The sequence below is a fragment of the Rutilus rutilus genome (assembly GCF_951802725.1).
Source record: "Rutilus rutilus genome assembly, chromosome: 2".
Classification (NCBI taxonomy): domain Eukaryota; kingdom Metazoa; phylum Chordata; class Actinopteri; order Cypriniformes; family Leuciscidae; genus Rutilus; species Rutilus rutilus.
Genome location: NC_140210.1, coordinates 50,839,727 through 50,911,815, shown reverse-complemented (window position 1 = coordinate 50,911,815; position 72,089 = coordinate 50,839,727). Strand labels below are relative to the sequence as shown.

At 38.3% G+C, this 72,089-nt stretch overlaps 2 protein-coding genes across 2 annotated transcripts; both read left to right on the top strand.

Annotated features, from left to right (window-relative positions):
• Positions 1-21,187: 21,187 nt before the first annotated feature.
• LOC311286512 (B-cell receptor CD22-like) lies at positions 21,188-44,579 on the top strand (the record flags this gene model as incomplete). Its single annotated transcript, XM_084402724.1, has 9 exons — positions 21,188-21,554; positions 26,596-26,934; positions 41,362-41,514; positions 41,948-41,986; positions 42,068-42,202; positions 42,295-42,549; positions 42,632-42,889; positions 43,319-43,511; positions 44,474-44,579. 9 exons carry the CDS (start codon positions 21,188-21,190, stop codon positions 44,577-44,579), a joined length of 1,845 nt encoding a protein of 614 aa, XP_084258850.1.
• Positions 44,580-47,087: 2,508 nt separating this feature from the next.
• On the top strand, positions 47,088-68,686 carry LOC311286511 (B-cell receptor CD22-like; the record flags this gene model as incomplete). The annotated part of the gene is made up of 14 exons (XM_084402723.1): positions 47,088-47,729; positions 51,790-51,854; positions 52,408-52,553; positions 52,982-53,020; positions 53,084-53,236; positions 53,371-53,628; positions 55,904-56,161; positions 56,250-56,507; positions 62,500-62,754; positions 62,883-63,125; positions 63,209-63,311; positions 63,386-63,431; positions 65,294-65,365; positions 68,408-68,686. The coding sequence occupies 14 exons, from the start codon at positions 47,088-47,090 to the stop codon at positions 68,429-68,431; spliced, it is 2,562 nt and encodes an 853-aa protein (XP_084258849.1). The 3' UTR covers positions 68,432-68,686.
• Positions 68,687-72,089: the final 3,403 nt, after the last annotated feature.

Genomic DNA, 72,089 nt, shown 5'->3' with positions numbered 1-72,089 from the left:
CTTGACCTAATTTTGACATCAATTTGATGTCATATTGATGTTAAATTGACATCAAATGCCCACTGGGCAGTGAATCAGATCTGGGGTGCGTTTCCCGAAAGCATCGTTGGCCAACTATGGTCGCAAGTTCATCGCAATGTCCATTGAACTCTATTGGTAACGACGGAACTTGCGACCATAGTTGGCCAACGATGCTTTCGGGAAACGCACCCCTGGTTTATCCTTCACGTCACTGCACACAGTAAATTGCCCGGTGTTGAATTACCATCGCTCAGTCTTCATAAGGGAAACTCCAGCAGACCCAGTGGGCATTTGATGTCAATTTGACATCAAATTGATGTCAAAATTAGGTCAAGAAATAGGTCAAAAATGAAAGTCAAATTGACGTCAAAGTGTCGATGTCAATTTGATGTCAAGATTTTGACCTTTGCTGATGTCATTTTGCCAAACAAAAAGGTGAAACGCATGGCCGTACACTTATTACCAGCTTCACTTAAACTAACCAGATTAACTTTATTTAATTTCCGGTTTAATGAAATCATATGTTGTATTTTAAAGTCACCATGATGGTGGTTAGCATTTGCTTTAGTTGTGCTCTTGACCCTTTACTCTTTAATATTAAAAATTCTCTGGCTGCTTTAATTGTGTGTTTATAAAGCACAATTGTTGTAGCTAAAAAAGCCATGAGAAACTGAGATCAGGAGATGTTGGCTGTTTATTGATGATATCATCATGTAATTGCCGGAATCCCTGATCATGTTTAGTGTCTAATGCTTTGATTATATAGGACTTGTGGTTTAAAAACGGTTTTATTCATGATAGAATTAATTTGATTCTTCAGCATATCTAGCAGTGTTGTTTATCAAATAATGTACTTGGTTTTTAGTAACTATTTAGTGCACAAAAATGTTTCATCTATGGCATTACTTAGACACACACAGACATCAAGAAACAGCGTATGAATCTCAACAATGGTGACAATCAAACAAAATATCCAGATAATCAGATCAACTCCAGCTGCATAATTTATTAAAGCCGCAATGCATGCTGGGAGATATGGGTGAGTTTTGATTGGTGGTACCCAGCATGCACTGCGGCATGAAGCATGTCATTGATTGTCACCATTGTTGAGAGTCATACACTGATTCTTGATAGCTAAGTAATAATGTTAAGTTTAATGCATTAAATGTTTTTAAAATCCTGTATTAGTTTAAAAAAATGTTATTCTCATGCTGTTAAATTAAATGGCTTATATTATAATATAACATTAAAATCACAAGTCCTATATAATCAAACATTAAACGGTGAATAAGATCAGTGATTCAGGCAATTACATGATGATACTGTCATCATCTTCAATAAACCACCAACATCTCCTGATCTCATGGCTTTTTTAGCTACAACAGTTGTGCTTTATAAACACACAGTTATAGCAGCCAGAGAAAATTTTATATTAAAGAGTCAAGGGCCAAGAGCACAACTAAAGCAAACGCTAACCACCATCATGGTGTCATCAAAATATGTTTCATATATTTTAAACTATTTAAATATTATATTTATTTAAACCGGAAATTAAATAAAGTAAATCTGGTTAGTTTTAAGTGAAGCTGGTGATAAGTGTACGGCCATGCGTTTCACCTTTTTGTTTGGCAAAATGACATCAGCAGAGGTCAAACTCTTGACGTCAAATTGACGTCAACACTTTGACGTCAATATGACTTTCATTTTTGACCTATTTCTTGACGTAATTTTGACATCAAGGTCAAGGCTGGGGAGTGATCAAAGAAACACAGAAGCAGTGTTAGAGTTAATGAGATAATTAAGTGATTAATTGAGTGATGATTGTTTGATTATTGAAGACACCTGATGATAACAAGCAGAATCACTGAAGAAAAAATAAACACAAGAACTACAACTGACTTCAACCACAGCTTAATGTGAAATCAACTGGAAAAAATTAAATCTCTATTTCAAACCAGACTGACTTTTTTTCCTGTAGATGTTAATGATTTATTGAAAATGTTTGGTTTTTATTGAATCAGTGTTTATTTTGGTTGTGCAATCTTAGCTTTTTATATCAACACACACATCATACTTCATATAGATACTGTAGTGCTGCAATGGTGCTTTTTTATTAGTTTGAACTGAAAAGGCTTGAGAGTTTCATTAAGTGGAAAAGATTTGTGTGAATAATAATAATTTCTAAGATAGACAATACAATATTCTGTGAAAGAAAAAGTCATGATGACTTTCATTTTTGGGTGAACTATTATTTTAAGTACAAGCTTATATTTATATATGTTTATTTCTATTTTATTGTGTCCTAAACATGTTGATTCATTTGTATTTATAATTATTTTTTAGATGTCTTAAGACTGTACTTGGCCTTTTCATCTGTCTCACCGGTGACGACTGAAATAGGTAATGTACACTGAAAAAAATGTTTTGTCATTTCAACTTAGAAAATGTACTTCATGTGGAAACATCTACAATAACTGGTTGAAATGTGGAAATGAAATACATTATTTAAGATTACTGATTAAACTGATTTCAACCAACCTAAAATAACAAGGTTTTATTGAAGCATAACTGTCTGTAGATATAACCTGTAGATATAGCCAATGAAATAAAGTAACACACAAAAATTGGACAGTTGGATAATTAAGTGATTGAATAATGATTGTGCATTATTTATGAACACCTGCTGTTAACAAGCATAATAACTGAAGGAAAGAGATACACAAGAACTACTTCCAGCCACAGCTTTGGATGAAATCAACTGAAGATAAAATACATTACATCTCTAAAGATCTGGGGCCCGTTTCAATAAGGAGGTTCAACCAACTCTGAGTTGAAACTTGAACTCTGAGTTGACTTACCCTGAGATGGGAAACTCTGAGTTTTCGGTTTCAGAACAGCTGAAATTAGTTAGTTCAATCAACTCTGAGTTGACTGACTCTGAGTTAAGCGCGTGCACCACAACTATAAAAAGCCATTATCAATGGAGCACAGATATTATGAGTCACCATGGCAACAGCGCCAGACAAAAAAGAGGTCTTCATATTTCTCACCAGTACGAACATTATTACTGTAATTTTACAGTATTAGAACATTAATACTGTAATTTAATTAAAGGGATTACTCTTAATTCATCTGTAATTTAAAGTAAAATCTGATGCAATTGCATTAGACTATAGAACAATTCTGTATATTTAACATACATTTTTAAAAGGTATATTTTTAATGTAACCTTCTCCCTCTACACACTTTGGTCAATTCAAGAATAATTCATGCAACTTTATATTGTTTATTTGAAAGCATTAAAGGTGCAGTTTCTTGTCTTGTTCAAGTGGTTGAGGTTGATTTAGTAATAAGTAGACCAATACTTTCTAGAGATAGTCATTATTACATTAATCTAATTACACTGTTGAAGATGTCATTTGTAGTTAGTAATACAAGTAACTTACCCATAATATATGAGGTGAAACTGAAAGAACAGTATGTTATTCAACCTAATTTTAATTTTCATGTAGGGGCAATCCTGCAGGTTTTAAAAGAACATGAAAATTAAATATAAAAACATAATTAAATCAAGTAAGGCTTGAGCACATCATGGGTGTAGGCTACCTGACTTTACATTTGACATATTAAATAACTAAATAGCATCCAGTGTCTAGCAGTGCAGCAGCATTTTTGGCTGAGGGAATTCCTGGAGGGACTTCAGAGTGACTCCCGAAAATCCAAGATCTTCGAAGCCTCCTGCCCTGGGCCTGTTGAGGCCACGCTGGACCGCACGGCATCCTTAAGACAAGAGTTGTCCGTTTTCTTCTTGGTTGGATTTAGGAAAGGCAGTCTGACTCGGCCTGCAGAGGCCTGCAGGGCCCAGTGGGGGAGTGGGGGAGAACGTCCAGTGACGTTTAATAAAGAGTTTGTTTGAACATTTGGATGTTTTAGACATCATTAATCTACATAGACGAGCTCTTATTGAGAATTAACAGAGGTTTAGATGTTGATGTTTCATTGAATGTTTTATTTGAAGTCATCAGAATCGTGATTAATGGCTCCTTTATTTGAGCTCTTGACCCTTTACTCTGCTTTTAGTTTTTCTCTGGCTGCTTTAACTGTATTTTAATAAAATACATTTGTTATGGCGAGAGATAATATGATCAGATGTTTCTTGATGATGCATAATCAGCAAGTGCTGATCTGATCAAGTTTATGAGTGTATGGATGGTGTGCATTTAATTTATTTATGTGCTATTAGTTATAACAATCTTGTGACACTATATCATGCTATCCAGCATAATAAAAAATGTTTTCTAAAAATGTTAAGCTGCAGCTAAATTTAGACAAACAGACCTCAAGAATCAGCATATGAATCTCACCAATGGTGACAAATGAAAAGCTTCATGCCGCAATGCATGCTGGGAGTCATGGATGAGATTTGTACTATGGTGGCACCCAGCATGCATTGCGGCATGAAGCTTTTCGTTTGGCACCATTGTTGAGATTCATGTGCTGATTCTTGATGTCTGTTTGATACCATAGACTGTAAAGTCCTGTACAAACTGTGTATTTAGAAAACAAATTTTAAGCTAATTGTAACATGCTAATCCTTTTAAAAATCATCTGTTAAATATTACATTCATATTTCAAACATTGAACTTTTGCTGAGCTTATCAACCCTACATGTCCATGATGATAATAATATCATCTGAGCATATTTTTCTTATGAGTATTTCTGCTGTTTCAAATGTGTGAAAATAAATACACATTTAGAGCAATTAGAGAAAACTAATGTTAAAGAGTCAAGGGTCAAGAGCCCAAATAAAGCTGACACTAATCACGATTCTGGTGACTTTAAATGAAACATTCAATGAATCGTCAACACCAAAACCTGTTAATTCTCAATAAGAGCTTCTGTAGAGTCTGACAGAAATAAAGTTAATCTGGTTATTAATAACAAGTGAAAGCAGCATTTGAAAAAGACATTGAAAAAGAGGCATGATGTGATTGGCTGCCAAAAAACACACACATCAATCTTTAATTTTCATGAATTAAGATTTAATTTATTTATTTGAATGTATTTTTATTTATTTATTTTAGAGCATTTTATGGGATACCATATAAAATATACCTATAATTTTTTTCATAAACACAAACTCTCCTCCACCCAGTGCTATTATATCCAGAGTTACATTTTAACACACATTGTGTGTTAAACATATACACAACATGTGTCAAAATACCATCAACACATGTTGTGTGTTGTTTTTTAACACATCTCTTTTAAGAGTGTATAAATGCATTTAAAAAATACTGTGGTTCGAAATGAATCACTCTGAATTAGCAAAAGAAGAAGAAGAAGAAGAAGAAAAGTAATGTCTAAAGCTGCACTTTTGGTTGCATTTTGTAATAAAACATGTTTTTCTGAAACTTGTTAATTTTTTAATATATTTTCATAAGTTAATCTCTCTGCAGACCCCTGCTACAACTACACTGTGCTGGACGATACATGGAGATCCATCAGTAATACAGATGGCTTATATTACAATAACTCCAACTGTGACACGTCTGTCTCCTGGAGCGGCTGGTATCGTCTCTTCATTAAAAACATGAGCGCTCATATCCCAGACACGTGTGTTGCTCAGTTCAGCTGTGACACTCATGTCCCACTGTGGATACGTGGTGGACACCCAACAGTAACAGATGGAGTCGTCACTCGAGATGTCTGCGGTTACGCTTACAGTTACTGCTGCTTTTACGGGTCTTTTCCCATTAAAGTCAAAGCCTGTCCAGGCGATTATTATGTCTATGAGTTGGTTAGACCAACTGTGCATGATTCAGCATACTGTGCAGGTAATTATATTCACATGAGCTCTTTCTACACACTCATGATATTTGTGTCTCTGTTCATTAATCACTATTCATCCAAACTTTCAGACACTGGCAGCATTAACACCAGCCCTACAACTGTCACAGTGGCCATCTCACCTGGTAATGTTACACACTGTGTTTCTATTGGCTTATTTTCTGAGTGTTTTCTTATGTATGTAGGCTACAGATCAGGGCTGCATTTCCCAAAAGACACAATGGTCTCTACATGCTTTTGTGAAACGCTGCTCTGTACCATAGATGTGTGCGTGTGTCAGAATAAAATACTTACTCTACCAGTAAAATACATTATACACAGTAAATTCCCCGGTGTTAAATTAACACCGCTCGGTGTTCATATGGGAACCACCAGCAGGGTGTTAAAAGTAACATTGATGCAGTGTTAGAGTTAATTAGATAATTAAATAATTAATTGAGTGAGGATTGTTCGATTATTGAAGACACCTGATGATAACAAGCAGAATTGTTGAGAAACAAAACAACAAAGAGAAACAAAAGAACCACAACTGACTTCCAGACACAGCTTTAGATGAAATCAACTGAAAAGACATGAAATCACTCTTATTACAAACAAGTTTGACCTTATTTCTGTCATTCATCTACAGAAGTTCTTTTTGAGAATGAACACATTTTTTGATGAAAATGTTTGGTCACCATTATGGTGATCACTGTTTCCTCTAATTTGGTTGTTTGACAATTTATATATTTTTTATGTTAGTTGTTGTCTTTGTAACAGTGTTCACTGAAACATAATTTGTTGCAAAGGAAACCATAAACTAAGATATGATATATATTTCATCATCATCATCATAAAAAAGAATGTTTGACGAATGTCATAACTGACCAAAAGATATAACTTGTCATTAACAGATTTTTACCATCAATATTTTTTTATCTATAGATCAAGCATTCTGAATTTTAACTTCTAAATACATTGAGAGAAAATAAACCTAAGACACACACACACACTAACATCAAGAATCAGCATATGAATCACAACAATGGTGACATGCTTCATGCTGCAATGCATGCTGGGAGCCATTAGTTTTATAATATGGTGGCTCCCAGCATGCATTGCTGCAGGAAGCATGTCACCATTGTTGAGATTCATATGCTAATTCTTGATGTCTGAGTGTGTTTTAAATAATTTGCTCCACAATGTTCACAAAAATTAATTATTATTCAGAATGTCTATTCTGTGGTAAGAAATTACCATTGGTGAAAAAATAATCTTTAAATAACAAATAACATTTTTTGGTAATTTATGAGATTAGTGAATCATTCTACTTCATGATGGTTAAAAACTACATCACTTGATCATCTTTGTTTCTGGCATACTGTGTAACACATTATGTGTTTTGATAAACACTGTTACAAAGACCACAAACTTGCATAGCAAAGCCAAGAGTCAAACTGGCCAACTAAAGCAAACACTGTTCACCATAATGGTGAATTTACTAAAACATATTATTTCCAATAAAACATCAACATCTACACCTCTTTATGCCGCAATGCATTCTGGGTGGCACCATAGTACAAAACTCATGGCTTCCAGCATGCACTGCAGCATGAAGCATGTCACCATTGTTGAGATTCATATGCTGATTCTTGATATCTGTTTCTAAAAAAATAAAAAAAAATAAAGGTGATTTTCAAAAAATGTATGCACTGTATAAAGGTCAAAATTCAGAATATTTTTTCTGTCAATAAAGGTGAAAGTTATTTATTAATGGCAACTTTTGGTCAGGGATATGATTAGTGAATTATTCTACGTTATGATAATGCAATCTATAACACCTGAACGCCTTTGTGTTTGGCTTTCTTTGTAACAAATGATGTGCTTTGGTAAACACTGTTACAAAGAGCAAAATTGCACTCGAACTGCCAAGTCAAACTGACCAACTAAATGAAGCACTGATCACCATAATGGTGACCCAACATTTTAAAACATCAACATCTAAACCTCGGTTCATAGACATATGACAGAAATAAAGTCAGTCTGGTTAGTAATAAGTGAGGCTGATAATTCTGTTTGTGGAGTTGTTTAATCCTCCTCTGCTGAGATCTTCACAGATTTAATGTATTTTTATCTTCATCTGATTTAATTTAAGGCTGTGGCTGAAGTCAGTTGTAGTTCTTGTGCTTCTCTTTCCTTCAGTGATTCTGCTTGTTAACAACAACAACAGGTGTTCATCACTAATGCTCAATCATCACTCAATTGATCACTTAATTGTCTCATTAACTTTAACACTGCTTCAGTGTTACTTTAACACCATGTAGAGTGGGACCATATGTGCTCTGAGCAGTGTTGATTTAACACTGGGGATTTTGCTGTGTACACAGCAGAGAGCACACACACACACACACACACACACACACACACACACACACACACCAGTGGAGAGCACACACACACACACACACACACACACACACACACACACAGTGGAGAGCACACACATACACACACACACACACACACACACACACACACACAGTGGAGAGCACACACACACACACACACACACACACACAGCGGAGAGCACACACACACACACACACACACACACACAGTGGAGAGCACACACACACAGTGGAGAGTACACAAACACACACAGTGGAGAGCACACACACACACACACACACACACACACACACACACAAACAGTGGAGAGTACACAAACACACAGTGGAGAGAGAGCACACACACACACACAGAGGAGAACACACACACAGTGTAGAGCACACACACCTTTTATCTTCTTTGTCCTTCAGAGCAGAGGTCCTGTAGCTGACACGAGTCACAACTACACTGCCCTCTATAGGACTGGTGCAGTCGTAGTGCGCATGTGTCGAATCTGTCCATCCTGAGCTTTAGTGACACTTTTCTGAGCACCTCGTGTCTGATCTCTTCTCAGCTCAAACACTGACTGTCACTGAGTGAACGACAGATCTCTGTCTCTCTCTCAATAGTGCTAGTTTAGAGTCAGACCCGATCAAACCACTGATACAGTGTTGCTGAGGACACTACACTGTAAAATAAAGTTATTTTCTGTAAAAAAAAAAAAAAGATTTACTGAAATCATTTAGTTTATTTTATTTTTTTATTTGCATATGAAATATTGAGGAAACTGAATGTCAGATTGTTACTTTAATATTAGTTTATGCCCCATGATCCCCGCTGAAAACCTGTTAATGTTAGGTAATTGGTCTAAAATGTATTTTTATTTAAGATGCATTGATGTTTAAATAATCCTATAAATGCATTTGAAAAAATATTGTGGATCGAAATTAATCGCTCCAAATTAGCAGAAGAAGAAGAAGAAGAAGAAGAAGAAAAGTAATGTCTAAAGCTGCACTTTTGGTTACATTTTGTAATAAAACATGTTTTTCAGAAACTTGTTAATTTCTTCATATATTTTCATAAATTAATCTCTCTGCAGACCCCTGCTACAACTACACTGTGCTGAACGATACATGGAGATCCATCGATAATATAAATGCTTCAGTCAGAAACTGTGACTACTATGTCTCCTGGAGCGGCTGGTATCGTCTCTTCATTAACAGCACTAGCGCTCATATCCCAGACACATGTGTTGCTCAGTACAGCTGTGGCACTGATAACGCACTGTGGCTACGTGGTGGACACCCAACAGTAACAGATGGAGTCGTCACTCGAGATGTCTGCGGTTACGCTTACAGTTACTGCTGCGCTCACGGATCTTATCCCATTAAAGTCAAAGCCTGTCCAGGCAATTATTATGTCTATGAGCTGGTTAGACCGACTGTGTTCTGTTCAGCATACTGTGCAGGTAATTATATTCACATGAGCTCTTTCTACACACTCATGATATTTGTATCTCTGTTCATTAATCACTATTCATCCAAACTTTCAGACACTGGCAGCATTAACACCAGCCCTACAACTGTCACACCAGTGGCCATCTCACCTGGTAATGTTACACACTGTGTCTCTATTGGCTTATTTTATGAGTGTTTTCTTATGTATGTAGGCTACAGCCCAGCCAGCACAGCCATGTGGGGCCCAAATGGGTTTGACCTGGGCTATCTAACTGGGACCCAGCCAGGGTGCACACTACAGGCTGTTTAATGTAACACTTAATCAGCGTTGGAGGTAATGAGATAATTAAGTGATTGAATAATGATTGTGTATTAGTGATGAACACCTGCTGTTAACAAGCAGAATCACTGAAGGAAAGAGAAACACAAGAACTACTTCCAGCCACTGCCTTGGATGAAATCAACTGAAGATAAAATACATTACATCTCTCAAGATCTGATTAAACAACTCCACAAACAGCATTACCAGCTTCACTTATTACTAACCAGACTGACTTTATTTATTTATGGTGTATATAGGTGCTACTGAAGTGGAGATTTCGGACTTGGAGTATGAGAGAAAGGTCATTTTGAGAAAACGGGCTTTAAAGATTTATCATCAGCCAATGAGATTGCGCATTCAGCCCTTTTACTTTCGCGATTGGTTGCTGATAAAAAGGAAATGACCATATTTGGATCCGACAGCATTGTACAGTGAAGAGAGAGCTTTCCAGCCGTGCCTGTGATGACAGAGAGCAGACAGAGATCGCGGATCGGCGGGATAATTTACAACGACAACTTCTGTTGAATTTATGCGAAATCTACAGACGCAAACAGACAAAGTGTAATAAAATAAAGACCTAAATGTGTATTTCAGACTTTTTTTCACCACAGTCTGAAAGAAGACATGTTATTGAAGACAAATATCCAAAAATCTCAAAATTGACCAGTAAAAAAAAAACGATGTTTTTGCCTGCTGTGTCTCGCCTTATAGGGATGGTTCACTTTGAAATTAAATTTTGGTATGTTTTAGCTTACCTCAAGGGCATCCAAGATGTATGTGTCTTTTTTTCCGCAGTTGTTTCAATTTTGATATTTTTAGGTCAAACCGTTCTTGTCTGACAGTCATATCATGCAGGTCACACAGCCACGTCCAAGTGATCAGAGGGCGCGAGCGCATCCTGGTGTGTGAGGTGTGCGCAGACTGGTGCATAGATACACTAGATGTCGCCTTGGCTACGGCAGTTCATTGGAACGAATGTCTTTAATGCGACATCTAGTGTATATATATCTATGCACCAGTCTGCGTACACGTCAGACAGCAGGAAGACCTTAGACCTTGACCATAGACCTGCATGATATGACTGACAGACAAGAACGGTTTGACCTAAAAATATCAAAATTGAAACTACTGCGGGAAAAAAGACACCCACATCTTGGATGCCCTTGAGGTAAGCTAAAACATACCAAAATTTAATTTCAAAGTGAACTATCCCTTTAAGTTTATTAACTCAAACAATTTAAGCATAAAAAAAATATTTGATTTGTGTCCAAGTAACTCAATAACTTATTGTCAAGATAACTTTGGTAAATAAAGTTAATAGTACTAAGTCCATTCAATCAATATAACTCAAATCTATGAAGTACACTGTAAACCCGAATAAGTTGGCAGAACTCAAAACACTTAAGACAATCAATTGCCTCAATTTTTTTTAAGTTCTGAAACTTAAAGTACATTAATTCATATAATTAACTTAAAACTTTCTTGTATTCAAAATGTGAGCACTTTTATTAGTATTGACTTAAAAGCTAATCTGTTAACATACTAATTTTCTAACACATTAGCAGTAGTATGTTATACAGAAGCACTTGCTGTATGAGTGCAACAATAAAAAAGGGATTATTTGCTCTCAAATCAAGCTGCATGCACCACTTGTCACCATGATGGTAACTATCCTACGCTGTAAAAAAAATCCTAATTTTACAGAAAATAACTGTGATTTTTTTGACGATCATTTTCTTTAATTTTAAATTGTACTCAAAACACTGTAAAATTACAAATAATATCGGTAAAATAAAAATTCAGCTGTTATTTTAGGTATTGTGACATTAATGACAAATTCCAGTAATTCATATTTTTTATACAGTATTTAGTATTTTTCATATAGTATTTTTTCTGTTTTCTTAAATTACATAAAAATGTATATAAAATGACAAATATAATCTGTAATTAAACAGTAACAGAACAGTTAAATGCTAAAATGGTCAAATGACTGTCAGCCCCCCAAAAAACTGTAACACATCCTAAATTAAATAAACTGAAAAACACTGTTATTGTACAGGTATTTCCTGAATAATCACAATCATATACCTTCATTGTAAAAAAATCTTAAAAAAAGGGTCAAATGACTGTCAGCTGCGGCTGCCAAACAAAAACCATAAAATTAAAGTAAAATATGCTAATTTAAATAAATTGTAAAAAACTTTAAAATAAATTTGATGTCACCATGATTGAGATCAGTCTCTGCTTTAGTTGGGCTCATGACCCTTAAGTTTTTATCTTTAGTGTTCTCTGGCAGCTTTAACTGTATTTGATACACATTTCTTATAACAATAAATGCAGGAGGAATATCAGATGGTCTTGGTCATTCATTGGTGATGTTATAGTCATCATAATGATTTGATTGACTAAAATGTCAGTCGAATCTCTGAATATATTATCTTAGATTATTTATGTAGATGTATTTAAGCTTTATACAAAGTCTATAATTAAAGGTGCTGTATGAAACTTTTCTACTAAAATTTATTCTTTTTTTATTGTCTGTGTGTGAAGGGGTTGTAATCTCACATTAAAACGATCCACTTTGCGGGTTTTGCTATTACCTCGGAAAGCAAGTATTCTAATTTTTATGTGAAGGTGCAGGGTCCGATATACTGCGAAATCCAGTGACGTGACCTGCACGCGCACTCCCGAGCCTCTGGCCTCGTCTAGCCTACTGATTTTGCACTCAACAGCGACGACACTGCAACTTATGACATGGACTTATGACTTATGCAACTTATGACATGTCTGATAACACTAAGAAATGACCTGCTTCCAGCACAACACAGACTCCAACACAAATTGATAAAAAAAGAAAAGAAAAAAGTTTTTATCTGCTGAAGGTCGATAAACTAATATTTATCAATTTAATCAGATATCACACTTCAGATGGTATCAATGAAGCAAGATACTACATGATGACTAATATCACTAAAAAGTGACCAATGTCATCTGATCTGAGATTCTCTTGGATTCCTACCATAACAAACATGCATCAAAGACAAACAGACTAACCCCTCTTTCACACCGCAAGCGTGAGCGGCACATCCGCGCAACTACATCGTGACTGCAGCAGCAGACTCCCGCGAGTATTCACACTGGAAGCGTAGTACAGTGTCACAGCAGCGGCTGCAAACCGTGTTTGGCAGACAATATAACCATTTCAAACAATGGGTCAGTTCTTTCAACATTTTAGTTTTTATATACACCTTAAGGCCTCATTATACTTCTGCGTCGGACCTATGCCGGAGCCTATACACCGTAGGCAACGTGTTGGTTTTAATTTATACTTCTGTGTCGTTGTCCGCGTTGACGTGTACCTAGGAAGCGTGTGAAACCCCGAGGGAGGGGTTCTGGCAGACCAATCACAGCGCTTGTGTCCGCGTAGAATTGACGCGTTGTTACATTTTTGGAGAGGTGCACGTCAGGGTACGCCGTATGGTATGCGCGCTACACACAGCCTACGACGTAGCTACGGCGGCAGTTCGACGCAGAAGTATAAATAGGCCTTTACTTTCACCCAAAACGAATAATTAAAGAGTTTAAATGGGTAAATACATATTTGTTATACTTAATTTTCTTTTCTGGCATAATTGTTAAAACACTAGACATTGGCATTGTTGTTAAAACTCTTGACATGCTTATTCTGTGCATTTTGAGCACGTTTTGTGTTAAATCACATTTATTTTGTCCATCAAAAGCATTAAAAGTGTGCTTTCACTTTAATTGAGCGTGAAGCAGCACAGCAAAAAATAGACCGGACGCCGAAACCCCCGCTGCACTGCTGTTCACGCGACGCTCCTGCCTGACGCTCACACGCTGCTCCTGCTCCCGGTGTGAATGCACTCATTGATTAACATGGACGCCGAAATAAATATGCGCTGTTCATGCGCCGCTGATGCTTGCGGGGTGACAGACACAGTTAAAGCAACCAAAGAAATACTCAAGTTAAACACTAAAAGGTCAAGAGCCCAACTAAAGCAAACACTGATCTCCATCATGGTGACATCAAACTTTATTCTTTTCAATAAAGATTCAACTTCTAAACCTCTGTTAATTCTCAATAAAAATGTTAGTATGAAAGAAATAAAGTCTGGATTGTAATAAGTGAAGATGCTGAGATCCTGAGAGATCTGGTAGTGTTTAATGTTCTGTTGGGGTTTAAAGTGTTTCTGTATGGTGTGTTTCGTGTGTCACCATTGTGTTGAAGAGTAGAGCCTGAGTTTCAGTCCAGGATGAGCAGAGAAACACTGATGATATGATGAAGAGTAGAGCCTGAGCTTCAGTCCAGGATGAGCAGAGAAACACAGATGAAATGCTGCATATTGCATAACTGACAGTAACTGTGTAGTTAGTTGCTGATACAGTGATGTATAGTCACAGCAAATCAAGCATGTAATTAACTGCATGCTTTTCAGTAAAAAAATCAGAAAATAAATATGAAATAACTGTGTTGCTGTTAAAAAAAAGATTAATCAAGATTTCTGTAAAAGTTTTTTGCACTTCATTTAAATTAAGGATGTTTTACATTATTTTTACGGTTTTTGTTTGGCAGCCGTTTTTTTAAGATTTTATTTTTTACATTGTAAAGCCAACATTAACAGAAATTATTCTAAATTAGCATAACAAAACATTAATCACTACTAAATCTCACACTTAACATTAATCTTACACACACACAAAAAAACATTATATTACACTTAATTTTAGCATTTACTCTCCCTTCCGAGTGCCATCGGCAAAGCATGCTGGGAAATAGACATCCCAGCCATTTCAGTTAAACTTAAGTTTGTCTAAATTAAAATAAATAATTTCATAAAACTCAAAACAATGAAACAGTTCAGTTTACTTAAAATATATCAGTTCTGTGAACTTGAAAGAAAAAGAAAGTGCTAAATAGTCATACAAGTTAATTTGACTCAACTGATTAGTTTAATTTAAGTTTGTCCTACTCAAACCAATTAATTATTTTGAGCGTTAGGGTTTACAGTGCAGGCGAGTTGAGAGCACAAATCACAAAATAATTAGGCATAGTAGTCATGAAAACGTATTCAGATTTAGCATATTAATGATGCATTCACCTCATAAATCATGACACACTGCTCTATAGCACAGGAAAGTGCATACAAGTTCAAGTGCATGCTTTTAAAATGAAATAGTATTGGTATCGGTGATACTGGCCCTAAAGATTAGATGAATGTGATAAAAATATTTTTGGGCCTGAAATCACTGATACCACCTTTAACCCTTTATGACCTGCCATAGAACAATTCCACCAGAGTATATCTTTGTATTTTTAAATGCTGTGCTGTCATTCTTTTGAGCATTTTCAAATGCCATACATCAAAATAATCCTTACTGTCCCAATTCGAAGGCTATGTTTGTAATAAATCAATAGTAACTAGATAAATATCTCAAAAGTGCAATAAACAAAAAGAAAAACAATTTTAATAAAAATTATTTCTACATATTTTATTCAATACAAAAATTGGATAAATCTCAACCTCAAACTTGTCAATGTGGAAAACGTGCATAAAACAATTTAAAACTAAATAGAATTGATTTGAACTGTTTACATACATTAGTTTTTAAGATACACTCATTTTTACACTCATTCAAAAAAAAAATGGGGAAAAATGCAATGTAAAATATTCAATTTCCTTTGTGGTCAAACAGATAACATTTTTCTTTTGAATATTGATTGAACATTGAAATGGATAAAATATAAAATAAATAGACCCTGTCAGAACAATTAATAATAAAATAAATATAAAATAAATAAACTGTGCTTTACTTTTCAGACCTAAACAACAGTTGGTTGTTGACCTAAAACACAGCCTGGTGTGTCATGGGCTGCTCCTCCTTGCTGCTACACAGTAGCTTGTGCAGCAAGTAGCTGTTAGTGACAGCAATGTCAATGAAATGGTGCAGTACAGTCATGTACCACTTCTTGCTTTTCTTCCACGAGGAATAGTAGCCAATCAACTGATCCGATAGGTCAACTCCCCCCATGAAGCGGTTGTAATCTTTCACAGCCGGTGGAATTGGAACATCCAACTTCTTGTACTCACTGCTGGATTTGCACACTCTTTTCACTGTGTCTCCCAAGTATGCAGTGTGCAGAGTAGTGCACACACTCACTTCTCGTGTGTCCATCCACTTTGTGAAAAGTCTGATCCACCTTATCGATCCCCGTGGAGATTTCTTTGACATCGCATTTACTTTGGTGTTTGGGACACCAATTCTTGTGTCTCTGATGGTTCCACAGGCTCCAAATCCCAGGTCGTAAAGGTGCTGAAAGAGTACTGGGCTGGTATAAAAATTATCACAGTAAATGTGATATCCAGATCCCAAGAACTCCTTCCTGACCAGCGACATCACAGCATCAAACGAAAGTCCCTTCCCACTTGCAACATTGGACTTCCCTGTGTAGATGTTGAAATCTACTGTGTAGCCACTACAATCACACAGCACAAAAAGTTTTATTCCCCACTTTGTAGGCTTATTTTTGATGTATTGTTTCAGGCTGATTCTGGCTTGTGGCTACCATGCGCTCATCCACGGAAAGGTTTCTGTCAGGTTGGTAGACAGCTTTGCAGGCTACGCGCAAACTGTCATATAGAGGCCGTATTCTATGCAGACAGTCATAATCGGCAGTGCCTTTTTTTTTGTCATTGGCAGCATCTTCTGCAGGGTCGCTCAAGTGCATATTCCACGTGATGTGGAGGAACCGGTCTCTGGACATAACCTTTTGAGGGAAGGGAACATGGAAGATGGATTCAACACGCCAGAAATCTCTGAGCTTTGGAAGCTTTAGAATGCCCATGTACAGTGTGAGGCCAATGTATTTGTAAAGTTCTTCGTCAGTGATTTCAGTCCACTTGAATTTTTTCCCTGCAGCAATATTTATTGCTGCTTTTTTATTAGTGTTGGAACACAGTGTTTTGATAGTGGACTTATCAAAGTACATTTTGAAAAGCTCAGTGGGTGTTGGGCTGTCCACAGAAGTTGACAGAGGTGGCTGCACACCTGGCTTTCTTTTGGGCAGGAAATGATGGGGGGGTCTAGGCAACTGGTCAGGGTCCTTTTCTGTTTTCCATCCACCAGATTGATTAGGGGCAGTCTCTAATGTAGAGCCCTTACCACGGGACCCTTGGCTCCGACTTCTGTAGCCTCTGGTGTTAGCCCTCCGACCATAACCTCTCCCTCTGCAAACTGGCACGGATGGCTCAGAGGTGCTGGGTGACTCAGAGGTGCAGGATGGCTCAGAGGGCTCCAATGGCTCTCCAACATTTTCAACACTACAACAAAAAAGGTAAGTAAAATGGTAAGTAATGTTTTTGTATAGAAATGTAGAAATGTAATATAGAATATAGCAATATAGAACTGACTAAATGAGTAAATGGTGCGTCATAAGCTCAAGTTCATTCTATGTTTGTTTTGTTTATTCTCTAACTCAAAAGCAAAGTATATTTCATAAATATATACTTACATGTCCTGGGACGGATCTATACCGTCAAGAAAGTCAGCTTCGTCCCCACTTGAAACGGAATCAGGAGCCGATGAGCAGACGGAGAGTTCATCGTCATCGGACGCAATTAGTATTGCCAAAACCTCTGCGTCCGTGTACTTCCGTTTAGAAATAGCGTTACGCGCGCGGGCGCATGTGTGTGTGTGAATGTGCTTGTATTTGTAAAAGTGTATTTGTGAAAGAAATGATCAAATGAAGCAATGACAAAAAGACAATATCGATAAGAATGAAACATACAGCAAATGGGAGTCAAACGGGAGTCAAACGCATGGTCAAATGACGCAGCTTGTGACGTCACAACATGCGACACACGCTGGGGTCATAGTGCACAGAACGTGCTACGTCAATGAGCCATCGGAAGACGTAACTATCAATCGCAGATCTACAGAACATGTGTGCAAAGACGTGCAATGCATTTTTGTGGGTTTTTTTTGGAAACGCATATTACGCAATTTGTACAGACTGATTAGAGGGTGAAAACAACGCAACAGGAGCATGTTGGAGGCTTGATCTGAACATGTTACATCTCTGGTTTTGTATGCAAAAAGAATTATTGAGTTAGCCATTTGGTTTCAGTTACTATAGGCTCTTAAACAGACACACGCAAAAGGGAGCGCCGGCGTCCCCGCCGGTCTTAGAGGGTTAATAAAGAGTTTGTTTGAACGTTTGGATGTTTTAGACATCATGAATCTACATAGACGAGCTCTTATTGAGAATTAACTAAGTTTTAGATGTTGATGTTTCACTGAATGTTTTATTTGAAGTCACCAGAATCGTGATTAATGGCTCCTTTATTTGAGCTCTTGACCCTTTACTTTTCTTTTAGTTTTTCTGTGGCTGCTGTAACTGTATTTTAATAAAATACATTTGTTATGGTGAGATAAAGTATGATCAGATGTTTCTTGATGATGTCATAATCAGCAAGTGCTGATCTGATCAAGTTTATGAGTATATGGATGGTGCACATTTAGTTTATTTATGTGCTGTTAGTTATAACGATCTTTTGAAACTACATCATTCTATCCATCATAATAAAAAATGTTTTCTTATCATTTTAATCTGCAGCAGAAACTATTCAAACTCAGACATCAAGAATCATCGTATGAATCTCAACAATGGTGATAAACAAAAAGCTTCATGCCGCAATGCATGCTGGGAGTCATGGATGAGATTTGTACTATGGTGGCACCCAGCATGCTTTGCGGCATGAAGCTTTTCGTTTATCACCATTGTTGAGATTCATGTGCTGATTCTTGATGTCTGTTTGATACCTTAGACTGTAAGGTTCTGTACGAACTGTGTAATTAAAAACTGATTTTAAGCTAATTGTAATATGCTAATCCTTTTAAAAGTCATATTTTGAATATTACATTATCCTTTCAAAAATTGAACTTTTGCTGAGCTTAACAACCCTACACAATATTATCATCTGAGCTTATTTCTCTCATGGTTATTTCTGCTGTTTTAAATGTGTTAAATTAAATTCACATTTACAGAAATCAGAGAAAACGACTGTTAAAGAGTTTAAGGTCAAGAGCCCAAATAAAGCTGACACTAATCACAATTCTAGTGACTTTAAATGAAACATCAACACCAAAACCTATTAATTCTCAAAAAGAGCTCCTGTAGAGTCTGACAGAAATAAAGTTAATCTGGTTATTAATAACAAGTGAAAGCAGCATTTGAAAAAGACATTGAAAAAGAGGCATGATGTGATTGGCTGCCAAAAAAACACCCATTAATCTTTAAGTTTTCATGAATTAAGATTTAATGTATTTATTTGAATGTATTGTTTTATTTATTTTAGAGCATTTTATGGGATACCATATAAAATATACCTATAATTTCTTTCATAAACACAAACTCTCCTCCAACCAGTGCTATTCTATCCAGAGTTACATTTTAACACACATTGTGTATTAAAAATATACACAACATGTGTCACAATACCATCAACACATGCTGTGTGTTGTTCCCTTTCAGTCGCTCACGTTCGACGTAACGTCGACTTGACGACGTAATTGGGATCACTTCAGGGAGCCCTATCAACTTCAAGTGTCTACAGAACGAGCCAATGAACGTTGGCGTGCGTGAATCGCGTCACGCGCCCCCGCCCCGCCGCGCGGGTATAAACAGGAAGCGGGCGCACGCACACATTGTCTTTCACTTCGGAGCCGAGCTTCTATGAGACTTTTGTCTATCAGAATCAGCTGTTTGAAGACTTCAAAAGAGGATCATCTCTCTGTTGCTGTGTTGGTGTGACGGCGCGATCAGTGGTGGCCGCGAGCATTGCAGCTCTCAACTGCTGTTTTCACAGCACTGTGTTTGTGTCTGTGTGTGTGTGTGTCGGTTCGGTGGGCGTTTCCCCTGTGTGTGCATTCACACTGCGGCTACCCCTGGGTGCCTCAACACAAAGAGAGTTTTTCAAATCCTTTTTTATTTTTCAACTAAAAGAGCAACACAAGCGTGACCCTGCGTCTTTTTCAAGATGTCATTCCGCTTGTGCGTTTCTGGGTGTGGTCGTTCCCTGGCGCCAGCAGATGGCCACAAGAGTTGCCTCTCGTGTTTGGGCATTCAGCACGCTGAGGAAGCTTTTGTGGATAGTTCATGTTCTCATTGCGGGAATATGACTATCACAGCGTTGAGATCGAGACTCGCTTACCTCAAGGGAGGTGCAGTCCCCTCGCCTATGGCCCGATCTAGAGTCTATTCTGCCCCGCACCGTTTCCTTTGGGGCCCCAGCTGACGATCAGATGTCAATCGCAGCATCGGAGGGGGAGCTGTCCTCTGGAAATGACGACTCGGCTGCGTTGCCCCCCTCGGGGTGTGTAGCGTTGTCCGAGCCAGATCCAGAATGGACTGCTATGCTTTCCCTGGCCGCCGAGAAGGTCGGGCTTGCGTGGAATCCTCCACCACGTCCCGAACCTTCTCGGTTGGACGATTGGTTTCTCGGGGCGGGCCGTGCTGGTTCTCAGTGTGCAGGAAACCGCACGTTCAGTCGGTCAGGCGATGTCCACCTTGGTGGTCCAGGAGCGCCACCTCTGGCTCAACCTGGCGGATATGAGGGACACCGATAAATATCGGTTCCTGGATGCCCCTCTTTCCCAGGTTGGGTTGTTCGGCAACGCGGTCGAGAGCTTTGCCCAACAGTTCTCGGCCGCACAGAAGCAGACGGAGGCCATCCGACACATCCTGCCCTGGCGGACCGCTGCAGCTCCCACCCGTCCGCCGGCCGCAGACCCTCCGTCTACTCGTCGCCGAGGTCGGCCTTCTGCGGCGTCCTCCGCTCCCGCTAAGCCCCAGCAGCAGCAGCAACCATCCAGGTCTCAGCGCGGAGCAAGCCGTAGGAAGCCGACCCCGCCCGTCCAGGCCACTGCCAAACCAGGAAGCAAGCGACGGTGCAAACGACCCTGAGACGGGCGGCCCGGAGGTGGATCAAGTTGCTCTTCAGGAGACGGCGAAGGCGCCACTCCTTCCCCCGGTGGAGGGCCGGGCGGATAATCTTTTATTTCCTTTTCTTTTTGTTCCGCCACTGACCCACGGGTCAGTGGTACCCACATTTTCAAAAAAAGAGCAATTTGGCAGTCAACGACGCCGCCATGCCTTGTCACTCCCGAGCCCCTCTTTTATCGCCAGCGAGCAGCAGTGGCTGTGTTCCGGACGTGCTGACGCCTCCACACACTCACTCTGCTCTTCGACGGAAGCAGGTATGTGTTGCACCACACACGCAGACCCCACTTCGGGCCGCCATGCCATCCGAGTCGGGTCCCTGCATTCCGCCGCGCTGCCCCACCCCGGGTACGTCTGTGGTGCCGTTAGTCCCGCTTGCTCGGTCTCTGGGAGCCTGGTTAACGCTTCCCAGCCCGTCTCGCTGGCTCATCCGTACCATCAGACTCGGCTATGCGATTCAGTTCGCCCGGTGTCCCCCTGCTTTCAGGGGCATTCTGTTCACCCGTATTCTGTCCTGTAAGACAGTACTCCTGGTTGCATTGGCCTCTATCAAGAGGGTAGGGGACCTGCATGCATTTTCGGTCGACGAATCGTGCCTAGAATTCGGCCCGGATAACTCTCACGTCTCACGTCTGAGACCCCGGCCCGGATACGTGCCCAAGGTTCCTACCACTCCCTTCCGGGACCAGGTAGTGAACCTGCAAGCGCTGCCTTCGGAGGAGGCAGACCCAGTCCTGGCTTTTCTCTGTCCCGTTCGCGCTCTGCGTCTGTACGTGGACAGAACGCAAAGCCTCAGGACCTCAGATCAGCTCTTCGTCTGTTACGGAGGCCAGCAGAAAGGGAAGGCTTTCTCCAAGCAGAGGATGGCCCACTGGATAGTGGATGCCATCGCCTTGGCTTACGAAGCCCAAGGCGTGCCCTGCCCGCCTGGGTTGAAAGCCCACTCCACTAGGAGTGTCGCTTCTTCCTGCGCGCTGGCACACGGCACCTCGCTGACAGACATCTGTAGAGCTGCGGGCTGGGCGACACCTAACACGTTCGCTAGGTTTTATAGCTTACGTGTTGAGCCGGTTTCTTCCTGTGTGCCCGCTTCTACTAGCCGGTAACACCGAAGTTCCCGCTCTAGTGTTGGCTTGCTGCGCCACTCCCTTCCTAGGAACGGATACGTGCGCTTTTTACTCCAGTCGAGTTCCCCATTGGCGAACCCTGTGAGTTCCTCCGCACCCCTTCGGCAGTCGGACGTTGCGGAGCGTCCGACGCCAGGCCAAGTGCTCGTATGCTTGTGTAACTTGTGCTAGGCTGGGTTCCATATGTGCCGCCTGCGGCGATCCCATCAGGCTTGTGCACAATTCAGAATTGAATTGAGAATGACTCCTTAATTCCAATTCAATTCTTGAATTTGAATTGAATTTGAATTGATGTCAAAAACAGGATCTAGAATTACAATTTGAATTTGAATTAAAGGAAGCAGAATTGCAATTCAATAAAAATTCAAAGAAATTCATATACATATTTTAAGTGAAGTGTTTAACAATGAAGCTTTACGTCAGATATGATTGCATTATAAATGATATTAGTTTGAACTACTTGTACAGATTACATTAAAAGGATATGTTTTCCCCCAGCGATGAATGTTAAAAGCAATGTAAAAAAAAAAAAAAAACGAATTAAACAACATTGAGGGGGTAATTTATTTCAAGAATTTGATCAATATCTATTTTAGAACAAAATGTATTTTTGAGGAAATTTTTTTTGAGGAGTAAATAGTTACGTGAAATGAAATTTCTGTTAATAAATTACAAAATTAATGTAATTGTATTTTGTTGTATTACTGAGGTAAAATGTTTAATTCAATTAGTTACACTCTAAAAAGAGATGTGTTAAAAAACAACACACAGCATGTGTTGATGGTATTTTGACACATGTTGTGTATATTTTAAACACACAATGTGTGTTCAAGTGTAACTCTGGATAGAATAGCACTGGATGGAGGAGAGTTTGTGTTTATGAAAAAAAATTATAGGTATATTTTATATGGTATCCCATAAAATGCTCTAAAATAAATAAAGCAATACATTCAAATAAATAAATTAAATCTTAATTCATGAAAACTTAAAGATTAACGGGTGTTTTTTGGCAGCCAATCACATCATGCCTCTTTTTCAATGTCTTTTTCAAATGCTGCTTTCACGTGTTATTAATAACCAGATTAACTTTATTTCTGTCAGACTCTACAGAAGCTCTTATTGAGAATTAACAGGTTTTGGTGTTGACGATTCATTGAATGTTTCATTTAAAGTCACCAGAATCGTGATTAGTGTCAGCTTTATTTGGGCTCTTGACCTTTAACTCTTTAACATTCGTTTTCTGTGATTGCTGTAAATGTGTATTTATTTTAACACATTTGAAACAGCAGAAATAATCATGAGAAAAATATGTTTAGATGATAATATTATCACCATGGATATGTAGTGTTGTTAAGCTCAGCAAGAGTTCAATATTTATAAGATTAATGTAATATTTAAAAGATGACTTTTAAAAGGATTAGCATATTACAATTAGCTTAAAATTAGTTTTTAAATGTACAGTGCATACAGGACTTTACAGTCTAAGGTATCAAGCAGACATCAAGAATCAGCACATGAATCTCAACAATGGTGACAAACATAAAGCTTCATGCCGCAATGCATGCTGGGTGCCACCATAGTACAAATCTCATCCATGACTCCCAGCATGCATTGCGGCATGGAGCTTTTTGTTTATCACCATTGTTGAGATTCATACGCTGATTCTTGATGTCTGTATTTGTCTAGTTTCTGCTGCAGATTAAAATTTTTAGAAAACATTTTTTATTATGATGGATGGCATGATGTAGTGTCACAAGATTGTTATAACTAGCAAATAAATAAATTAAATGCACACCATCCATATACTCAAAGACTTGATCAGATCAGCACTTGTTGATTATGACATCATCAAGAAACATCTGATCATATTTTCTCTCACCATAACAAATGTAGGCCTATTTTATTAAAATACAGTTAAAGCAGCCAGAGAAAAACTAAAAGAAGAGTAAAGGGTCAAGAGCTCAAATAAAGGAGCCATTAATCACGATTCTGGTGACTTCAAATAAAACATTCAGTGAAACATCAACATCTAAACCTCAGTTAATTCTCAATAAGAGCTTGTCTATGTAGATTCATGATGTCTAAACCATCCAAATGTTCAAACAAACTCTTTATTAAATGTAACTGGACTCCATAAACACAAGTTAACAATACGTTTCAGTGTTCATCCAAACACTCAGTTGTAAAAACACAGGCACTCTGGCAAATACACACCGACTACAGTCACATGTGACACATATCTGACACAAGTTGTGTAACTATAACACATTAGTGTGTAAAAGGTTTCAACACACTCCCTGTGTTAAGAACAATAACACACTGGTTGAGTTAAAAGTAACACAAAATGTGTTGTGCTTAACTAGACACACAGGTGTGTTAAGATATAACACAGGTTGTGTTGTTTTTAACACATCCGTTTTAAGAGTGTACTAATCAACTTAAAACGAAATTGCTTTGCATTGATAAAGTTATCCAAATAAAGTAATCCAAACCACATTTATAATGGGTAACTAATAACAGTAATAAGCAAAAACATTTCCAAAATAACCTTCCTAACACTGAATGCATGTGAGACTCAACACATTCTTTCTGTTGTGTGACTGAGTGGAATTTCTTTGAATTGCCATGAATTTAATTCCACTTCCTGTCATTCCAATTCAAATTCAATTCAATGTCCTGTGGGGCGGAGTAAATTCAATTCAAATTCAAATTCATGAATTGAATGGAGGCCAATTCTCAAATTCTGAATTTTGCACAAGCCTGGATCCCATATGTGTATTCTTCCACGACCAGCTCCCTGCGGTGAGCCCGTGTCTTCCCTTGGCAGAGTCTGCTCTGCCGTCACTGTCGGTGTAGTCTCCCCCTTCGGCTGGAGCCACCCCAGTGACATTCCATATGTCGCACTGCCCCTTCGGCCAGTCCATATGTGTATTCTCCACATGTTACCTCCCTTCGGGCAGGATGTGGCTCCGCAGCGTTCTTTCCCCTGGAGAGGTACGCTTTCCCAGTGTTCTCCAAGAGTTCCGCTGTGTGGGGTATAATGGAACAGCAGTTGAACTCCCTCTACGCAGGTCTTCCGCCCCAACAGTTGGGGGTCTGAGAGTCTTGCGTAGGGCGCTGGATGTGGCAGCAACTGTGGCGTTTTCCAAGGGATCCCAATTACGTCGTCACGTCGACGTTACGTCGAACGTGAGCGACTGAAAGGGAACGTCTCGGTTACTGATGTAACCCTCGTTCCCTGAAGGAGGGAACGGGAGACGTAACGTCCCGTTGCCACTGTTGCTGACCATCGCTGCATGGCCGTCACAAATCTCGGCTCCTCAGCGAAAAACAATGTGTGCGTGCGCCCGCTTCCTGTTTATACCCGCGCGGCGGGGCGGGGGCGCGTGACGCGATTCACGCCCGCCAACGTTCATTGGCTCGTTCTGTAGACACTCGAAGTTAATAGGGCTCCCTGAAGTGATCCCAATTACGTCGTCACGTCGACGTTACGTCTCCCGTTCCCTCCTTCAGGGAACGAGGGTTACATCAGTAACCGAGACGTTTTTTAACACATCTCTTTTTAAAGTGTGGATCTCAAACTGTAGAATCTCAAGACTACAAAATGAGACATCAAGCATATAGTAAAAGATTTAGACTCTGAATGACATTGAATCAGGTCACTACATGCTGCTGATGTTGTCATCATCAAAACATATTGTGAGCAGGTCATGTTTTCTCTTGCAGTAACATATATGCTTTATAAACACAATGTTGGAACAGTCAGAGAAAAACTATCATAAAATAATGAAAAAAGGTCATAATCATAAAAAAAAGGTCAAGAGCTCAACTAAAGCAAACACTGACCAGCATAATGGTGATTTGAAATGAAAAATTCCATAAAACATTACTGTCTAAACTTCTGTTGAATCTCAAGTAGATGTATGACAGGAATAAAGTCAAACTGGTAATATTAAAGGGTTAGTTCACCCAAAAATGAAAATTATGTCATTAATGACTCACCCTCATGTCGTTCCAAGCCCGTAAGACCTCTGTTCATCTTCGGAACACAGTTTAAGATATTTTAGATTTAGTCCAAGAGCTTTCTGTCCCTCCATTGAAAATGTATGTACGGTATACTGTCCATGTCCAGAAAGGTAATATAGACATCATCAAAGTAGTCCATGTGACATCAGGGGGTTAGTTAGAATTTTTTGAAGCATCGAAAACACATTTTGGTCCAAAAATAACAAAAACTACGACTTTATTCAGCATTGTATTCTCTCGCGGGTCTGTTGTCAATCCGCGTTCACGACTCCACAGTGACGCTGCTGACGTAAGACGCTGCTGACGTGTTATCTGGTACACCCGAGCTTCTTTTACAGTCTGAGGGAGACGTGTCAGCAGTGTCTTACGTCAGCAGTGATAACTTGATAAATTCTGTGTTTCAGGGGTTTCTAGTGATGATTGGAGTGTGAGTTACAGTCCTTCACACATCTGTGCACTAAAGGACTCAACAGTGACAATGAGATGCACTTATAAATACCCTACTGGATATAAGATCATGAAAGCGTTCTGGACTAATACAAATAGTGAAGAGTCTCCAGATCTGTCTGAGGACCCTGAATACAGTCAGAGGCTTCAGTATCTGGGAGATAAACAGCAGAACTGCACCATCAGACTGAGTCATGTGACACTGAAGGATTCACACATGTACTATTTCAGAATCACAACTGATAAACCTGATGGAAGTTATACTGGTGATCCAGGAGTGTCTCTTAATGTCACAGGTGACTTTGATGAGGTTTATCTCTTCTTCTGTGCATTATGTTGAATAATAATCAGTGTATGACAGCAGCACTAGATATAATGTGTGTGTGTTGTGTTCAGATCTTCAGGTGGAGTCTCCTGAGAGAGTGACAGAGGGAGATTCAGTCACTCTGAGATGTAAAAGCAGCTGCGCTCTGACTGACAGAGCAACATTCATCTGGTTCAGAAACTCACAGCCATTAACTGAGAGAAGAGACAGAAACAATGAACTCCTGCTGCAGTCAGTCAGAAGAGAGGATTCAGGCAGATATAGCTGTGCTGTAGACGGACACACTCACATCTCTCCTGATGTTCAGCTCAATGTCACGTGTGAGTGACTTTTTCTCTTTAACCCTCATGTACTTTCGATTTCTAGTTACAGCCCGTATAGTTTGGTTCAAATTGACCATAATTGTATTCAATTCCCCAAAAATGACACTTTCTTACAATCAGGTACAAATAATGAACCTTTAATATCAATACTTTTCACACATTGCAAAGAATAAATATCTGCATTTATGATTTGTAAAAATGATTTAACCACTATTTTTAAGACTTTCCCTCCACGACACCTGTGCACAGCAAAAACTCCAGTGTTAAATTAACACTCCTGGGAGTGTATATGAGTCCACACTCAAGAGTGTAAAGTGTTAAAATATGAGTGTTAAATTAACACTCAAGAGTGTTAAAGTTAATGAGATAATTAAGTGATTCATTGAGTGATGATTGATCATTATTAAAGACACCTGATGTTAACAAGCAGAATCACTGAAGGAGAAAATCTCAAATTGTTAGACACCGTTACGGTGATGGGTGTTTGCTTTAGTTGGGCTCTTGACCCTTATATGTTTACTTTAGATATTGCTTGGCTGCTGTATCTGAGTAATAACTAACAGATGAACGAAGAAAAAAAGTGATCTGATGGTGTTGGTTATATTATGACAATCATCATTAGAACTTGATCACTGAACTCATTAAGATCCTTATTTCTGACTTAGATTTACGTTGTTGATTACAGAATAACTGTGAATCTGCATAAATATCCAGAATTTTAGATATAATATAAAGGATTTCTTAAAAGTTGTTTTGGAAAAAAAAAAAAAAAAACTTTCTTTCAGGCACACACAGACATCAATATTCAGTCTATGCATCTCAACAATGGTGACGAGTGTGAATGTGTTTCTAAATAAATTAATTTGAAATTCTTTTCATCAGAACAATGTTTTATGAAATATTTTTGGATTATATGAAAAATACTGAAAATCATATTCTGTAGAATCACAGAGGAACTAGGCCAGGGGTGTCCAAACTCAGTCCTGGAGGGCCACTGTCCTGCAGAGTTTAGCTCCAACCCCAATTAAACACACCTGAACCAGATAATCAGACCTTGATTATCTGGTTCAGGTGTGTTTAATTGGGGTTGGAGCTAAACTCTGCAGGACAGTGGCCCTTCAGGACTGAGTTTGGACAACCCTGAACTAGGCTATCTCAATAAGTTTCGTTTTTCAGATCACAACATGATTATGTCAAAACATAACCAACACTTTCAGATAACAGAGTGTTAGAGTGTTTAAGTTAATGAGATAATTAAGTGATTAATTTAGTGATGATTGAACATTATTGAAGACACCTGATGTTAACAAGCAGAATCACTGAAGGAGAAAATCTCAAATTGAAAGTTACCGTTATGACGATCAATGGTTGCTTTAGTTGGGCTCTTGACCCATATATTATTAACTTTAGATTTTGTTTGTCTGTTGTTTCTGAATTATAATCACCAGTTGAACAAAGAAAAAAATGATCTGATGGTGTTGGTTATATTATGACAATCATCATTTGAACTTGATCACTGAACTCATTAAAATCCTTCTTTCTGACTTTGATTTATGTTGTTGGTTACAGCATAGCTGTGAATCTGCATAAATGCCCAGAATTTTTCATATAGGCCTAATATAAAGGATTTCTTAAAAGTTGTTAAAAAAAAAAAATCATTCTTTTAGGCACACACAGATGTCAAGATTCAGTCTATGCATCTCAACAATGGTGAGGAGCAGAATATTCAATTAGGAAAAGTAAATTACATAGACAATTCAGATCATAATTTATTCATACCGCAATGCATGATGGGAGCCATTAATGAGTTGTGATTGGTGGCAGCCACTGCAACATGCTTTATTATTGTCACCACCATTGTTGAGATTCACAGGCTGATTATTGATGTCTGTGTTTCTAAATAAACTCATTTGAAAGTGGTTAGATCAGAACAACGTTTAATAAATATTTTGAATTATAAGTAAAGTACTGATAATCATAGGCTGAAGAATCACTAAACTGCAGATAACAAGTTAAACCAAACTATCTCAATAAGTTTCATTTTTCAGATCACAGCATGATTATGTTACAATAAAACATAACCATCACTATAAAATAAGACTTTAACTTTGTTCATTTTACTGTTATAAATCAATAACAGCAGACAAACAACAGTAAATATTAAAGTAAACATATAATGGTCAAGAGCCCAACTAAAGCAAACACCCATCACCTTAATGGTAACTTACAATTTGTGATTTTCTTCTTCAGTGATTCTGCTTGTTAACATCAGGTGTCTTCAATAATGCTCAATCATCACTAAATTAATCACTTAATTATCTCCTCAGCCCTAAATGCCGCTCCATCTGAAAGCAGGTGATGGAGATTTACTACTAATCAAGGAACCGGCTTTACTGAGGAGATGCGCATAACAATATCGCGATTTAAATCGCCCAGCCCTAACACAGCCTCAGATGAAATCAACTGAAGAGAAAAGAAGACATTAAATCTGTGAAGATCTCAGCAGAGGAGGATTAAACAACTCCACAAATAGCATTACCAGCTTCACTTATTACTAACCAGACTGACTTTATTTCTGTCAGAAGTCTACAGAAGTTTTTATTGAGAATTAACAGAGCTTTAACTCTAATGTGTTTCATTTGAAGTCACCATAACAGTGAATAGAGTTTCCATTAGTTGGGCTCTTAACTCGTATTATATCTTTTATCTTTTTTGGCTGCTGTGACAGTGTGTTTGTCAAACACATTTGCAGCAGCAAAGAAAGTTAAAGTGAAACGAGATCAGGTGATGATGGTTACCTGTTGATGGTTTTATAATCATCATGTAGTAACCTGTTTCACTGAGGTAATTTGAATCTAACAATTGTGTTGTACCAATAATATATTCTCATTACAAACCCTGTGTTACTGCAGCGTGAGGTCCAGCAATATTATAACAATCAATTAGAAGATTTTAACAAACATGAGCATGAAAAATTACTGTTCGATAACAAACACAGACATCAATAATCAACGTATGAATCTCAACAATGGTGACAATCTAAAGTACCTTGCTGCAATGCATGCTGGGTACCATCATTGTACAAAACTCCCAGCATGCATTGCAACATGAATAAATTATGCAGCTGAATTGTCCTATTATTTTAATTCTAAATATGTGCTTTTGTTTTTTGCTGTTGTTTTTTTTTTTTTTTTTGACATTTAGTAGCTTTTCAGTGATGTTATGAATTAATCTGTTTATCTAAAAAATATATATATATTGTCACCCTTGTTAAGATTCATGTGCTGATTTTTGATATATCTGTGTGTCACGGTGGATTCAATTTTCATGTTCATGTTCGTTAAAATCTTCTAACTGATTGTTATAATATTGTTGGACCTCATGCTGCAGTAACACAGGGTTTGTGATGAGAATATATTATTGGTACAACACAGTTGTTAGATTCAAATTATCTCAGTGAAGCAGTCTATTTCATGATGATTATAAAACCATCAACAGGTAACCATCATCACCTGATCTCGTTTCACTTTAGCTTTCTTTGCTGCTGCAAATGTGCTTGACAAACACACTGTCACAGCAGCCAAAAAAGACAAAAGATGTAATAAGAGTTAAGAGCCCAACTAATGGAAACACTAATCACTGTTATGGTGACTTCAAATGAAACACAGAGTTAAACACCTGTTAATTCTCAATAAAAAGTTCTGTAGACGTCTGACAGAAATAAAGTCAGTCTGGTTAGTAATAAGTGAAGCTGGTAATGCTGTTTGTGGAGTTGTTTAATGAAGTTGGAGCCTGACATCAAATGTTTAGACGTCAACCTAATTTTCATTTTCAACTAAAATGTTCAAATCCAATAACATTTATAGCTGGGGTGACCTCATATTGTGGCCATAAAATGAGCACACAGCGAGTGCGCTGTGAGGTTACACTTTTAGCTCACTGTGAACTCACATTGTGGTCATATGGAGAGATCACTGTGAGATCAACGTGTTGACTGGGTTAGGTGGCAAAAATCAACTTTTTTTCATTGAATTATTTATTCAAGAAGACTCGAGAGATTCGTTCAAAAACGTTGAATCATTCATTAATCAAACACGTATTTATGAGACACTGAATTAATTAGTGTTTGAATTAATTATATAAAAAATAGACTATTAGACTAAACATGTTATTCTGAGTAGTTGTCTGATGTATGTAATCGTGATCTCCATTTTAAACAAAACAAAAATGATTTTAAGCCACACAGATTCCTGAATTAGGGACCGTTCACATATCACGTCTAAAAATGCATGGAAAAGCACGGCCGCGCCGCTTTCTCCTTCTTTCCACAAGCGATTGCGCTCCCGTGGCGTATGCAATCATGAACTGCGCTCTCCATGATGACGACGAGACAAGGACGTATCAGCAAATGATTAATTGATTTATAGCCCTTGCATTAGCTTTACTACACAGCAAAATCCCCAGTGTTAAATCAACACTGCTCAGAGCACATATGGTCCCACTCTACATGGTGTTAAAGTAACACTGAAGCAGTGTTAAAGTTAATGAGACAATTAAGTGATCATTTGAGTGATGATTGAGCATTAGTGATGAACACCTGTTGTTGTTGTTAACAAGCAGAATCACTGAAGGAAAGAGAAGCACAAGAACTACAACTGACTTCAGCCACAGCCTTAAATTAAATCAGATGAAGATAAAAATGCATTAAATCTGTGAAGATCTCAGCAGAGGAGGATTAAACAACTCCACAAACAGAATTACTAGCCTCACTTATTACTAACCAGACTGACTTTATTTCTGTCATATGTCTATGAACCGAGGGTTAGATGTTGATGTTTTAAAATGTTTGGTCACCATTATGGTGATCAGTGCTTCCTTTAGTTGGTCAGTTTGACTTGGCAATTCGAGTGCAATTTTGCTCTTTGTAACAGTGTTTACCAAAGCACATAATTTGTTACAAAGGAAGCCAAACACAAAGGCGTTCAGGTGTTATAGATTGCATTATCATAACGTAGAATGATTCACTAATCATATCCCTGACCAAAAGTTAGGACCAATAACTTTCACCTTTATTAACCCCTTGCCTAGCAGGGATCACTGGTGATCCCAAATTTTTGTTGTTCAAAATTCATTACTCGTCAAATCATCACACTCTTACTTGATCTGGACAAACTCAGCATCATAAGGAAGGTTTAAGACTCCAGCTTCGATATTTGAACACTGTTTATGATTTAAGTGGTTTGCAGTGACATTAATTTCTTAATTTATGCCAGGAGTGCAAAATAATTCATCTGTAACGATCGTTATTTTGAATAGAAATTATCACTCACAAAACATTCATTCTCGTCTTCTCCGGTTTATTTGTGGTCAAATACATATAATAAACAGCATCCGCCAGGCAGAGGTGGAGATTCCAGGGGTCAGAAAGTAAAAGTCCTGCCATATATTTATTCCACCCATGAACTCACACAGCAAACACTCCAGTGTTAAATGAACTCTCCTGTGAGTTTATTTGGCTCCAGACTCAAGAGTGTTAAAGTTAATGAGCTAATTAAGTGATTGATTGAGTGATGATTGACCATTATTGAAGACACTGATGTTAACAAGCAGAATCACTGAAGGAGAAAAATCACAATTTTAGACACCGTTATGGAGATTAGTGTTCGATTTAGTTGGGCAGTTGACCTTCAAATGATTATCTTTAGATTTTGTTTGGCTGTTGATCTGAGTTATTACAGCCAGATGAACAAAAAGAAAAGTTGATCAGGTGGTGTTGGTTATATGTAAACATAATCATAATTTGATCTGAATCACTGAACTCAATTAGAGTCTAATCTCTGACTTAAATGTATATTGGTCATTACAACATCACAGTAATTCTACAGATTAAGTTCCAGATTTTTCAATATAATTCAAATTATTTCTTAAAAGTTGTTCTGATAAAGAAAAAGAAAATCTTTCTTTAAGGCACACACAGACATCAAGATTCAGTGTATGAATCTCAACAATGGTGACAAAAAGAATATTCAATTAGGAAAACAAGACAATTCAGATCATAATTTATTCATACCGCAATGCATGATGGGAGCCATGGATGAGTTTTGATTGGTGGCACCCAGAATGCACTGCAACATGCTTTATTATTGTCACCATTGTTGAGAATCACAGGCTGATTCTTGGTGTTAGTGTGTCCAAATAATATAATTTTTCAAAGTCTTTTGATCAGAACAACTTTCAAGAAATCTTTCTGATTACATTGAAAATGATTAACATGACATAATATTAGAATCACAGGCAGCTATAATCAACAAGGTAAACTTAACTCTCTAAATGAGTTTTGTGATTCAGGTCAAATTATGATTATGTCAAAACATAACCAACACCACCTGATCAACGTTTCTCTTTGTTCATCTGAGAGTTATAACCCAAATACAACAGCCAAACAAAATCTAAAGTTATTAGTTTAAGGGTCAAGAGCCCAACTAAAGCAAACACTGATCACCATAATGGCAACTTAAAAAAGAGATTTTCTCCTTCAGTGATTCTGCTTGTTAACATCAGGTGTTTTCAATAATGCTCAATCATCACTCAATCAATCACTTAATTAGCTCATTAACTTTAACACTCTTGAGTCTGGAGCCAAATAAACTCACAGGAGAGTTAATTTAACACTGGAGTTTTTGCTGTGTTTAGAATTTCACTAATGAAGTAAATAATGAATTGATAAATTAGGAAGCAGCAAGGCAATTCATAATCAATTGCATGAATTTACCAAAGCATTGGCAATTTGTTCAAAAGTAGTTATGAGAATTTCAGTAGTGATCTGAGAAATGTACCAAAGCACCTGTGATAAAAAATTAAGGATTCAGGAATGTTATACAAAATGTAACAGTGAGTCCTGCTGCGTGTGAATTTGACAAGATCAAATTCACCATGGATGTCCTTTTTACATTTTTTTTTATGTTTATTTTTTTTATCAATGAGCAGAAACACTTTGATAGGAGGATAGAAAAACAGTTAAAGAAGAGTGGCAAGCCATAGGGGAGTCATCTACTGGAGTCATCATAATTCATAAATAGTGTTGATAAATAATGTTTTTGTGAACAACAATATTGTCTCTTTCTTCTAAATGGCCCTTGGAATTTTAGAAAAGGGATAAATTGTGTTTGTCTTCATAAAATGCTGTAGGACACTGTTTTGTAGCTGTATGATGACCAATAGTGAATAGTACAGCATATATAATCGAGGATCTATATGATTACACGGTGCTGTATGTCTAATGGGCTAAATATGGTTAATATCTAAATGTAACTTTATATAAATTCACAACAACATATTTCACTCAGTCTCCAAAAACATACAGTGAATATTCTATATTCAATATTCAATGAACTATTCTACAGGTCATATATAACTATTCTACAGTAGGTCATATATCATTACTTGTCATCTGATCCAACTATGAGTATTATACATTTTTTAATTCACAAAAACAAACAGTCATCTGTAGGCTGTTTGTGAAGAGAGTGAAGAGAGTGAAGCCCAACTGAATATCTACAGATATTTTAATCCATAGTGCAGATCTACACTGTAACATTTATATTTAAATGAACAAAAAACACAAAATTGGGCAAAGTCTATGAACGGGACGGTTATTAATGTCTAAGTTTTGAGCGTCGATTTAATGGTGTTATTTCGCAGTATATCCCCCTACTGGACGCATCTGGAACAGCAGGGGCGTAAAACTGCCTGGGGCGTAGATCTACCGGCTCCAGGTCTGCAGCCTCCCCATATAGTCAAATTATGATTATGTCAAAACATAACCAACACCACCTGATCAACGTTTCTCTTTGTTCATCTGAGAGTTATAACCCAGATACAACAGCCAAACAAAATCTAAAGTTATTAGTTTAAGGGTCAAGAGCCCAACTAAAGCAAACACTGATCACCATAATGGCAACTTAAAAAAGAGATTTTCTCCTTCAGTAATTCTGCTTGTTAACATCAGGTGTCTTCAATAATGCTCAATCATCACTCAAACAATCACTAAATTATCTCATTAACTTTAACACTCTTGAGTCTTGAGCCAAATAAACTCACAGGAGAGTTCATTTAACACTGGAGTGTTTGCTGTGTGAGTTCATGGGTGGAATAAATATATGGCAGGACTTTTACTTTCTGACCCCTGGACTCTCCACCTCTGCCGCCAGGGTTATTGGTCCAATAGTGCGCATATTTGGAGAAAAATGATTAATTATCACATGTTAGTAAAATATTTTGATCATACAGAATAAAAATTCTATTCATTTTCCACTGAATTATGCGATCTTCTCTGAAACAATCAGTTAACTGAACAGTAACTGTATTCACTGAAATCTTTTAACTTCAATTCGCATTGAATTGAAGTTAAAAGATTTCAGTGAATACAGTTACTGTTCAGTTAACTGATTGTTTCAGAGAAGATCGCATAATTCAGTGGAAAATGAATAGAATTTTTATTCTGTATGATCAAAATATTTTGCACGTATCACTTTTCACACATCACATGAGAAAACTTGTGCCCCTTCACAAATCACCATTTGAAAACAAAATATATCATTCATCAATGACAATAAAAAAATAAATAAAAAAAAAACAACAAATCAATCCGTGTACACTAAGATCCGAGTGCAATGCAATTGACTCAGTTCAGTTTGTGTGAATGTAATTGACTCAGTTCAATTTGTATGAATGTAATTGACTCAGTTCAGTTCATGTGAATGTGACCCAGTTCGCGTGGAAGTGGAAGTGACTCAGTTCGCGTGAAAGTGGAAGTGACTCAGTTCGGTTCGTTTGCATGTGAATGCCTACTACAAATCTTTGCAGGAATGAACGATGAACAAATCTTTTTTTTCTTCCTCGTGAAGGCAGAGTCCCAGATGACGCAATTCCTCCACAGTGGAATCCAGCGCGGTTCTCCCTCGCTGCGCGAATCCAACACGATCACGGAGCGTTGAAACAGTCCAAACTAATGCAATAAAACAGTTCAGACATCCATTTAGGAAAATATTGACAACGATGGTTGGAATAAAAAAAATATTTTGTTCTGTTTTTCTGAATTAACGACTTAATTATCTCAGAATTGAGATTATCTCAGAATGAGATAATTTTTCATTTAAAAAAAATTTGCTCTGTTTTTCTGAATTAATGACTTAATTATCTAAGAATTCTGAGATAATTAAGTCGTTAATTCAGAAAAACAGAACAAAATATTTTTTTTATGAAAAATGATCTCATAATTCTGAGATAATTAAGTCATTAATTCAGAAAAACAGAGCAAATATTTTTATTTCAAGAAAAAATGATCTCAGAATTCTGAGATAATTAAGTCATTAATTCAGAAAAACAGAGCAAAAACTTTTTATTCATGAACAATGATCTCGTAATTCTGAGATAATTAACTCATTAATTAAGAAAAACAGAGCAAAAAAAATTTATTCATGAAAAATTATCTCGTAATTCTGAGATAATTAACTCATTAATTCAGAAAAACAGAGTAGATTTTTTTCCTCAAGTGAATGCAATACGCTTCCGTAAAATGTATTTGTTTATAGTCTGACATATATTAGAAACTATGTGTCTGTCATGGATTTGCACTGAATTGATTCTCAAAAATACGGAACAAAGTGCGTTCCGTATCAGTTCAATACGGAACAAGACTTTTATGTGTCAAATACGGGACGATTCCGTATTATATGGAACGGTTGGCAACCCTACACACATGTGGCTCACATCTCTCTCTTCAATGAGCTGGCGCGTATGTGACGTCAGCACCCATCACAAAATGCATTTAACAGTCATAACTTTTCAACTCAAAACACTATTCCCATTACACAAATGTGCAAACAAGTTTTAACAAGTATACTTCTACAGCATAAACATTTTACATGTGTTCTATGGCACACTTTATACTCGATTACGAACAGCATTAACCATCCACATTTTCTTATATGAACAAACACCAAATTAAACATTATTTATGAAAATATGAAACAATTGTGACTTACCTAATGCAATAAAACAGTTCAGACATCCATCGACACAATTCTTTATTACTTTCGTCAATCAGCGAAAACAAAAATAATAAATAAAATAAAATAATAAAAAATTATGTCTGAACATTTCATGCATTAGGCAAGGAAAAATATAAAATCAAAATAAACAAAAAAAAATCATACATGAAAAATACATCAAAACACAGCCTCAATTAATTGGGTGGGTTACACGTTCATGACGTCATGTGCGTTTAGGGATGGGACGATTACCGGTTTCACCACGATAAAATGTTCTGACGGTTAGTATTATCGTTAAAAATTGAATTATCATTAAAACCGTGTTTGATTATCGTAATTTTAATAACTGTAAATCCTGTCCAGCCAGCAACAGGCTGACCCAGGCGCAGCGCGCAATGTTGTTGTTTTTTTATTCAAGAAGGAATGGCGGAAGGCAGATTCATATTTTAAATCTTACATGATCACAAAAATATTATCAAACTCAGTAAACAATAAATCAACTCTGATTTCATTTTCAATACAATCGAAAACGGAGACGCAAGACGGCAAGTTGTATTTAAATGAAATGAGAGAGCGCATGAGCGTCCGTTGTGATACATGTGCGCTGTGTTATAATGCGTTGTTATTGACGACAGTCATTTTAAGGATGGAAATGGCACAGAATATAATCTTGCTTAAAAAACGCATAGAGATATTTTCAAATATAAAACTTGTTGAAATGTTTTCAGTGTGTGCATCAGTTATTTTTGAACACTTTCATCTTGTTTTAACAAAACCGTGATAATACTGATAATCACGATAATTTTAGTCACTATTATTGTGATATGAAATTTTCATACCGTCCCATCCCTAGGTGCGTTCAAGTCAAGTTCCTCCGGACCATGGGTTTTTATGAAGGTTGCTGAGGCCATATCCTATGATCCTATGGTGCGTTCAAGTCCTCCTGGGAAGTTCGTATTTACAAAGTCGGAAGTCGTGTTTAAGACGTCATGTGCGTTCAAGTCACTTTCGTCAGAGTATGATGCCGGTTAGGGCTGGGCGATTTAAATCGCGATATTGTTATGCGCATCTCGTTAGTAAAACCAGTTCCTTGATTAGTAGTAAATCGCCATCACCGGCTTTCAGATGGAGCGGCATTTACTACAAAGAACCGTAGTTAACTGACAAGCTGAGCCATATCGCATTAATATCGGGGACGTATCGCCAGCGATAATTAATGCGATATGGCTCAGCTTGTCAGTTAACTACGGCTCTTTGTACACAGAAAAAACTCCAGTGTTAAATTAACACTCCTGGGAGTGTATGAGTCCACACTCAAGATTGTTTAAGTTAATGAGATAATTAAGTGATTAATTTTGTGATGATTGAGCATTATTGAAGACACCTGATGTTAACAAGCAGAATCACTGAAGGAGAAAATCACAAATTGTAAGTTACCGTTATGACGATCAATGGTTGCTTTAGTTGGGCTCTTGACCCTTATATTATTAACTTTAGATTTTGTTTGTCTGTTGTTTCTGAATTATAATCACTAGTTGAACAAAGAAAAAAGTGCTCTGATGGTGTTGGTTATGTCATGACAATCATCATTTGAACTTGATCACTGAACTCATTAAAATCCTTCTTTCTGACTTCGATTTATGTTGTTGGTTAGTGAATCTGCATAAATGCCCAGAATTTTTCATATAATATAAAGGATTGCTTAAACGTTGTTTAAAAAAAAAAAAAGCATTCTTTTAGGCACACACAGATGTCAAGATTCAGTATATGCATCTCAACAATGGTGAGGAGCAGAATATTCAATTAGAAAAAAGTAAATTACATAGACAATTCAGATCATAATTTATTCATACGGCAATGCATGATGGGAGCCATTAATGAGTTGTGATTGGTGGCAGCCACTGCAACATGCTTTATTATTGTCACCATTGTTGAGATTCACAGGCTGATTATTGATGTCTGTGTTTCTAAAAAAAATCATTTGAAAGTGTTTTGATCAGAACAATGTTTATTAAATATTTTGAATTATAAGTAAGGTACTGATAATCATAGGCTGAAGAATCACTAAACTGCAGCTAACAAGTTAAACCAAACTATCTCAATAAGTTTCATTTTTCAGATCACAGCATGATTATGTTAAAACATAACCAACACTATAAGATAACATTTTACTTTGATCATTTAACTGTTATAAACCAATAACAGCAGACAAACAACAGTAAATATTAAAGTAAACATATAATGGTCTAGATCAGGGGTGCGCATAACAATATCGCGATTTAAATCGCCCAGCCCTAACTTTCTCTTAACTAATTACACAAGAATACAGCAAGGTTCATTCGGGATACGAAAATACGATCTTTACGAGATGACTTGAACACACAACAACGAGTAGACACGCTTTCCCAGTGTTATCCAATATCCTCACTGTGTGAGAACAAGTAGGAACAGCAGTGATTGACTTCTCTGTGTAAAGCCCTCTCCTTCTCCAAGGGTGCGGGGGATCAGGCGGTTTACACGAGGCGCTGGAACACAGTAGCCTGGCAAGCCAGACGTACATCAAGATGTTTAGTCTGGCAACTCACCATAGACACGGTCAATCTGATGGGCGGGATAAACGGCTGTCTTTCAAATTCCCTCTGCACACAATAGGACAGCGCTACAACCAATCAGAGCGTTTTCCCAACAGCGGAGCTTAGTTGATAGATTCAACTTTTAAACCTGGCCGACAAAACTACGAACACATCTTCCTTTTTTTAAGAATGACTTAAGTGCCGTTCTTTGTTCTTTTCTCAAAGAAAAACTTAACTCCAACTCATCCAGAGTTGCGGCCAAAGCCGATTCGAAAGACCGTTGTTCTCCATCCGCAGCAGCCATTCTTTGTTTTCAAGTGGCAGGTAACCGTCGCAACTCTGTCGTCATATGTTAAGCCCGCCCCCGCCTACTCTATACACGACGTGATTGGCCTGACCCAATTTAGGTTTTTGCAGCAAAAAGGTCTATTGAGAGTGTCTAGACCCACCCTGGCTGCAAAATAATTTTGCTGCCGCTAGGGTGCGTCTAGATTTCTAGGCTAGGAACACAGTGTTTGTGGTGTTTTTCTTAGGGATCCCAATTCATCAATCACTGACGTAACTCATAGTGATGACTGAATGGGAACGTCTAGGTTACTAATGTAACTCCTGTTCCCTGAAGGAGGGAAGGGAGAAGTTACGTCCCTTTGCCACAATCCCTGTGTTCACGCTGAGCAACGAGCACCACTACAGGGGGTGGAACTGAGACATGAGGAAAGGAAACGAGGAAACACAAATAAGAAATGAGAAGCGCCCTATTTGTATATTGGAATATTCTTGATCACTGGATCAAGAATCATTCTTGATCACTTTAAAGCATCAACAGCTGCGATCAAGGGATCTGCCCTTATGCTGTTAAAGTTTGGTTATTTAAGAAATTCATACATAATAAAGATAAAGTGATATGCCCTGTTGATATATGTTTGATATATAATTAATTCAAACAGCAAAGGTTATGGAGAGAATTGAGATGTCCTTCAAGATGCTGAGTTTGATCAGTTTCTGGGTCACAGGCTGGAGGACGGAGGAGCAAGGAAACGAGGAAACGAGGAAGCATCAATTTGAGTATTGAGAAGCACCCATAAACTTTCCCTCGATTCCTCCATCTTCATTTTATTTCCTTGCAACCTTCTCTCACATCCTACAGGGGAATGTGTTTTAGCCTTAAACAGTGAAAAATTAAACTGGGATGTTTGCTGAAATTGTCCAATAATAACCAACTGCAGCCTTTCCTAGAACATGTTCCAGCAGCCGTCTCTGATAAATACTTTCATCAATAATTAGTTGCACATTTTTTTATTTTATTTTTATGATCCTTGTAACAATTATGTTTGGTGATTCTTATTAGACCCATCCAGGAACGTCTCAGTGTCCATCAGTACATCTGGTGTAATAGGGGAGGGAGATTCAGTGACTCTGAACTGCATCAGTGACTCAAACCCTCCTGCAGAAATCAGCTGGATTAAAGGAGGAACGATTGTAGGATCTGGAAGAATCTTTACCATCTCAAATATCAGCTCTGATGACAGTGGAGAATACAAGTGCAAGTCCATCAACAAACATGGAGAGAAATACTCTGATGCTGTGACTTTAAACGTCATGTGTGAGTTAATGATGGTTTAGTAACTGTGATCAACAAATTAGTGGATTAACAAATGCAAAACATGAGTGTAGAGTTTATTTTGTCCTTTTCAGACTCACCCAGGAACGTCTCAGTGTCCATCAGTCCATCTGGTGTAATAGTGGAGGGAGATTCAGTGACTCTGAACTGCATCAGTGACTCAAACCCTCCTGCAGAAATCAGCTGGATTAAAGGAAAAAGGAAGATTTTCCAATCTGGTGAAACCTACAGCATCACTAAAATTAAGTCTGAGGCCAGCGGAGACTATCGTTGCTCTGCTATAAATAAACATGGATCTCAGACTTCTGCTGCTGTGAATGTGAATATCATGTGTAAGTCTGCCTTTATTTTTCTAATCAGTTATTTGTGCAATAATTTCTCATTGCATGTCATTTTACACTTTTTGTCTTTACAGATCCTCCCAGGAGCGTCTCAGTGTTCATAAGTGGATCTGGTGAAATAGTGGAGGGAGATTCAGTGACTCTGAACTGCATCAGTGACTCAAACCCTCCTGCTCTGAACATGTGGTTTAAAGGAGGAACGATTTTAGGATCTGGAAGAATCTTCAGCATCTCAAATATCAGCTCTGATGACAGTGGAGAATACAAGTGCAAGTCCATCAATAAACATGGAGAGAAATACTCTGATGCTGTGACTTTACACGTCATGTGTGAGTTAATGATGGTTCAGTAACTGTGATCAACAAATAAGTGGATTAACAAATTCAAAACATGAGTATAGAGTTTATTTTGTCCTTTTCAGACTCACCCAGGAACGTCTCAGTGTCCATCAGTCCATCTGGTGTAATAATGGAGGGAGATTCAGTGACTCTGAACTGCATCAGTGACTCAAACCCTCCTGCAGAAATCAGCTGGTTTAAAGGACAAAGGAAAATGTTGCAATCTGGTGAAACCTACAGTATCACTAATATTAAGTCTGAAGCCAGCGGAGGCTATCATTGCTCTGCTAGAAATAAACATGGATCTCAGACTTCTGCTGTGAATGTGAATATCATGTGTAAGTCTTCCTTTATTTTTTAATCAGTTCTTTGTGCAATAATTTCTCACTACATTTCATTTTACACTTTTTGTCTTTACAGATCCTCCCAGGAGCGTCTCAGTGTTGACAAGTGGATCTGGTGAAATAGTGGAGGGAGATTCAGTGACTCTGAACTGCATCAGTGACTCAAACCCTCCTGCTCTGAACTTCAGCTGGTTTAAAGGAGGAACGATTGTAGGATCTGGAATAATCTACAGCATCTCAAATATCAGCTCTGATGACAGTGGAGAATACAAGTGCAAGTCCATCAATAAACATGGAGAGAAATACTCTGATGCTGTGACTTTACACGTCATGTGTGAGTTAATGATGGTTCAGTAACTGTGATCAACAAATAAGTGGATTAACAAATTCAAAACATGAGTATAGAGTTTATTTTGTCCTTTTCAGACTCACCCAGGAACGTCTCAGTGTCCATCAGTAGATCTGGTGTAATAATGGAGGGAGATTCAGTGACTCTGAACTGCATCAGTGACTCAAACCCTCCTGCAGAAATCAGCTGGTTTAAAGGAAAAAGGAAAATGTTGCAATCTGGTGAAACCTACAGCATCACTAATATTAAGTCTGAAGCCAGCGGAGGCTATCATTGCTCTGCTAGAAATAAACATGGATCTCAGACTTCTGCTGTGAATGTGAATATCATGTGTAAGTCTGCCTTTATTTTTTAATCAGTTCTTTGTGCAATAATTTCTCACTACATTTCATTTTACACTTTTTGTCTTTACAGATCCTCCCAGGAGCGTCTCAGTGTTGACAAGTGGATCTGGTGAAATAGTGGAGGGAGATTCAGTGACTCTGAACTGCATCAGTGACTCAAACCCTCCTGCAGAAATCAGCTGGTTTAAAGGAGGAACGATTGTAGGATCTGAAAGAATCTACAGCATCTCAAAGATCAGCTCTGATGACAGTGGAGAATACAAGTGCAAGTCCATCAATGAACATGGATGGAAATATTCTGATGCTGTGACTTTAAACATCATGAGTGAGTTAAAGGGATAGTTCACCCAAAAATGAAAATTATGTCATAAATTACTCACCCACGTGTCGTTTCAAACCTGTAAGACCTTCGTTCATCTTTGGAACACAAATGAAGATATTTTGTGATGAAATCGAATGGCACGGGTGCGGCTCCGTTGACAGCTATTTAATTAACACTTTTGAGGCCCAGAAAGGCACTAAATACATCGGTAGAATGGTCCTTGTGACTAAAGTGGTTCAACCTTAATTTTATAAAGCGACGAGAATACTTTTTGTGTTCCAAAAAAAATACAAAAATTAATTACTTTATTCAACAATTTCGTCTTATCTCAAATGTTAAAGTGTTTACTTAAAATATTAGTGTTAAATGGACACTGAAGAGTGTTAAAGGTCCATGTACTTTTTGATCTTTTCATTTCCTGTTTGGAATGGAATAACAAGAAATGAAAACCAGCTTGTTTATTTGTTCTCTTACGAGAGGTTTTCTCGAGATATGAAGCCCAAAAATTATCCTTAATTTTGTATTTATTGTCAACGCGTTGCAGCAGCTAGCAGACCTAGAGCGGGCTAGCTAGCGTGCTCATTGGCTGCTCTGCGGCAACTGCAGCAGCCTACCAATGAGCCCTGAGTGACGTCACGCCCAATGGGTGGTTTAGCGTATAAAAGGACGGGCTCGGGAGCTTCTTACCTGATTTTCATCTCTTCAGCGAAGCTCTCCGCATAGCTAGATCTTTGGGAAGAAGCCGCCGCCGTTGAATCAAGCGACAGAGCAAGCCTAGGACAGCGCCTGAAGAAGCCGGACTATTATCGCTGCCGACATATCCTTTTTCTTGCCTATGTGTGTTCGCCGCTGCAACACACACTCTTTTCCTAAAAGAGCTCGCACCTCCTGTGGCTCTTGCAGAGCCCCGCTCAGTGACGGAGACCGCCACGTGATCTGCGCTCTCTGCCTGGGCCGAGACCACGCAGCTTTCGCTCTTCGGGCGGCTGCGTCCACTGCGATGACATGACGATGTCGACCCTGTGGGCTCGACTTGACATGTTCAATGCTGAAACTGCACCTCCACCTGCCTCTGCTGGACCGCGCAGGAAGAAGCGTCGCTCCCAGAGGCCATCGGAGCCTATCGTGGATTACAAGCGCTTGCCGGATCTCTCCCCTCGCTATCCCGCCTCGCTCACGGCTGGCCAGCGCCCGGCTTCCACCACCGTGCTCGACGAGTTCGACGGGGACAATGCAGCATATGAGCCTGTTATAATACATGCATATCTGCTCACGTGAACCGAAACCTTATTGTCATGGCTTGTCACAATATTGTACCCTTGGCATAGGGTACATATTTGTACCCTTGTGATTTGTACCTTAAGAGACCAGTCTTGTACCTGTGGTGACAATTTTGTACCTTTATTTAACAGTACAAAAATGGACCCTTCAAAAATGGTACAAAATTGGCTTTGACAGGGTACAATCGTTGACTATAATGATATGTATATATTACACACACGCTGAATTAAAATCAGGGTTTGTTAAATCCTTTTCATTTTCACATTTTCCAACATTTCATTTTAAACTCAATGTCTATCTGTGACATATAAATTATTATCATCTGAGTAAGTGTCATTTGCCTGAAAGTCCATTTTATCTACTTTCATCTCGACGACGGTTACTTCTATGTCTGCTTCTGATATTTTCTGAAGGACCTCCTCGGTTGAACCGTGAGTAACCGTGCTATGACTTCTTCTCCACCGATGGCCAAAAGAAAGAAAGACCACGAACTGGACGTTCTTTTAAATTGAGATTCAAGCAGCCAATCAGGGCTGGCTCTACATACACTCTCAGAAAATCAGAGGTGGAGAGTCCAGGGGTCAGAAAGTAAAAGTCCTGCCATATGTTTATTCCACCCATGAACTCACACAGCAAAAACTCCAGTGCTAAATGAACTCTCCTGGGAGTTTATTTGGCTCCAGACTCAAGAGTGTTTAAGTTAATGAGAAAATGTAGTGATTGATTGAGTGATGATTGAGCATTATTGAAGACACCTGATGTTAACAAGCAGAATCTTGTACCTTAACCTTTAAAAGAAACGGTATATATATCAACCTTTTAATGCTTGGGGACATATATGTACCTTTTTGACCCTAAAAAAGGTACATATATGTACCTTGGGGGACAGAAATGGACTCCCACTGTATCCCTATTTCTGAGAGTGCAGATAAAAAAATTATGGTGCTGTCGTCTTGAGCTCGCGGTGAGCTTTCTTACGTACAGAAAGCGAACCCGCCCCTCGCGCCCTCCCGTTCAAATGGCGGGGCTCGAGTACTATGAGCTTTTAACACAGAGCTCGCGGCCAGCTTTCTTACGTACAGTACATATATAAAGCGTTTTAAACACATGAGCCCATGCCGGCCCTGCCGCGTGACTCACGTGACGCTCTCTTATCTGCTCACGCTAACGAAAAGCTTTTGTCATTTCCCCCGTGGCGAAATCTAAGGCTTTCGCGCCAGAGACCCGTGTTTAAATCCCGGCTCTGACGGCAGATATAAATTATACTGTGCTCTTCTCTGGGCTCGCACCCCCCCCCCGTTCAAAGGCGGGGCTCGAGTACTATGAGCTTTTAAACACAGCTCGCTGCCAGCTTTCTTACGTACAGAAAGTGACGCACCCCTCGCGCCCTCCCGTTCATTGGCAGGGCTCGAGTATATAAAGCGTTTTTAAACACATGAGCCCGTGCCGGCCCTGCCGCATGACTCACGTGACGCTCTCTTATCTGCTCATGCTAACGAAAAGCTTTTGTCATTTCCCCACTGTGGCGAATGATGGCCCGCCTGTTGACGTCACCTGGCCGCTTCATTCCGGACGGGCAGCCTTGTTCCCCTGAAAACTTTTCAGAGAATGTTAGGTGGCATGGCCTCAGCTGCAGCAGTGATTCAGCTGGGTTTGCTACGTATGCGCCCGCTACAACGCTGGCTGAATGCACGAGTACCACATCGAGCTTGGGCTTCCGGCGGTCTGCATATCAGGGAGACTCAGAGCTGCGTTTCAGCTCTGGAGCCTTGGATAGCGGCCGAATGGTACCAGTCAGGAGTGACGATGGGAGCTATCTCATACCGGAAGGTTATCTCGAAAGACGCCACCAACCGAATAATAATAACAACAATAATAATTCATTACATTTATATAGCGCTTTTCTCGGCACTCAAAGCGCTTTACATTGAAGGGGGGATCTCCTCAACCACCACCAATGTGCAGCATCCACCTGGATGATGCGACGGCAGCCATATTGCGCCAGAATGCCCACCACACACCAGCTTACTGGTGGAGAGGAGACAGTGATAAAGCCAATCAGTATATCAACCTAGATTGGGGCGCCCTCTTCGAGGGCAGACCGTTCTTCGGGCAATGGTCAGACCGGGAAAAATGCCTTCACATAAACTGTCTGGAGATGATAGCGGTCGAGAAGGCGCTGAGGCACTTTCTCCCATGCCTGCGAGGCCACCATGTACTAGTTCGCACGGACAATATGTCAGTGGCGGCCTACGTGAACCGCCAGGGCGGTGTCAGATCCAGAAATCTCAATGCTCAATCTCAGCGAGGAACGCCTCCTCGTTTGAGCTCAGCACTCCCTACTCTCACTGAGAGCCACGCATGTGCCTGGTCGCCTGAACGACGGTCCAGACAGACTGTCCAGGGACAACGTTCCTCCGGGGGAATGGTCCCTGCATTCCCAAACAGTCCAGCTGCTGTGGCGCCTTTTCGGCAAAACGAAAGTCGACCTATTTGCGTCAAAAGACAACGCTCATTGCCCAATATTCTTTTCGAAGAACGAGGACGCGCTGGCCCAAACATGGCCCAGCTGCCCTCTGTACGCATTTCCCCCGATCTCGCTGTTACCACAGGTAATCAAGAGAATCAGGGAGACTGGCCACTCGGTGCTCCTCATAGCCCCGTGATGGGAGAACCAAATTTGGTTTCCGGAGCTGATGCAGCTAACGGACTTAGCCCTATGGCCGATTCCGGTGAGAAGGGATCTCTTCTCTCAAGCCGGAGGCTCGAGTCTGTTAACGCCGCGTGTCTCGAGTTTGGACCTAATGACTCTAAAGTTATCCTCAAGCCGAGACATGGTTATATCCCCAAAGTGCTTGGCACTCCCTTCAGAGCGCAGGTTGTTACATTATCAGCCCTACTGTGATCCGGTAGTGAAGTCGATGTTAAACAGAGAATATTTGTTTTCAGTTTGAATCCGATCATTTAAAAGTACACACTTAAATGTTTATAAAGGTATATGGCTCATAAATGTGTGACAAGTGTTCGCTGAGTTTTGTTTCAGTTTATAGACGTGCTCAGGAAAAAAAAAAAATTCATATGCTGATATGCTTGTTATCATCAGGTGTCACCACTAATGGCCAATCATCACTTAATTAATCTCTTAATTATCTCATTAACTTCAACACTGCTTCAGTGTTAACTTAATTATCTCATTAACTTCAACACTGCTTCAGTGTTAATTTTAACACTATGTAGAGTGGGACCATATGTACTCTGAGCAGTGTTGATTTAACACTGGGGTTTTTGCTGTGTAATGAGTTACCATTACATTATTATATATTATGCATTATTAATATTAATTATGAACCTGTATATAGTAGTTCTTAGTAGTCTTCAGTGAGGTATGAAAAATAGTAGTTACTGATTAGCTAATGGTGAACTACCACATTCGACTGAATGCTATGACTTATTAATTCGTTAATCAGAGTTTCTTGTTAGTTAATAGTATACTACAAATGCATGCTATACAAATGTATAGCAACAAATGGTCTATACGATCAAATTAGGCTTGCAATGCTTTCAGGAAACAGCCCAAATCATAGTTTCTCTTGCCACAACACATATGCTCTATAAACACAGAGTTGGAGCAGCCAGACTCTTAATTAATCACTTAATTATCTCATTAACTTCACCACCGCTTCAGTGTTAACTTAATTAACTCATTAACTTCAACACTGCTTCAGTGTTAATTTTTAACACCCTGTAGTGTGGACACATATAAACACTGAGGAGTGTTAATTTAACACTGGGGATTTTGCTGTGTATACAGGTTCATAATTAATATTAATAATGTATTTTCAAAATTTTTCATAGCTATAGTTACTACAATGTTAATAGTGCGTTACTCATTTGTTCCTGTGTACTTATTCATTAATGAAGGAACAGTATTCTAAAGTGTTACCGATCCATCTATAGGGATCCATCTAATCGCAGTGGCTCAGTGAGAAACACTGTCACCTCATAGCAAGGTCATTGGTTCGAGTCCCAACTGAGTCAGAAGGCCTTTCCCTCTGATCTGATTTCCCTCACAATCCAAAGATGTGTGAATTACAGACACTACATTGCCTATAGGTGTGAATGTATGGTTTAATGCCTATGTGGATGGATCATATACATTTAGGAACACTATGTTAAAAGCAGATAGCTTCCATCCAAATTGGCTAAAAAAACAATATACCTTTTGGCCAGTTCCAACTTAGACATATTTGTGATACCGATAATAAATATGAAGTGCAAGCTAAAGTCATGTCTAATTGATTTTTAGAAAGGGGCTATCACACAGAAATTGTACATAATGCTTACAAGAAAGCCCAGTCTATTCCTAGTTCAGAGCTATTCCAGAAGAAGAAAAAACTATCCTGTTTACAAAATCAGGCCTATTTTGTGACAGAATATAGCTTATTGGCCAATCCCATAAAAAGGATTATACACTCAAATTGGAATCTTATCAAGGGTGATCCTGTTCTTAGAGAAGTGTTTTCTGCATCTCCAAAAATTCGTTTCAAGAGGGCTCCAACACTACGAGATAGGCTAGTACATACACAGCAAAATCCCCAGTGTTAAATTAACACTCACAGTGTTTATATGAGTACACACTCAGAGTGTGATAAGTAACACTGAAGCAGTGTTAAAGTTAATGAGATAATTAAGTGATTAATTGAGTGATGATTGAGCATTATTGAAGACACCTGATGTTAACAAGCAGAATCACTAAAGGAGAAAAAATGTAATTGGTATGTTACCATTATGGTGATCAGTGTTTTCTTTAGTTGGACTGTTGACCCTTAAATCATTAACTTTAGATTTTGTTTGGCTCCTGTACTTCAGTTATAACAGCCAGAAGAACAAAGCGAAAAGGTGATATGATGGTGTTGGTTGTGTTTTAAAATAATCATTATTTCACAATCATTTGACCTGAATCACTGAATTCATATAGAGCCTAATTTCTGAATTAGATATACTTTATTCATTATAACAGCACTGTCCTTGAAAACCATAATATTTTTAACTTTTACAATGTAATCCAAATAATTTCCTAAAAGTTGTTCACTTACATTTTTTCTTTTTTTCTTTTTTTTTTTTGACACAGACATCAAGAATCAGCCTGTGAATCTCAACAATGGTGACAATAATAAAGCATGTTGCAGTGCATTCTGGGTACCACCAATCAAAACTCATTCATGGCTCCCATCATGCATTGCTGCATGAATAAATAATGAGATTATGTTCAGAGTTGATATGTTTGTCACCATTGTTGAGATCCATACGTTAATTCTTGATGTCCGTGTGTGCCTGAAAAGAACACTTTTTAAGATTTTTTTTTTTTTTCGTAATTGATGTGATCATTTGGTTTTCATTGAGAAGGCTAAAAATGGCATGCTCGACAAGGACAGTGCTGCTATAATCCATTAGGTAAACTTAACTCAGAAATTATACTCTAAATGAGTTCAGTGATTCAGGCCATCTAATGATTATGTTAAAACACAACCAACACCATCAGATCACATTTGCTCTTTGTTTATCTGGCTGTTATAACCGAATTACAGCAGCCAAACACAATCTAAAACAAAAAAAGTAAGGGTCAAGAGTCCAACTAAACTAAACACTGATCACCATAATGGTGACCATTTAAAATGTTTTATTTTATCCTTCAGTGATTCTGCTTATTAACATCAGATGTCTTCAATAATGCTCAATCATCACTAAATTAATCAATTAATCACTTAATTATCTCATTAACTTTAACACTGCTTCAGTGTTAATTATAACACTCTGAGTGTGGACTCATATAAACACTGAGCAGTGTTAATTTAACACTGGGGATTTTGCTGTGTAGTCATCTTCCGGCCAAAAAAACAGATTACTTGGCTTCACAGACAGAATGTGGGTCTTGTAATCATTGTTCTAATATTAAAGAATGCAAAGAATTCTTTAATTTCAAGACACATAAGATTTACAACATAAAAGCATTCATTAATTGCAATACTACTTTTGTGGTATACAGGTTATCATGCAAATGTGGACGCTTTTATGTAGGCCGGACCAAGAGATGTCTCAAAGACAGAGTATCGGAGCATAAAACTGCCATTAGAAAAGCTCATTTAGATTACCCTACGGCAAAACACTTCCAAAATGTGCACAATAGTAATCCAGAAGGCCTAATGGTTGAGGGTTTAGAAACGATTAAAAAGAGTATTAGGGGTGGTGACCGATTAAAATGACTTTTACAGAGAGAAACATTATATATATATATATATATATATATATATATATATATATGAGCTACAGGCCACAGTAAACCCTGGGTTGAATGAAGAAATAGACTTCAGTCCTTTTTTGTGATATATGCTTTCTGTGTCTATCCTACTTTTTTCTTTCATCATCATCATAATTTTTTTTTTTTTTTTTTTTTTTATTGGATTCAATTTGCAATGTAGCCACCTAGTGGACTTTCTCTGTATGTGTATGTATTATGTCACTCAGGTGTTTCTAATTAGCACACATAAAAGAGGAAATTGTTTGGTTGGAAAGGACATCCTGAAGAAGGCTGTTTGTGCCGCTACGCGTGGGTTGCTCTGAACTGCATCAGTGGATGATATGATATAGCCATGATACCATGATATAGCCAGTTAAATAAAGGCTTTTTAAATCATTTTGAAGAAGAGTGCATTGGATCTTCTCTTTCCTATATTTATTTGAATTCCCGACCCCAAAGAGCACCTTCAAACACTTTTTTTATTATTATTATTGAACTCCCTGAGCACCCTGGACATTTTTTTGTCTTTCTAAAGACTGGTGTTGATCTGGTTTACTGATGGCAGTTCAGGGCTGGTTATGGGTTATTATTTGTCTGAGATTTGGCCCACTTATGGCTCATGTGTGGCTCATGTCTGTAGTTCAGATTTGGTCCGTCCCAGGACCGTCATTCTTTGCTGTATGTGGGCCGAGAGAAACTGGCTATGTGACCCGGAGCTGGGCCAGACAACAATTGCTATCTGAGTTAGTGGACTAACAAACGCGAAACATGAGTATATAGTTTATTTTGTCCTTTTCAGACTCACCCAGGAACGTCTCAGTGTCCATCAGTCCATCTGGTGTAATAATGGAGGGAGATTCAGTGACTCTGAACTGCATCAGTGACTCAAACCCTCCTGCAGAAATCAGCTGGATTAAAGGAAAAAGGAAGATTTTGCAATCTGGTGAAACCTACAGCATCACTAATATTAAGTCTGAGTCCAGCGGAGACTATCGTTGTTCTGCCAGAAATAAACATGGATCTCAGACTTCTGATGCTGTGAATGTGAATATCATGTGTAAGTCTGCCTTTATTTCTGGAAGAGTATTTTTGCAATGATTTCTCACTGCATGTCATTTTACACTTTTTTTTTTTTTGTCTTAACAGATCCTCCCAGGAGCGTCTCAGTGTACATCAGTCCATCTGGTGTAATAGTGGAGGGAGATTCAGTGACTCTGAACTGCATCAGTGACTCAAACCCTCCTGCTCTGAAATTCAGCTGGTTTAAAGGAGGAACAACTGTAGGATCTGGAAGAATCTACAACATCTCAAAGATCAGCTCTGATGCCAGTGGAGAATACAAGTGCAAGTCCATCAATGAACATGGAGGGAAAAACTCTGATGCTGTGACTTTAAACGTCATGTGTGAGTTAATGATAGTTCAGTAATCAACATATTTGGTCATTACTAAATGCAAAACATGAGTACAGAGTTTTCTTTTGTCCTTTTCAGACCCTCCCAGGAACGTCTCAGTGTCCATCAGTCCATCTGGTGTAATAGTGGAGGGAGATTCAGTGACTCTGAACTGCATCAGTGACTCAAACCCTCCTGCTCTGAACTTCATCTGGTTTAAAGGAGGAACGATTTTGCAATCTGGTGAAACCTACAGCATCACTAATATAAAGTCTGAGTCCAGCGGAGACTATCATTGCTCTGCTAGAAACAATCATGGATCTCAGGCTTCTGCTGCTGTAAATGTGAATATCATGTGTAAGTCTGCCTTTATTTTTAACCAATTTTTTTTGCAATGATTTGTCTCACTGCATGACATTTTACACTTTGTATCTTTACAGATCCTCCCAGGAGCATCTCAGTGTTCATCAGACCATCTGGTGTAATAGTGGAGGGAGATTCAGTGACTCTGAACTGCATCAGTGACTCAAACCCTCCTGCAGAAATCAGCTGGATTAAAGGAGGAACGATTGTAGGATCTGAAAGAATCTTCAACATCTCAAAGATCAGCTCTGATGACAGTGGAGAATACAAGTGCAAGTCCATCAATGAACATGGAGGGAAATACTCTGATGCTGTGACTTTAAACGTCATGTGTGAGTTTATTATAAAAAAACAAAATGCTGCAGAACATTCCAGCATGTTTAATGATTAATGATTTTCATCAATAATTAGTTGCACATTTTTTTTTATGATCCTTGTAACAATTATGTTTTGTGATTCTTATTAGACTCTCCCAGGAGCGTCTCAGTGTCCATCAGTCCATCTGGTGTAATAGTGGAGGGAGCTTCAGTGACTCTGAACTGCATCAGTGACTCAAACCCTCCTGCTCTGAACTTTACGTGGTTTAAAGGAGGAACATTTGTTGAATCTGGAAGAATCTTCAGCATCTCAAAGATCAGCTCTGATGACAGTGGAGAATACAAGTGCAAGTCCATCAATGAACATGGAGAGAAATACTCTGATGCTGTTACTTTAAACGTCATGTGTGAGTAATGATGGTTCAGTGCACTACACAATCCCCATTGTATAATCAACACTAGTCATAACACATATGGTAAAGTAATAGTGGAAGCAGTGTTAAAGTTAATGAGATAATTAGGTGATTAATTAAGGGATGATGAGCATGAATGATGAACACCTGCTGTTAACAATCAGAATCACTGAAGGAAAGAGAAACACTAAGGGCCCTATCTTGCACCCAGCGCAATTGACTTTGTACACAGACGCATGTATCATTCCTATTTTGCACCCGACGCACAGCAGACTTTTTCCACTCCACAGACGCACATCGGTAAATTAGGGAATGAACTTGCGCTCCAGGGGGCGGTTCAGCGAAAAGAGGAGGCGTGTTCCGGCGCAAACGTTCCCTGGTGCTATTTTGCGGTTTCAGAAAACAATTCCGCCACTGACCATGAAAAACCTAGTCTAAAGTCAGTGGCAGGTTATTCAGATGCTATTTTAAGGGCGAATGCTTGGCCATAATGTAGCATGTGCACAAAGTGCATACACTTTACTTCTCTCATCTACACAGATGCAGCAGTTCCCATTTTTGCAAACCATACATTATTACAAGGAAAAATATTACCGCATGAGGGAAATCATTGTGGTGTCCATGAATATGTGAAAAAAAAAAAATCTAGCTTACACATTCACCCAAATTAGTATATGCCTGTTTAACTGAAGCTAATTTGGGTGGGTTTCTCCCATCCCCATACAATGTCACTTCTCTGTCTTTTACGGCCCTGACGAGAACGTCGGTCTCCTCGGCTGTTAACCGCTCTTGGCGTGCACCTGGCAAATCTGCTGTTATAAGAACAATCTGCCATGGAACAAGCATACTTGCTCTAGTCTTAAAGGGAATGTGAGATGAGGCTCTGATTGGTTTATTTCACGTTACGCCCAAACCACACCTATGAGTAATGAAGCTACTTCAGACCAACCCATTTTAGATTTGAGTCGGGCGCAAGAGTCATTTATCCCGCGGGTATAATAGCAACAGAGCCCAAGTTCCGCCCACAAAGTTGCTTGCGTTTCGCGTTTGATACTTGCGTTACAGATTGTTAAAATAGGGCCCAAGAACTACAACTGACTTCTAGCCACAGCATTAGAGGAAATCAACAGAAGATTAAAGAAGACAATAAATCTCTGAACATCTTAGCAGAGGAGGATTAAACAACTCCACAAACAACATTACCAGCTTCACTTATTACTAACCAGATAAACCTTATTTCTGTCAGACGCCTTAAAGATTTTTTTTTTTTTTTTTTTTGAGAATTAAAAGAGGTTTAGATGATGATGTTTTATTGAAAATGTCTGGTCACCATTATGGTTTGTTATGTTTACTTTAGTTGGGCAGTTTGACTTGACTTTTTATGTGTTCTTTAAAAAAGGAAGCCAGAAATAAAGATGATCAGATGAAATAGCTTTTATCATCATAAGGTAAAATGATTCACTAATCTCACCACAGACAAAAATTGGGAGGAGCCATTGAAAATGTCCCACCTTAGCTTCCTGTTTCAATGGAAATAAAGGGTACATTTACACAATATGCTTAAAACTGAGACATTTTTTCCTTTGAGACGACACCATTGTCAAAACAGTCCCCATTCACACGGATCCGCAAAAAAGACAAAAAGCGCTGTATTCTGCTGCCAGGCCATTAGATGGCAATGAAACACTACAGACTGAACATAATACGCATGTGCATGATGTCATCCTCTTCAGAGATTCATGTGTTTGCTGTTTACAAAAACTTGCATTTTGGAATCCGTTTTCAAAAGTTTGTGTTTTCAGGCACCCAAAATGCCGTTATTGTGTAAATGAATGGCCAAAACAGCTACAAAGTTTTACGTTTTTAGTTGAAAATGGTGTTGTGTAAACAGCCCCTAAGTCAATGCATCATACAAAGCTGTGCATTCTATGTCACTTCAGTTGGCCTTTAATGTCTTTATCTTTCATCTAAGGCTGTGTTTGAAGTCAGTTCTGGTTCTTTTGTTTCTCTTTTTTCTGTTTTGTCCTCTTTCCTTCTGTGATTCTGCTCATTATCATCAAGTGTCACCACTAATGGCCAATCATAACTCAATTAATCATTTAATTATCTAATTAACTTTAACACTGCTTCAGTGTTACTTTACCACTCAGTAGAGTGCTCTGAGCATATTTAATTTAGCTCTGGGAATTTTGCCAGGTTTCTGTGATCAACAAATTTGAGTACTAACAAATGCAAAACATGAGTATAGAGTTTAATTTGTGCTTTTCAGACTCACCCAGGAGCGTCTCAGTGTCCATCAGTCCATCTGGTGTAATAATGGAGGGAGATTCAGTGACTCTGAACTGCATCAGTGACTCAAACCCTCCTGCAGAAATCAGCTGGTTTAAAGGAAAAAGGAAGATTTTGCAATCTAGTGAAACCTACAGCATCACTAATATTAAGTCTGAGTCCAGTGGAGACTATCATTGCTCTGCTAGAAATACACATGGATCTCAGGCTTCTGCAGCTGTGAATGTGAATATCATGTGTAAGTCTGCCTTTATTTCTGGAAGATTATTGGTGCAATAATTTGTCTCACCACATTTCATTTTACACTTTTTTTTTTGTCTTTACAGATCCTCCGAGGAACATCACAGTATTGATAAGTGGATCTGGTGTAATAATGGAGGGAGATTCAGTGACTCTGAACTGCATCAGTGACTCAAACCCTCCTGCTCTGAACTTCAGCTGGTTTAAAGGAGGAACGATTGTAGGATCTGGAAGAATATACAACATCTCAAAGATCAGCTCTGATGACAGTGGAGAATACAAGTGCAAGTCCATCAATGAACATGGGGAGAAATACTCTGATAATGTGAAGTTAAACATCATGTGTGAGTTAATGTTGGTTCAGCAACCCACATAGCTACATTGTGTTGTTCCATATCCGGCCCACATCTGGCACATGTGGAAAGATGATCTGGCCCACATGCAGTGTGGAATGACGGCACTTGGGCGAACTGCTCCTGTTTGCCAGATCTGGGCCACAAGCAGGCCATAGCAATGCCACATATCAGCCAAGAGCAAAGAAATAAACCAGAACTGGACCTTATCTGAGACACAAAGTCTGTGTATATTAAATATGGAGTCATCTCAGCCTTAATAAGCCTGTTAACAAAAATAATCACTTAGGGGAAGAAGAGAACAGAAAAAAAGACACAAACAGAAACACAATAATTACAACTTTAGCCACATACTAAGATGAAATTAACTAGGGCTGGGCGATTTAAATCGCGATATTGTTATGCGCATCTCGTCAGTAAAGCCGGTTCCTTGATTTAGTAGTAAATCACCATCACCTGCTTTCAGATGGAGCGGCATTTAGGGCTGAGAAGATAATTAAGTGATTAATTTAGTGATGATTGAGCATTATTGAAGACACCTGATGTTAACAAGCAGAATCACTGAAGAAGAAAAGCACAAATTGTAAGTTACCATTAAGGTGATGGGTGTTTGCTTTAGTAGGGCTCTAAACCATTATACGTTTACTCTAATATTTACTGTTGTTTGTCTGCTGTTATAGATTTATAACAGTTAAATGAACAAAGTAAAATGTTATCTTATAGTGTTGGTTATGTTTTGACATAATCATACTGTGATCTGAAAAGTGAAACATATTAAGATAGTTTGGTTTAACTTGTTAGCAGCAGTTTTGTGATTCTTCAGCCTATGATTATCAGGACTTTACTTATAATTCAAAATATTTAATAAACATTGCTCTAATCAAAGAGACGTTCAGACATCAATAATCAGCCTGTGAATCTCAACAATGGTGGTGACAATAATAAAGCATGTTGCAGTGGCTGCCACCAATCACAACTCATTAATGGCTCCCATCATGCATTGCGGTATGAATTAATTATGATCTGAATTGTCTATGTAATTTACTTTTCCTCATTGAATATTCTGCTCGTCACCATTGTTGAGATGCATAGACTGAATCTTGACATCTGTGTGTGCCTAAAAGAATATTTTTTTTGTTTAAACAAGTTTTAAGAAATCCTTTATATTAAAAATTCTGGCAATTTATTCAGATTCACAGTTATGCTGTAACCAACAACATAAATCAAAGTCAGAAAGACGGATCTTAATGAGTTCAGTGATCAAGTTCAAATGATGATTGTCATAATATAACCAACAAAGATCACTTTTTTTTCTTTGTTCAACTGGCAGTTTTAACTCAGATACAACCGCCAACCAAAATCTAAAATACACAGGAAAGGGTCAGAGCCCAACTAAAACAACTACCCATCACAATAATGGTAACTTACAATTTGCGATTTTCTCCTTCAGTGATTCTACTTGTTAACATCAGGTGTCTTCAATAATGCTCAATCATCACTAAATTAATCACTTAGTTATCTCATTAACGTAAACACTCTTGAGTGTGGACTCATACTCTCCCAGGGGTGTTAATTTAACACTGGAGATTTTGCTGTATACAAAGAGCCGTAGTTAACTGACAAGCTGAGCCATATCGCATTAATTATCGCTGGCGATACGTCCGCGATATTAATGCGATATGGCTCAGCTTGTCAGTTAACTACGGCTCTTTGTAGTAAATGCCGCTCCATCTGAAAGCAGGTGATGGCGATTTACTACTAATCAAGGAACCGGCATTACTGATGAGATGCGCATAACAATATCGCGATTTAAATCGCCCAGCCCTAAAATTAACTGAAGAGAAAAGAAGACATCAAATCTGTGAAGATCTCAGCAGAGGAGGATTAAACAACTCCACAAACAGCATTACCAGCTTCACTTATTACTAACCAGACTGACTTTATTTCTGTCAGAAGTCTACAGAAGTTCTTATTGAGAATTAACAGAGGTTTAACTCTAATGTGTTTCATTTGAAGTCACCATAACAGTGATTAGTGTCTCCATTAGTTGAGCTCTTAACTCTTATTATATCTTTTATGGCCTCTGTGACAGTGTGATTGTCAAACACATTTGCAGCAGCAAAGAAAGTTAAAGTGAAACGAGATCAGATGATGATGGTTACCTGTTGATGGTTTTATAATCATCATGATGTAGACTGATTCATTGATGTATATTGACTCTAACAATTGTGTTGTTCCGTTAATATATACACAAACATAATATGTGATAATATATATCACAAACCCTGTTTTACTGCAGCATGAAATCCAGCAAATATTATAACAATCAATTAGAAGATTTTAACAAACATGAGCACAACATATTAATATAAGATGACACACACAGACATCAACAAGCATCACATGAATCTCAACAATGGTGACATTCATATTTTTTAAGATAAACAGATTAATTCATAACATCATTGAAAAGCTACTAAATGTCACAACAAAAACAACAGCAAAAAATAAAAGCACATATTTAGAATTAAACAAAATAATAGGACAATTCAGCTGCATAATTCATTCATGTTGCAATGCATGCTGGGAGTTTTGTACTATGCTGGTACCCAGCATGCATTGCAGGAAGGTAATTTTGATTGTCACCATTGTTGAGATTCATTCGTTGATTATTGATGTCTGTGTTTGTCATCATATATACATTTTTTTTGTGCTCATCTATTTTTATAATATTGCTGGACCTCATGCTGCGGTAACACAGGGTTTGTGATATATATAAAAATGTATATATTAATGGCACAACACAGTTTTTAGATTCAAATGACATCAGATATGATTATATTATGATGATTATTAGGGGTGGGCGGATGGATCCTGAAGTATCGATACTATCGATACTGACGTGGTATCGAAAAGGATCGATCCTCACATAAAAATATCGATCCAAATGTGTGTTTTTTTACCAGTCATTTTTTATTAATTTAGCATGCAATTCAGTGCGTAAAATAAGCTTCTAAGTGGAAAAATAAGCGAATGTTAGCAGATAATTGTGTAAGATAGAACTTTTTCTCCTAGTCATCTGGATACAAGATGAAACCAATCAATCACAGAGAGCGTTCGATGCTGGTGCTTCGCTCATAGACAGTATATAAACGGCTTCGCTGAGCTCACAGGCCCAGTGCGTTTGGGAAACGAAGCCTTGCTTAGATGACAGAGAAACAATCGGGAGTTATTTCGCAATAAACAAAGCAAAAGTGTATATAACGGTTCAAAATGTTGACGTCAGTAAGATTTTTTTAATGAAATTAATATTTTTATTCAACAAGGATCGATGCATTAAATTGATCAAAAGTGACAGTCAAGGGTTTTACACTGTTAAAAAAAATCTACTTCATATTTAAATGCTGTTCTTTCAACTTTGTTCATCAAATAATTCTGCATAAAATGTATCATGGTTTCCACAAAAATATGAAACTGTTTTCAACACTGATAATAATAAGAAATGTTTCCTGAGCAGCAAATCAGCATATTAAAATGAATTTTCATCATGACTGGAGTAATGATGCCGAAAATTCAGCTTTGATCACTTGAATAAATTACAGTTTACTATGACATAGAAAACCTATGTTAAATTGTAATATTACAGTTTTTACTGTATTTTTGATCAAATAAATGCAGAAAAGAATTAAAAATCTTACAGACCCCAAACTTTTGAACAGTAGGCTAGTAGTAGGCTAGTACTATAATTAGGGTAATTTTGTAAAAGTCACTGACTAATTACAGGCGAGTTGAGAGCACAAATCACAAAATATTTAGTAGTCATGAAAACGTATTCAGATTTAGCATATTAATGATTTATTCACCTCATAAATCATGACACACTGCTCTAGCACAGGAAAGTGCATACAAGTTCAAGTGCATGCTTTTAAAATGAAAAAGTATTGGTTTATTTCTTTCCTCTTGGCTGACATGTGGCATTGCTATGGCCTGCTTGTGGCCCAGATCTGGCAAACAGGAGCAGTTCGCCCAATGGCCTTCATTCCACTCTGCATGTGGGCCAGATCATCTTTCCACATGTGCCAGATGGGGGCCGGATCTGGGCCGACACAATGTTGCTGTGTGGGAACTGTGATCAACAAATTAATTAAATTTAATTCACATTTATTTGTATAACAGATTTCAAATGCAGCTTTACAGAAAATGCATGTGTCTACATTACAATTTAGAGCGATCTGTTATCAGAGTTGACTGTGTCCAAGAAATGCATTTCAGAAATGTACATTTACACAACAAAATATCCAGAGTTAAATTAACATGCACATTGAAAAGACAAGTGTAAACGCACTTCTGATCGGAATGTTATCCGATCAGCGTGTCCAGGTTTGCAGGTAGTCGAGGACGCATTGTGATTGGATCTCAGTGTAATGTAAACACAATCCAGCCATTGTGTCTGCATTCACTGGTGGACGTCACACAAAACCCCGCCCACTGTCATTATTCCCCCTCCTCTCTCCAGGAATTGCTGCATGTAGTTGTGTGGTTTCGCAATATAGTCGAGTGCGAAGTACATCGCAAATATACTGAAATGTTAACTTTCACACCCTAAAGTTGCAGAACCATTAATTTTCTGTAAAGAACACACATTTTTCCCACCACAGCTGGCAAAGTTCTTGGATACTTTTCTCTTTACCGTTTCCATACGGCATCTATCCACTTTATTAGTACTTGCAGCCTCTTCATCCTCCTCAACTTGCGAGATTTGTAAAATGTACCTCAACTGAAAACTGTTTTTAAAAGAAAACCCACCACTTCAGGTCGACTTTGTACCGAAGCCATACTTTTTTTTTTAGACAAATGCAATATCTGATCCGTTATCCAGATACAGATGCCACTTTATGTGGACAGGTGTAAACGCACCGTTCCTGATTGGCTTATGATCCGATCTGCTTGATCGGATCTCGGTGATCGCATGTCAATGCCAAGTGTAAATGCAGCCTTTACTTCTGTTAATTCTCAATAAGAACTTCTGTAGACGTCTGACATAAATAAAGTCAGTCTGGTTAGTAATAAGTGAAGCTGGTAATGCTGTTTGTGGAGTTGTTTAATCCTCCTCTGCTGAGATCTTCACAGATTTAATGTCTTCTTTTCTCTTCAGTTGATTTCATCTTAGACTGTGGCTGAAGTCAGTTGTAGATCTTGTGTTTCTCTTTCCTTCAGTGATTCTGCTTGTTAACAGCAGGTGTTCATCACTAATTCTCAATCATCACTTAATTAATCCCTTAATTGTCTTATTAACTTTAACTCTTAGTGGCCTTTTAACATGACACCGTTCTCAACTTTGTTTGCCATTAATTTTCATGACAACAGCGTTTTGGGTGTCTGAAAACGCAAACTTTTGAAAACGGTCTCTGTGTAAAGAACAAAAAAGAAAATCTCTGAAGTCGATGACGTCATGCACATGCGTATAACGTTTTCAGTCTATAGTGTTTCATCGCCATCTAACGGCCTGGCAGCAGAATACAGTGTTTTTTGTCTTTTTTGCAGATCTGTGTGAATGGGGATCGTTTTGACAATGGTGTCGTTTGGAAAAATGTCTCTGTTTTAAGCAAATCGTTGTCATGTAAACGTATTCCATTATTCAGTGTTACTTTAACACTCTTTAGAGTGGGACCATATGTATTCTGGGCAGAGTAAATTTAACTCTGGGGATTTTGATGTGTACACATTACGGAGGTAACAATGTATTAATTTATGGCAGAAACTATGAGCTTGTTGAGGCAATGAATACATGTTAACAAATGGATACATAGCATAATTAACCTTGGTGCATGTTGATTCAGAGTTTGTGTCATTTGAAGTCCTCTCAGGAGTTGGCGCTATCTCTGTTGTTGAAGTCTTCTGAAGTCTTCATAAGAGGCTGGACCCAAACTAGAACTGGCATAACAAATGCCATGAGTACAGAGTTTTCTTCTGTTCTTTTCAGACTCACCCAGGAACGTCTCAGTGTCCATCAGTCCATCTGGTGTAATAGTGGAGGGAGATTCAGTGACTCTGAACTGCATCAGTGACTCAAACCCTCCTGCAGAAATCAGCTGGATTAAAGGAGGAACGATTGTAGGATCTGGAAGAATCTACAGCATCTCAAAGATCAGCTCTGATGACAGTGGAGAATACAAGTGCAAGTCCATCAATGAACATGGAGAGAAATACTCTGATACTGTGACTTTAAACGTCATGTGTGAGTTTAATATAAAACACAAGATGCTGTTGAACATTCCAGCATGTTTATAATGATTTTCATCAATAATTATTTGCACAAAATGTTTTATGATTCCTTATAACAATAAGTTTGGTGATTGTTATTAGACCCACCCAGGAATGTCTCAGTGTTGATGAGTGGATCTGGTGTAATAGTGGAGGGAGATTCAGTGACTCTGAACTGCATCAGTGACTCAAACCCTCCTGCTCTGAACTTCAGCTGGTTTAAGGAGAATGAAACCTCAGCTGTTGGATCTGGACAGAGTTTCAGTGCACTACAGAGTGGACGCTTCGACTGTCAGGCTCACAACCAACATGGATCTCAGAGATCAGACGCTGTAACTGTCACAGGTGAAGCTTTTGTAAGAGCAAACCTGTATATCTTTCTTCAGTCTGGACTGTTAATCTTAGCTGATAATGTTTCACTCTTTCAGTGCATCCTAGATCCAGTTGGCATGGAGTATTTGGGATCACAGTGGAATGTGGAGCAATATTCATCCTCGTCATCATCATTATCATCGTCATCCTGTTTATAATGTGAGATCCACAAACAACTTTGATCATTTCAAATATAGTCATCCATATGCTGTTAATTTCTGTCATTATTACAGAAAGAAACGAAGGAGTGTTAAATCTGAAGATCTCACTGAGGAACCGGTAATTGATCCAAACACAACATGACTTTACAGAAGCAGAAAATCAATCGATTAGCCATTACGCTGCTTTCACACTGCACGCTTTAGCAGAGCGTATTTTTTTCGCCGCCCATGTTAACAGATTAGAGCATTCACACCACACACAGAGGCGGCGCAGCAGCGCGTAGCAGGAGCAGCAGTGCCGCGATAGTTTCGGCGCCCAGTCTATTTTTGATGCGCCGCTTACGCTGAATTAAAGTGACAATGCATTGATCATGGCCAAAATACACAGCAGTTTTACCCAAAAAGCGCATTGATGACATCTATTGGGTTATAAACAACAATAAATTGTTTCATCCCGAACAATAAAAACAAAGATGAACCAAAAGTTACAGAAAAGTTAGAGAAAAGCTTTTCTCTTACATGTATTTGAAAACGAAATAAAGCAATGCCAACTTACCCATTATAGAGTACTCTGTCTGTACACATGCCGCAGTTCAGCCGTGCGTGACAAACGTTGCTAGTGTGAAAGCAAAACGCGCATGTCCTGCTCACCATACTGCTGCTTACGCTCTGCTAATGCGGACAGTGTGAAATCGGCGTTATCTGTATAATTATGTGTCTTCATGATTTGCATGCAGGAACAAAAATACAGCAGGAGAAGCAGAGTTTCAGAAACAAATGAGTCGATACTAAATGTATAAATAGTATCACACATGTAGTAGTGCAATATTGCTGTATATCAGCACGGCTGTGATTCGGCCCTAGATAATCACATATACTACCAAATTGCTTGGCTAGTGATTGTGATATTACATTTATACAACAGTTCGATGGCACACGTGAGTAAATAAATAAGAAACAATAACGAAATGTCTTTTAAGCTACACTGTGTGAGATTTTCTCCTATCTAGCGGTGACATTGTAAATGACTACCAACTGAATATTACTTTCTAGCCCCTCCCACTCCTACAGTGGCCGTATTATGAGTAATCTCCCCCTCGCATTCGTCACGGTGCCACCGAGTGTAAAAGCACGAAAGGCAAAGCTTGAATTTCCAGGTATGTCCTTCTTTCAAGATGGATGCGCAACATGACTGCCGTCATTCGAGCGACTCGCTCGTATGTATTCTGAATGGCAGATTTTACACTTACGATAATACTTGATTAGTTGGTGGAAGTAATTACACCTGAATGAGCACTTAAAAATGTGAAAGAACAAAGTGTTTTTTTGGTAAGAATCAACTTAAAAAAATGCACAGTGTAGCTTTAAAAACCCTCTTTTCTGCAGAACTACTTCCTTTCACCACAAATTCAAATCTCAAGTTGACAGTTTGACAGTTGAGTCCAAGCCTCCGTTACTAATTCTAAAACATCACTTTAGAACTAACGAAGGAACGTTGAGTCGCTTCATTGATGCTTTTTGTATATGAGAGAGATCGACTAAACGAGTGTATTACCTGCATCTGATATAGCATTCATTCTTCAGGTCGATGTCCATAATATTATAAATATTATATTATTTGTATAGAATAATATTTATTGAACAACAATTTTTAAAATTAACAACAATAGATAAATTTGTTGCCATTATAAAACACAATAAAAAACACTTAAAACTTAATTTCCTGACACAGCTACAGTACTATTTATAAAAAAATATGTTGGATTTAATCGACCGCCATGACAGTCACCGCGAGCGGAGTGATACAAACGGTGAAGCAGTTAAGAGTGATGTTACTGCGCAAATAGCGTATGGCTGGAAAAGGCTCTCAGCCAAAGAAATTCAAGAACCAGAAAGAACTGTTGTATATAATGCTATACATTTTGCTTATATAACCTCCTCCTATTTTTTATGTAAGTCTTTCTGTCTCTGTCCCTATAGCTCACTTATTACAATGAAGACACAGCTCTTGAGCTCAAGTCCATGACCTGTGACCTGTACAACACATTCAAAGTAAGTGAGATTTCTGGGGCTGCTTTCCAGTCCAAAATTGTCATGCCCTTCACTCGCTAACTTCCCTCCGTCTCGTTCACTCAGATGTACGTCATTGCTTACGATGCACGAGTGCCCACTACTGGCGGAAACTGCAATGGGCTGAACTGGAACGTCCTAAGCCCTTGATCACTTGGAATCAGCTATAGAGTTGATTTATTATAAAAAAAAAAAAATCCTTTTAATAATTTGTTTAATGCAGCATCCAAATGTATATAGGTGTGTGTGGGATGTTTTAAATAAAAATATATATATAATTAATATATCATAGAGTTGTTTGTTGTGGTGGTGATTAGACGATCTGTGGTGACATCACAATCGTACTGCATTGTGGGACATATAGGTGCCTGAAGTGTACATATGAAGTAGACTTGGTCAAAATCGAGGGAACAAGGGTCTGTCCATATAAACTTCCCTCGTCCACTTCACGAAGTGGAACGCACTTCAAAATGGCGGCAGGAATTCCCCCGAGGGGAAGTGCTTAGGGAAGTTTGCAAGTGCGTGTCTAAAAGTGGACTGGAACGCAGCAAAAGTCAGATACTCCATCACAGATGATCACATGATTACGACTGCAACATCTTCTATTACTACTTGGATACTACACTTTTCAATTAATTTAATTAAATTATATATAGTATATTTAGATTTATAATAGGTTGAGTTGTTATACAGCAAAATCCCCAGTGTTAAATTAACAATCCTCAGTGCACATATGTGTCCAACTACAGGGTGTTAAAATTAACAATGAAGCAGTGTTGAAGTTAACGAGATAATTAAGTGTTTAATTAAGTGATGATTGGCCATTTTTGAAGATACCTGATGTTAATAAGCAGAATCTCTGAAGATGATGCTGCCATGCATATGTGTATAACGTGTTCAGTCTATAGTGTTTCATCGCCATACTGGCCTGGCAGCAGAATACAGCGTTTATTGTCATTTTCGTGGATCTGTGTGAATGAGGATTGTTTTAACAATGATGTCGTCTACGCAGAAAACTTTTCTATTTTAAGCATCGTTGTTGTGTAAATGTACCCTTAATCTTTGGAAGATCTCAGCAGAGGAGAAAACAACTCCACAAACAGCATTACCAGCTTCACTTATTACTAACCAGACTGACTTTATTTCTGTCAGACGTCTACACAAGCTCTTATTGAGAATTAACTGATGTTTAGGTGATGATGTTTTATTGGAAATAATAAATAATAAGTCTGTACAAAATCAGAACATCTAATCTGGATCTTAATGTTGACAATACAAATTTTGAGATTACTATTAACAATACCCCACTTTTAATCAGGGATGGCATACTACACTAAACAATAAAATAATCGCCTGATAATTTTTGATTTTTGCTTTTTTAGCAACAAATAATGTTTTTTTTTTAAACACTGTTTTATATATATATATATATATATATATATATATATATACACTCACCTAAAGGATTATTAGGAACACCTGTTCAATTTCTCATTAATGCAATTATCTAATCAACCAATCACATGGCAGTTGCTTCAATGCATTTAGGGGTGTGGTCCTGGTCAAGACAATCTCCTGACCTCCAAACTGAATGTCAGAATGGGAAAGAAAGGTGATTTAAGCAATTTTGAGCGTGGCATGGTTGTTGGTGCCAGACGGGCCTGAGTATTTCACAATCTGCTCAGTTACTGGGATTTTCACGCACAACCATTTCTAGGGTTTACAAAGAATGGTGTGAAAAGGGAAAAACATCCAGTATGCGGCAGCCCTGTGGGCGAAAATGCCTTGTTGATGCTAGAGGTCAGAGGAGAATGGGCCGACTGATTCAAGCTGATAGAAGAGCAACTTTGACTGAAATAACCACTCGTTACAACCGAGGTATGCAGCAAAGCATTTGTGAAGCCACAACACGCACAACCTTGAGGCGGATGGGCTACAACAGCAGAAGACCCCACCGGGTACCACTCATCTCCACTACAAATAGGAAAAAGAGGCTACAATTTGCACGAGCTCACCAAAATTGGACAGTTGAAGACTGGAAAAATGTTGCCTGGTCTGATGAGTCTCGATTTCTGCCGAGACATTCAGATGGTAGAGTCAGAATTTTAGCGTAAACAGAATGAGAACATGGATCCATCATGCCTTGTTACCACTGTGCAGGCTGGTGGTGGTGGTGTAATGGTGTGGGGGATGTTTTCTTGGCACACTTTAGGCCCCTTAGTGCCAATTGGGCATCGTTTAAATGCCACGGCCTACCTGAGCATTGTTTCTGACCATGTCCATCCCTTTATGACCACCATGTACCCATCCTCTGATGGCTACTTCCAGCAGGATAATGCACCATGTCACAAAACTCGAATCATTTCAAATTGGTTTCTTGAACATGACAATGAGTTCACTGCACTAAAATGGCCCCCACAGTCACCAGATCTCAACCCAATAGAGCATCTTTGGGATGTGGTGGAACGGGAGCTTCGTGCACTGGATGTGCATCCCACAAATCTCCATCAACTGCAAGATGCTATCCTACCAATATGGGCCAACATTTCTAAAGAATGCTTTCAGCACCTTGTTGAATCAATGCCACGTAGAATTATGGCAGTTCTGAAGGCGAAATGGGGTCAAACACAGTATTAGTATGGTGTTCCTAATAATCCTTTAGGTGAGTGTATATATATATATAGAGCCAAACTAAAGCAAACACTGATCACCATAATTGTGACTTTTATAAAACTATTATTTTCATCATTAACATCAACATCTAAACCTCTGTTAATTTTCAATAAGAGCTTCTGTTGACATCTAGCAGAACATAACACTCTGTAGTGTGGACACATATGTACGCTGAGGGGTAATTTAACACTGGGGATTTTGTTGTGCACGACGAACAGGAATTGTAGTTTGCAAATAAAGCTGCAAATTGGGTCATTTAGCTTCCTCATAATAATCTTCTGATATGTGCAGTACAATCAATGTTGTTGATGAACTTCAGTCAGTCTTTCTTCATCTTATTGTTTTTTTCAGATCAACAAGAAGATTCTGCAGTGAGAGGCGGAGCACAAATTAACCAATTCTGAGCGCTGTGGGCGGATCCACACATGATTGACAGGGATCATGTATATATGTGTATATATTGTTAATTTTTTTGGGGGGGGAGTGTAATCTTGCATTAATATAGATTTTCTTGTCTATTTTATGTTTTTTTTTACTCCCCAGTATTTTTGGTCATCAGTTTTTTGGCTAAAGCTATGATACCAGAAATATACTTCTTATCAGTATTGGAAAGAGTTTCCTCTTCATGTTTTTATAACTAGGGCCAGTGCTTCAATAAACTGGATTATTAACCTTATGATGTTAAATGGTTAGTGTATCCAAAAAGGAAATTTCTGTCATTAATAACTCATCTTCATATTGTTCCAAACTTGAAGACTTTTGTTGATCTTTGAAACACCAATAAATATCTTTTTAATGAAATCTGAGAGATTTCTGTCCCTCCATTGACATACTGTATATGCAATTGAAACTGAAACTGATGCTTCTAAAAGTTCATAAAGAGATCTTAAAGCTAATCCATATTATATATTATGGATTATAATATGGCGCTGTTGTACTGTGGCTGTCGTTGCATCATCCAAGTGGATGGTGCACACTGGTGGTGGTTGAGGAGAGATTTCATGATATGATTGTAAAGCGCTTTGGGTGTACAGTAGTACATAAGAAAGCGCTATATAAATGCCTCATTCATTCATTCATTCATTCATTCATTCAACAGATTTATTTTAGGCTTTTATTCACATACAAACATTGATCAGTGAACATCAACAGCATAGACATCACAGTCAACAATTTGATCTCACAGTGATCTCACCATGAGCTCCCAGGATCCTCATGATATGATCACAATCTGAGTTCACAGTGATCTAAAAGTGTAACCTCACAGCGCCCTCACTGTGTGCTCATACTACGGTCACAATGTGAGGTCAAAGTGCACAAAGACTAGACTAAAAAAAAATGCTATGTTGGCTTTAATTAACTTTTTTTTTTAGTTGAATAAGGTTAACAGTTTTGGACCAAATTAAGACTGTTAACCTTATTCAACTAAACGGCATTGGATTAACCTTATGTAATTGACTTTAGTTAATTGAAATAAATAATGTTACATAAATCCAACGTAACTTAGTTACGTTGAGAATTTTTAATAATTGAGAATTAACAGAGGTTTAACTCTAATGTGTTTCATTTGAAGTCACCATAACAGTGATTCGTTTTTCCATTAGTTGGACTCTTAACATTAAAAGAAAATTAAACATCTGCATTGGAATCTAACAATTATGATCCTGGACCACAAAACCAGTCACATGGGTAATATATTTTTTTAATTATTGATTTATACATCCTCTGAAAGCTGAATAAAAATGCTTGCCATTAATGTATGATTTGTTAATAAATGACAATATTTGGCCGAGATATAACTATTTGAAAATATGGAATCTGAGGGTGCAAAAATAAATGAAACATTAAGAAAATCGTCTTTAAAGTTTTACAAATGTTGCGATTGTGCTGCATTCACTCACAAAAAAAAAAAAAAAATGTTTTATATATCTATGGTAGGAAATTTATAAAATATCTTCATGGGACATGATCTTCAGTTTATATCCCAATGATTTTTGGCATAAAAGAAAAATCGATAATTTTGACCCAAACAATGTATTGTTGGCTATCGCCACAAATATACCCGTGCGACTTGTGATCCAGGGTCACAATTGTGTTGTGCCATGAATACAGATATATTTTTAAATCCTGTGTTAATAAAGCTATCAAGATGTGCATACATGTTTAAAAATGCGTGTAAAAAAAAATGTATGCGCCCATTTAAGAAGGGTAAATGTTTTATCCAATAAGAAAACATGTACATAAACGACCATGGAAACACATTCATCAAATAAATTCCTCGATGCGCATCAGAAAAGACGTGACTTTGTGATGGGATGGCATAACTGGACTAACAATCTTTTTTGCACAGCATCTGAAATGCCTGAGCAAAGTCTGTCATCAAAGTGGTTCAGTATAATCACCTCTCTGAACTCTCTTACATGAAAGCAGCAGCATCCGCCTCCGAAAGCAAGATAACACGTTTATTGTGTTGAGGTGCAAGTAATTTATTATACACAAAAATTGTTATATACAGCGGCTTCTCCTACTTTTCGCAAATGTTTTATGCGATATTTCAATTCTGTGCATAAGTTAAATTTGTAACTTTGGATGGAAACATAGCTATTAAAACCATTGAATGTGTAACAGAACAAGATTAAGTAAAGGTCAGTTACAAAGGTTTAAAATGTCAGATATCCATAAATTAACTCGTAATCTGATACTCTTTCCAGTCACTCCGTCCCATTTGCTGTCAATCTTGCATTATCGACCTATATGAAGCACATTTGATACGTGCTTACAGTAAAGGCCATAACTGTTTATGGTATACAATAAATAACAGAGAATAAATAGTCATTCTCTTCATTGCCAGGCTTCAAAATACAAGCTGCACTGACAGTGAATTATGGAAAAGATGGCCTTATTCTCTGTTTTTATTATCTTAGCTTGTCTGCATGTCCACAGTGTTAGTGTTAGGCTTCCGGGTGGATGAAGTAGGAGGCAAACTCAAAGATGAAGAATTCCAAGGCTTTAATTCTCAATAATAACAGATACACAAAAACAGGGAGCGTGTGCTCAGAACAAGACTACCTAACATTAAACATTGACCGACACAGAAGACTCAACCATCTATCTAATCAACCAATCATATGGCAGTTGCTTCAATGCATTTAGGGGTGTGGTCCTGGTCAAGACAATCTCCTGAACTCCAAACTGAATGTCAGAATGGGAAAGAAAGGTGATTTAAGCAATTTTGAGCGTGGCATGGTTGTTGGTGCCAGCCGGGCCGGTCTGAGTATTTCACAATCTGCTCAGTTACTGGGATTTTCACGCACAACCATTTCTAGGGTTTACAAAGAATGGTGTGAAAAGGGAAAAACATCCAGTATGCGGCAGCCCTGTGGGCGAAAATGCCTTGTTGATGCTAGAGGTCAGAGGAGAATGGGCCGACTGATTCAAGCTGATAGAAGAGCAACTTTGACTGAAATAACCACTCGTTACAACCGAGGTATGAAGCAAAGCATTTGTGAAGCCACAACACGCACAACCTTGAGGCGGATGGGCTACAACAGCAGAAGACCCCACCGGGTACCACTCATCTCAATTTGCACGAGCTCACCAAAATTGGACAGTTGAAGACTGGAAAAATGTTGCCTGGTCTGATGAGTCTCGATTTCTGTTGAGACATTCAGATGGTAGAGTCAGAATTTGGCGTAAACAGAATGAGAACATGGATCCATCATGCCTTGTTACCACTGTGAAGGCTGGTGGTGGTGGTGTAATGGTGTGGGGGATGTTTTCTTGGCACACTTTAGGCCCCTTAGTGCCAATTGGGCATCGTTTAAATGCCACAGCCTACCTGAGCATTGTTTCTGACCATGTCCATCCCTTTATGACCACCATGTACCCATCCTCTGATGGCTACTTCCAGCAGGATAATGCACCATGTCACAAAGCTCGAATCATTTCAAATTGGTTTCTTGAACATGACAATGAGTTCACTGCACTAAAATGGCCCCCACAGTCACCAGATCTCAATCCAATAGAGCATCTT